Source organism: Rutidosis leptorrhynchoides, chromosome 1, assembly GCF_046630445.1.
Source record: "Rutidosis leptorrhynchoides isolate AG116_Rl617_1_P2 chromosome 1, CSIRO_AGI_Rlap_v1, whole genome shotgun sequence".
NCBI lineage: Eukaryota > Viridiplantae > Streptophyta > Magnoliopsida > Asterales > Asteraceae > Rutidosis > Rutidosis leptorrhynchoides.
In genome coordinates, this window is record NC_092333.1 from 51601813 (window position 1) to 51673901 (window position 72089).

Sequence of the window (72089 nt, forward strand, 5' to 3'; positions counted from 1 at the left end):
AATGCACCGAGCAAAACGTTCACCACCTTTCATACGTTCACCACCTGTAACTCGATCAAGACATCTAGCCAATATTGGCGCCGTTGATTTTCTTTAGAATCGTCATCTAGTCGACCAAGTACTCCAATTCAAATTTCCGATAATCCATTTTTTGAACCCAACCTCACAATTGAGAATCCGGAGGATATTCAGGGACAATTCAGAGATCCTGAACTACTAGTCATTCCTCCTGAACCACAAATTACTCATCCAGAGATTGTCGAGGAAGAAACCATTAAATCAGAATCTTCTAGTGATTCAGATTCAACAAATTCAATTATGGAAGTAACGGAACCTTTAAGTATGGAAGATCGAATGAGAGCCACACGTACGGGCCAAGGACACGCCATTATTAAGCCAGACATTAATGCGCCAGATTATGAAATCAAAGGACAAATTCTACACATGGTAACTAATCAATGCCAATATAGTGGTACGCCAAAAGAAGATCCAAATGAACATCTTCGTACCTTTAATAGGATCTGTACTCTATTCAAAATCAGAGAAGTAGAGGATGAACAAATCTATCTCATGTTATTTCCCTGGACTTTAAAGGGAGAAGCAAAAGATTGGTTAGAATCGTTACCTGAAGGGGCGATTGATACATGGGATGTGTTAGTTGAAAATTTTCTTAAACAATTCTTTCCGGCATCTAAAGCCGTAAGACTTCAAGGAGAAATTGTTACGTTCACACAAAAGCCAAATGAAACATTATATGAAGCATGGACAAGATTTGGAAAGTTGTTGAGAGGATGTCCTCAGCACGGTTTAGACACTTATCAAATAGTACAAATATTCTACCAAGGTATCGACATTGCTACACGAAAAGACATCGACATAGCAGCTGGTGGTTCCATTATGAAGAAAACCGCAACTGAAGCTTACAAAATCATTGATAACACAGCCTCCCACTCGCATGAGTGGCATCAGGAAAAACATATCTTTCGTTCATCTAAAGCGGCTAGAGCCGATTCTAGCCATGACTTTGATTCCGTTTCCGCAAAAATAGATGCTTTCGAGAGAAGAATAGAAAAGATGAATAAAGATATTCACGCAATACGAATCAGTTGTGAGCAATGCGGTGGACCACACTTAATGAAAGATTGTCACATTGAGCAAACGATGGAATAACGTGAGAATGTTTCCTATATGAACCAAAGGCCGGGAAATAATTATCAAAATAATTATCAACCACCAAGGCCAAACTTCAATCGAAATCAAAACATTCTTTACAATTCAAATGGACCCAACAATAACTCGTACAACCAACAAGGTCTGAATAACCAACCAACTCAAAACAACACTTTCAATCAACAAAGACCTAGTTTGTATAAACCACCACAACAAACCGAAGAGAAAAACTCAAATCTGGAAGAAATGGTACAAAAGCTAGTTGAATCTCAAACACAATTTATTACATCTCAAACCCAAATAAATGAGAGGTTTGATCAGTCATTAAGAACTCAACAAGCTTCCATTTTGAATCTAGAAAAACACGTAGGTACTCTTGCTAGCATGATGAGTGAGAGGGAACAAGGAAAGCTACCGAGTGATACTGAAGTAAATCCTCGAAATGAAAATGTTAATATGGTATCAACGAATTCTGAAAAACCATCATCAGAAGATGAGAAGGTTTTTGATGTGAGTAACAATGAAGAAGTTACAACACCACCACCACCACCCGAGTATGTAAAGCCAGTGGTGGCACCCTACAGACCACCCATCCTATTTCCAAGAAAAGGAGTTGAGTATGAGCAAGTGATAGGTAATAAAGTTTGTGATACCTCTGGAAAGAAGAAGAAGAATAAGAAATTGCAAGAAACAAAAACCGTAAAAATAAATCCGGTGAAGACAGTTCCACCAAAATCTCCACCAAGGTTGGGTGATCCGGGTAAATTTATTATTCCTTGTCTACTTAGTGATTGTGTAATGTATGATGCACTAGCAGATTTATGTGCGATTGTGAGTGTTATGCCTCTTTCATTATATAAGAGATTAGGTGTAGGTGAGTTAAGTCCAACGGAAATGAGTGTTCGACTCTTTGATCAAAACATTAAGCACCCAGTTGGAATTGCTGACGACCTACCCGTTTAAGTGGGTAATTTAAACTTTCTAGTCGAATTCATTGTCATTGACATAGAAGAGGACCCAAACATTCCTCTAATTTTAGGTCGACCATTCTTAGCGTCCACCGGGGCGTTATTTGATGTAAGAGAGGGTAGAATGACACTTAGTGATGGTGAAAAATCGATCACCTTTGTGAGTCGAAAGGCTAAATCTCCACCAACCAAAACCGCTGAACCAACAAAAATGATTGGTAAGAACCATATTGTTTTACCAACTCCAACGGCAGTGCTTAACAATAATAAAACGCCTAAGTGTGGGGAAGATGAAGTGACACCTAATGATGACTTGATAACAAAGAACCCCGTTGTTGATATGAAATTAAATGACCCATTTATTAACAGTTCAATGAAAAAACTTATTAAACGGATTCGCGATGCTAGAACCAAGGGGAACTTTAAGTTATATAACCGGTTAGTATTCAATCTATCGCCTAAAGAAAAGGAAAAACTAGTTGAATTTGTGGATATTACACAGGAATCCGACCAATGGCTTAAAGCAAAAGTCACAGATATGCAAGTTGATTATGGTCCAAGAGAAATTGACAATGAAGTTAATCACAAATTTGACACCACAGCTACCTAAGTGTGGGGAGATTCAAATGTTCTAAAAAGAAAATGCTGTCTAGATTTAGTTGTTCTGTTCTCGTGTAGTTCCGAGAATGGAATCTGATTGGTCTTTTCCACTAGCAGACACTAAAGAACTAGTTTTCTCCCCCCATTCTGAATTTTTGTTTTGTAGGTTTTGTATGAAATTAATACGCTTTTTCAATATAAGTTTTGTGTGAATTTAAAAAAAATTACTTTATTTCATTAAGTTTAAAAAATGATTTCTAAAATTCATCGTAAGTTGAAGACTAGGTCATAGAACCGAAATTGCTTTACCCGAGGGCGCGGCGAAAAATTTTGTTATCATTATTTTTAATTTTATTGATCTAAAGTAAAAATTAAAAAACCCAAAAAAAATCTTTGCTTTTAAAACAATCGCTTTAAAAACGACAAATTTTAAATTTTTTCGAGGGATGGACTAGGTAAACATACCGAAACTACCTAAAGTAAAAGGAAACAAAATTTAAAAAAAAAAAAAAATATTCAAATTATTTTAATAAATAAAGGTTTTTATGAAAAAAGAAAATATATATATATATATATATATATATATATATATATATATATGTTTGTAATTTATCTTATGTACAAAACAGGGTAAAACAGCGCACTTTCAAAAACTGACATTAAGTTCAGCAAAAGGTACTAATTTTGACGACAAGACACAAAATATCAAATGTGATATAAAATAATATGTTGCAAACTCGGTATTTTTAATCACTTTTCTACACTAATCATCCTCATAAATTTATAATTATAGTCTGGTTTCATGCAAATGAGGGTATTGCATGATCTCAAGTGTGGGGAAGGGTTATAAATTCTCTCAGGTTTACACTTAGTTCAATTGCCAAATTTTGTGAAAATTTGAAGAAAAAAAAATTTCAACTAAATGAATTCAAAATCATGTTTATACATATTTATGAACGATAAAACTAGGTTGTAATACCGAAATTATTGTTACCTCGAAGAGAACATAAATGGAGAAACAACCCAAAACGTTAGAACTCATTTAAAATGGAATAGAGGAAAATAAAAAGGCAAAGAAAAAAATAAATAAAAGCTAAGTGTGGAAAGAATTTACCAAGTACTTCAAAACATATATCATATATTTGTACAAGATTATTGCAGGTACTTTTACTTTGGACTAAACTAATCAGTTTTACCCGATTTACTGTAATATATTTAAAAGAAAGATGGATCTGCACGATGAATCAATTCCATCATTAAAAGGAAGTAAAGTCTTTCGGAAAAAGACACGCGCTTCTTGATTTAGGTCAGGAAGTTGTCGTCCAGACCAGCTATAGGTTGACGAAAAATCTAGAAAAGTCATCTCTAAAATCAGCAGGAAATCCATGGACCTCAGCATCAAACAGGGTCGCCAAGTGGTCAGACTTATCCTAACCATAAGAGGATCTGTCTCGTAAAATGGGGAGGGCGTCGTGTAAATTAGCTTGATAAGACTAATGAATCAGACCCCCAGAAAGGATAATCTCCTTAAAAGATTAAAAATCAGCTTTTAAGCCTGATATTATTCAATCCTTAAGATTGACCTTAAAGATTGAGAATTACAAACTCATGGAATTCAATGATATCTAAACTCGAGCTTGAACAAGAAAAAATTTTGATCAAATTAAAACCGATTTGTTTTCTGAAAACCCATTTTCAATACGTTCATTACCATTGAACGTAAAATCCTAAGAATTCACCGGAATTCATTAGGTCACCTGAACTAAATCGGGTGTCAACCGTAAGAATAGTGGTTGCATAGCATGGTCGAAGACAGGACCTTGTGCCACACCGAAAAAATATAGGGTGATCTTTAGTATTGCTCCTACAAAGGATAGTAATTGCATCCGACACGATATAGTGTAACACCCTGTTTTTCCCGTGCGCGTTTAAAGGTACGTACTTAATTATTAGCACGCTTATAACGTGTTCGTTTATGTGATTAAATGAGCCAAAGTGTTAGTTTATGAGTTAGTGCATATATGTGTGTGTATATATATATATATATGTATATATATATATGTATATATATATATATATATATATATATATATATATATATATATTTACGAATGCGTGCGTGAGCGTGTATATGTATATGTCGCGTTGGCGTCAAGTGGTGTGAAACCTAAGGTCGAGGTTTAGACTTGCATAGGAAGGGTGAAAGATGTTGTGCTTGTTGTTTGAACCTTTGATTTATGTTAAATTATCGAAGTGATCAGGAATAGCCAATGCCGCGCCGCGAGGAAAGGGGCCGCGACGCGACAATCAAAGCAAATCCAGATCAGAACATGAGTTAAGAAGGGTCGTTTTTCCTTCTTTATGCCGCGCCGCGAAAAAGGAGCCGCGCCGCGGCACCTCTGCAGTTCTGACTCCTTTTTCTGCTCGATTTAAAAAGGTTTTTAGGGGTAGTTTGGTCTTTTTGCGTGTAGATCTGATGGGAGCCTTTAATACCAACCACTTATCCTCTATTACTCATTTTTTTCCTTTTTCTTTCACAATTTCCTCCCAAAACATAAAACCCACTTAGATTAAACCTAAGATTTGGAGGTGAAGATTTGTGAATCAATCCTAGGAGCAAGAATTAAAGTTGTTCTCCTTGTTATTAGCTACAAGTGGATAGTTTGGTAAGTCTCAACTCTATGTTTTGAATTTTAATTGGTTTATGCTAGGGTTTGTTCATTTGGAACTTGTATGACCCATTTGAGGGTTAAATGGGTGGATTTTGGGTTAGATTGTTGAAAGAAAACCCTAACAACCATAATCTAGGGTTTGGTCTAATGAAATGGGGTTTGTAAGTGTTAATGGTGTTGTAAGCATTAAAACACTTGTTAAAATGTGGATGAAATTGTAATTAGGTCATGTTTGACAAAGTTGAAAGTGTAAGTGTTAAAATGGGTCAAAAGGGGTGATGTTGACCTAGTTTGGAGGAAATGGGTATGAATTACCCTAGGTTGTGCTAGTTAATGTTAGTAGACTTTAAATCACTAGCTTTGGCGATTTAATATGAGTCTTGGCCTTTATGGGCGGTTTTGGGTGTAAGTGAGCTAATAAATGCTAATGGGTCATTAAATGCTCAAAGTGTAAGTAATGTGGTAAATGTCATTAGTTGTGTATTGAATGTGTACCTATGTACTAGGTACTTTGCTCGAGGTATACGGAAGCATTTAAATCACCACCGAAGTGTTAAGGTGAGTGGAATAACTATATATGCATGTATATAATTTATTTACTTGTGGGGTATGGGTTAAAGTTCGATGTTGACGATACCATACCCTAGAGTATATTGTGTTGTTGATGAGGGTTTAAAGTTTGTTGTTGATGATACCTCATACGTATGGAATTAAAGTTCGATGTTTACGATGCCATACGATTATTGTAGTGCGTTGATGAGGGATTAAAGTTCGTTGTTGAAGATACCTCATATGTGGGTTTAAAGTTCAGTGTTGATGATACCACATTAATATAGGCGAATGGGATTTAAGTTCGATGTTGACGATACCATTCGTTGGGCTAGCCTTGGGATCTTGAGTACTATGGATGTTGTGAACATCATCGTTATACTTGTGTTTTAGTATATTGTATTGTTGTGTTATATGCTATTGTTATACTAGCCTTGTTATCGTGGTACTTAGCGTTATACATGTGAAAGGTATGCTAATTATGTAACTAGTATGTATGCGGATTTGGTAAGTGTTTGCAAGTAAGTAGGTTATATATACGTATGTATAATTGTTGTACTCACTAAGCCTTGCTTACCCTCTCGTTGTTTACCATTTTATAGGTTCCGGCTTGGACAAGGGTAAGGGCATACGTTTGGACTAGTGGTCTTCCGCTTATGTTGCCGGGGGGTACTTATGGTGTTAGCTTTTTGAAATTGGCCTAACGTTTTGGGTAGTTTAGCCCCAAACCATGCTCGAGTGACGTTTGGATTATAAACTATCGTTGTAGTGGGTCAAACTTGTATTAAACTTAATTAATGGCCTTCGTGCCTTTTGTAAACATTTAAATTGATGTACGTTTAAATGGAACTTGTGGAATGGTTTACATATTTAATTGGCGCTTAAATGTGTATTATATAAAAAAAAATTATCGTATGGAATACGGGTTGGGATGTTTCAAGTGGTATCAGAGCATGGTCTAAGGGATTTAGGCGACTCGAGATAGGTGCCTAGACTTAGACTTTATTGTGTGAGCGCTTTATGCGGGACTTGTAGGACTTTGGGTCTAATCGAAATTTGTTAGTGCTTTGTTTTATGTGAACTAACCTTGTGCTAATTGTTTTGTGTTGTGTTTATCAATCATCAAGCAAGACGGACGTTGTACTAGCAAGTTAATGCGGCGTGCTCGCGTAACAACGATTAGCTACCGTTGTTACGGGTGCAAATCGTGTGAAACAAGTAAGGTACGACGATTGTTGAGCAAGATGGGGTAGTGTGGTACACATGTATATACTTACGAGTTATGCCTTTCGTTCATGGTTTAACCCTTTCCGTTTTATAGAATGAAGACGAGAAATGGACACGATAATTATATCGGTGGTACAAGCGAGGACCCTGATTTCACGGCCAAAGTTGAGGTCATTTTGAAGAACTACAAGGAGGATTTTCTTGTTAGCGTGAGAAAGGTTTTCAAGGAATCGGTTGACGAGCAAATAACCGATTTAATTAATGAACGAATGAAGGCCACTGTCGATGAGGCTCTTGAAGCTAGAAACATTTATCCTCGTGGTGAAGGAGGTGAAGGAAGACGGGACTTCCACTACAAAAATTTCAAGGATACTCAACCTCCGATGTTTAATGGGGTGAGGGATCCATTGAAAAGCACTTGTTGGATTTCCGATATGGAGGGGGCGTTCCGTACCGCGGAGTGTCCTCCCAAGAAGAAGACGAGGTATGGGTCTAGCATGTTGCGTGAAGAAGGCAAGTTGTGGTGGGACGATAAAATCAATTTATATGGTGAAGAGCAATGCATGAGCTTGACATGGGAGGAGTTTAAGAAGGAATTCTTCCAATAATACCGAACTTCTTCCGACCTTGATAGAATCTAGGACGAGTTGCATCATTTGCAACAAGGTTCAATGGACTTGGTTACTCTCAAGTCTACCTTTTTGGCAAAGACTCGTTTTTGCCCGGAATATGTTGGTGACGATCACAAGCTAATGAAAGATTTCTACCGTACCTTGAACGGCGAGTTCAAGGGTAAGATTAGTCGGGGAATGGCTAAGACTTTTGAAGAGCTATTTGAGTTGGCTCGAGGTTTTGAGCCGGAGGTTCCAAGAAAAAGCGATTTCACTTTTTCAAAAAGAAAGTTTGAAGGTTCGAGTTATTCGAATTTTTCAAATAAAAAGAACAAGAACAAAAAGGGTTCCGAAAGTGTCAATAGTGTGAAGAAGGGCGCTACCGGTGGTTTTGGGAACTTTGTCCCTACTTTGCTACAATTGTGGGGTACGTGGACATATGGTTCGAGATTGTCCGAAGCCAAATTCAACAAACAAGCTTACTTGTTTTAATTGCAACAAAGAAGGACACCGAAAGTCAGAGTGTCCCGATTTGAACAACGATAATGTTAAAAGGCTAGAGAAGGCGGCGGGTACGGCTCGAGGGCGAAACTATTTAATGACTAATGACGAAGCCAAGCAATCCAACGAAGTTGTCTCAGGTACTTTCTTGGTTAATTCCAATCCGGCAAGAATTCTTTTTGATAGCGGTGCAAATTTGTCGTTTGTGTCTCCAAAATTTGTGCCTAAACTTGATAGACCGTTAGCTAAGTTAAGTCGTCCGGTAGAAGTCGAAATAGCAGACGGCAAGATAGTGCTAGTGGTTGATGTGTGTAAAAATTGTGATGTTATTTTTGGTGCCGAAAACTTTAAAATTGATCTTATCCCTATGACCTTGGGCTACTTTGATATTGTTGTGGGCATGGATTGGCTCGATCATAATAGAGCCGATATTGCATGCCATGAGAAGTTTATTCGTGTGAAGACCCCTAGTGGGGGAGAGTTAATTATTCACGGCGATAAGCGAAGAAGACTTGTGCCGATATGTTCTATTGCACGGGCACGTCGTTTTCTTGTTAGTGGTGGCATGGATTTTCTTGCCCATGTTGTTGATACTAGTGATGAGCCACCACCCATTCGTGAAATTTCGGTGGTTAGTGAATTCGAAGACGTTTTTCCGGATGAGTTACCGGGTGTTCCGGCGGAAAGACAAGTAGAATTTCGCATTGAGTTGGTTCCGAGAGCTACCCCCATTGCTAAAACTCCTTATCGTTTAGCGCCAACGGAAATGCAAGAGTTGTTAAATCAAACTCAAGAGCTACTTGAAAAGGGTTTTATCTGACCGAGTGCTTCGCCATGGGGCGCTCCGGTTTTATTCGTGAAAAAAGAAGGATGGTAGTATGCGGATGTGCATCGACTATAGGGAGTTGAATAAAGTGACGATCAAAAATTGTTATCCATTGCCTAGGATTGACGATTTGTTTGACCAACTCCAAGGTGCGACGTATTTCTCAAAGATTGACCTACGGTCCGGCTATCACCAAATGCGGGTCCGTGAGGAAGATAGTGAGAAAATGGCTTTTCGAATGCGTTATGGGCATTTTGAGTTTGTAGTTATGCCTTTTGGTCTTACGAATGCACCGGCGGCATTCATGGATCTTATGAACCGAGTGTGCCAACCTATGTTGGACAAGTCGGTAATTGTGTTCATTGACGACATACTTGTCTACTCGAAAAGTATGAAAGAACATGAACGCCATTTGCGTGAAGTTTTGAAGACGTTACGAAGGGAGAAGTTGTATGCTAAGTTCTCCAAATGTGGATTTTGGCTAAGAGAAGTTCAATTCCTTGGCCACATTGTGAACAAAGACGGCATTCAAGTGGATCCGGGGAAGATAGAGACGGTGAAGAGTTGGAGACAACCGACTACGCCTACGGAGGTCCGAAGTTTTCTCGGATTGGCCGGTTATTATGGTCGGTTTATTCAAGACTTTTCCAAGATCGCTTCTTCATTGACGAAGTTGACAAGGAAGAACGCGAGGTTTAATTGGGAGAACGAGCAAGAAATTGCTTTTAAATTGTTAAAAGAGAAGTTGTGTCAAGCTCCGGTGTTAGTGTTGTCGAAAGGAGTGGAAGACATGACTGTCTATTGTGATGCTTCGTTAAATGGGCTCGGGTGTGTCCTAATGCAAAGAGGTAAAGTCATCGCTTATGCCTCTCGACAATTAAAGGAACACGAAACGAGATATCCGACTCATGATCTTGAGTTGGTGGCGGTGGTACATGCGTTGAAAATTTGGCGCCACTACTTGTATGGTGTCAAGAGTACGATTTATTCAGATCATAAGAGTTTGAAACATCTCTTTAATCAACGAGATTTGAATTATCGTCAACGTAGGTGGATGGATGTGGTGAAAGATTATGATTGTGAAATACTTTATCATCCGGGCAAGGCGAATGTGGTCGCGGATGCGTTAAGTCGAAAGAGTCATCACCCGGCGTTACGATTGGGATTGTTACGTATGATTATTACTAACGATTTTCTTGAAAAACTTGGTATGATTCAAATAGAGGCTTATGTTCACAACAAGCATGCGAAACGAATTGTGGGACAATCGGAATTCATTACTATGGGCTCGCGTGGTTTGTTGTCTTTTCAAGGAAGAGTGTGGGTGCCTAAGATGGGTGAATAACCGACAAGTGCTACTCGATGAAGCACATAAGTCAAAGTATTCCATTCATCCGGGCGCGACGAAAATGTATCTTGATTTAAGAAAGGATTATTGGTGGCCGGGCATGAAACGTGATGTTGTGAAGTATGTTGAGCAATGCGTCACGTGTTTTCAAGTTAAAGCCGAGCACCAAAAGCCGTATGGTAAGTTACAACCGCTAGAAATCCCGAAATGGAAATGGGAGCACATTACCATGGATTTCATCACAAAGTTACCTAACACGGCGAGAACCCAGTTTGATTCAATTTGGGTTATAGTTGATCGACTGATGAAGAGTGCTTTGTTTCTTCCCATTAAGGAAGCGATATCGTCGGAGACCTTGGCTAAGTTGTTTATCAAGGAAGTCATCTCTCGACACGGTGTTCCTATATCTATTATTTCGGATCGAGATACTCGCTTTACATCTCAGTTTTGGGAAAAGTTTCACGAAGATATGGGTACGCAATTGAAGTTGAGAACGGCGTATCATCCTCAAACGGACGGTCAAACTGAACGTACGAATCAAACATTGGAGGATATGTTACGGGCATGTATTATCGATTTTGGTGGTAGTTGGGACGAGCACTTACCTTTGGTGGAATTCTCGTACAATAATAGTTATCATACTAGTAATGGGATGCCACCTTATGAGATGCTTTATGAGCGTAGGTGTCGAACCCCGATTTGTTGGGGTGAAGTGGGACAAAAGGAAATCGGGAGTACCGATTTAGTTTTAGAGACGAATTGTAAGATTGATATGATTCGAGAGCATTTGAAGAAGGCTCAAGATAGGCAAAAGTCGTATGCCGACAAATGTAGACGAATGATCGAATTTCAAGAAGGTGATATGGTGATGCTTAAGGTTTCGCCATGGAAGGGTATTATTTAGTTTCGGAAATGAGGAAAGTTAGCTCCTCGGTTTATTGGACCATTTAAGGTTTTAGCTCGTGTTGGTGAAGTCGCGTATCGTTTGGAATTACCCGAAGAGCTTGCGGGGATCCATAATACATTTCATGTTTCCCATCTCCGTAAGTGTCTTGCGGATGATTCATCTTGGGTGCCATTAGATGAGATCGAGCTAAACAATAAGTTAGAATATATTGAGGAACCGATTGCCATACTTGATGAGAAGGTCAAAAGGTTGAGACATAAAGAGGTTAGGACTTTTAAAGTTCAATGGCGTTGGAGTAAGGGTTCCGAGTTTACTTGGGAGCCCGAAGAGTTTGTGTTGGTTTATCTTCCTTCTTGTCATGCGGCTTGGATTGCGAGGACGCGCTCCGATTCAAGTGGGGGAGAGTTGTAACACCCCGTTTTTCCCGTGCGCGTTTAAAGGTACGTACTTAATTATTAGCACGCTTATAACGTGTTCGTTTATGTGATTAAATGAGCCAAAGTGTTAGTTTATGAGTTAGTACATATATGTGTGTGTGTGTATATATATATGTATATGTATATATATATATATATATATATATATATATATATATATATATATATATATTTATGAATGCGTGCGTGAGCGTGTATATGTATGTGTCGCGTTGGCGTCGAGTCGTGTGAGACCTAAGGTTGAGGTTTAGACGTGCATATGAAGGGAGAAAGATGTTGTGCTTGTTGTTTGAACCTTTGATTTATGTTAAATTGTCGAAGTGATCAGGAATAGGCCAATGCTGCGCCGCGAGGAAAGGGGCCGCGACGCGACAATCAAAGCAAATCCAGATCAGAACATGAGTTAAGAAGGGTCGTTTTTCCTTCTTTATGCCGCGCCGCGACAAAGGAGCCGCGCCGCGGCACCTCTGCAGTTCTGACTTCTTTTTCTGCTCGATTTAAAAAGGGTTTTAGGGGTAGTTTGGTCTTTTTGCGTGTAGATCTGATGGGAGCCTTTAATACCAACCATTTATCCTCTATTACTCATTTTTTTTCCTTTTTCTTTCACAATTTCCTCCCAAAACATAAAACCCACTTAGATTAAACCTAAGATTTGGAGGTGAAGATTTGTGAATCAATCCTAGGAGCAAGAATTAAAGTTGTTCTCCTTGTTATTAGCTACAAGTGGATAGTTTGGTAAGTCTCAACTCTATGTTTTGAATTTTAATTGGTTTATGCTAGGGTTTGTTCATTTGGAACTTGTATGACCCATTTGAGGGTTAAATGGGTGGATTTTGGGTTAGATTGTTAAAAGAAAACACTAACAACCATAATCTAGGGTTTGGTCTAATGAAATGGGGTTTGTAAGTGTTAATGGTGTTGTAAGCATTAAAACACTTGTTAAAATGTAGATGAAATTGTAATTAGGTCATGTTTGACAAAGTTGAAAGTGTAAGTGTTAAAATGGGTCAAAAGGGGTGATGTTGACCTAGTTTGGAGGAAATGGGTATGAATTACCCTAGGTTGTGCTAGTTAATGTTAGTAGACTTTAAATCACTAGCTTTGGCGATTTAATATGAGTCTTGGCCTTTATGGGTGGTTTTGGGTGTAAGTGAGCTAATAAATGCTAATGGGTCATTAAATGTTCAAAGTGTAAGTAATGTGGTAAATGCGATTAGTTGTGTATTGAATGTGTACCTATGTAGTAGGTACTTTGCTCGAGGTATACGGAAGCATTTAAATCACCACCGAAGTGTTAAGGTGAGTGGAATAACTATATATGCATGTATATAATTTATTTATTTGTGGGATATGGGTTAAAGTTCGATGTTGATGATACCATACCCTAGAGTATATTGTGTTGTTGATGAGGGTTTAAAGTTCGTTGTTGATGATACCTCATATGTATGGAATTAAAGTTCGATGTTGACAATGCCATACGATTATTGTAGTGATGTTGATGAGGTTTTAAAGTTCGTTGTTGACGATACCTCATATGTGGGTTTAAAGTTCGGTGTTGACGATACCACATTAATATAGGCGAATGGGATTTAAGTTCGATGTTGACGATACCATTCGTTGGGCTAGCCTTGGGATCTTGAGTACTATGGATGATGTGAACATCATAGTTATACTTGTGTTTTAGTATATTGTATTGTTGTGTTATATGCTATTGTTATACAAGCCTTGTTATCGTGGTACTTAGCGTTGTAACTAGTATGTATGCGGATTTGGTAAGTGTTTGCAAGTAAGTAGGTTATATATACGTATTTATAATAGTTGCACTCACTAAGCCTTGCTTATCCTCTCGTTGTTTACCATTTTATAGGTTCCGGCTTGGACAAGGGTAAGGGCATACGTTTGGACTAGTGGTCTTCCGCTTATGTTGCCGAGGGGTGCTTTTGGTGTTAGCTTTTTGAAATTGGCCTAACATTTTGGGTAGTTTAGCCCCAAACCATGCTCGAGTGACGTTTGGATTATAAACTATCATTATAGTGGGTCAAACTTGTATTAAACTTAATTAATAGCCTTCGTGCCTTTTGTAAACATTTAAATTGATGTACGTTTAAATGGAACTTGTGGAATGGTTTACATATTTAATTGGCGCGTAAATGTGTATTATATAAAAAAAAATTATCGTATGGAATACGGGTTGGGATGTTTCATATAGACCATAATCAAAAGCATGTCAAGGGACATTGCCTTAACAGTTGATTGTTCAACGCTTTCCTTTACAACCGGACGGTAGTTTACCGAAAGGTAATATACGGAGCAAGTAAACTGGATGTGTTGCTTTCCTAATACAAGGTTAGCAAGTGGGTGACACAAAACCGCAAGTTTTGAGCTAAATTTTTCAAATCTGAAACCCACAAAACCCACAAAAACAATTTGCAAACACCGGTGAAGGGTTATTCCGGAAAACTTATCTAGGGTAAAAGCTAGAATGAATTTTTAAAAGATCAAATGTTTTCATAAAGATCCAATTTCCTTAAGGATCTAAATTTTATAAGTCATGTGGGACTGTAAACCACATCGTTACTCTCATTGTTTATACCGCCATATCATAATCACTGATGTATAAAGTGTGAGAATAAAAATGTGATTCGAGTGAAGTGTAATTTTAATTTCAAATTATGTATTGCTTGAGGACAAGCAACGCTCAAGTGTGGGGATATTTGATAGTGCTCCAAATGAACATATATTTAGGCACAATATCCTTCCAATATGTAAAGCTTTTAGTTGCAATTGTTCTATTTTTATGTAATATTCGTTTAAATAAATAAGTGCGAAGACAAAAGAAGAAAACGACGATTTGAAGACGCAAATGACCAAAAAGCTCAAATGTACAAGATATAATTCAAGTGGTTCAATTTATTGATGAGAAACGTCCAAAAATGATAAGAGTACAAGCCGCAAAATGCAAAGTACAAGTTATTAAATAGTACGCAAGGACGTTCGAAAAACCGGAACCGGGACCTGAGCCAACTATCAACGCACGATGCAACGGAGCTAAAATTACAAGTCAACTATGCACAAGAATATAATATAATATTTAAATAATTATATAAATTATTTATATATTATATTAAATAACGTCGACAAACTAGCAAACAAAAAATATGTGAGCTGGATCTGACGGCCATGCGATCGCATGGAAAATAGGCATAAAACTCATGCGAGTGCATGAGCCCATGCGAGTGCATGAGATTTGCACTAAAATCTCATGCGACCGCATGAGTTACTGTAGCAGGCCACATCCTATAAATTCGCCAGTTTTCTGCGAGTTTTAATGTACATTTTTCTAATATTTTCTCTTCTCCTCTCTGTAAACATAATATATATATTTATAATTTTAATTTTAATTTTAATTTAAGTTTAATAATAATTGGGTTATTTTAAGAAATGTTTTACGGGTTTTAAGTCGAAATTCTGTCCGTGCAACGCTACGCGATTAATCACCACTGTAAGCTATGTTTTTCCTTTTTAAATTAATGTCTCGTAACTAAGTTATTATTATGCTTATTTGAGCCGAAGTAATCGTGATGTTAGACTAAATATTAAAGACGGGGTTATTAGATTTTGTACCATAATTAAGGTTTGGACAAAAGACCGACACTTGTGGACATTGGACTATGACTATTAATAGATAAGGGGTATTGTCTAATTGAGCGACAACTCATTGGAACCTGTCGAACCTATCTTCAAATTAGTTAATCTAATAATTATTAAAATGATTATGTATATCCTATTTAGTGACGTTTATACGACATCTTTTACGATCATTTAATTAATTATTCGGGTTGGGTAATTGATTATTCATTCTGATCAAGTGGGTAAATTAATATTCATGTCTCATTAAAACAGGGGTGGATTACATACAAGGATAATTGGTGTAATTGTTAACAAAGTATTAAAACCTTGGATTACGCGCAGTCGATAACCTGGTGTAATTATTAACAAAGTATTAAAACCTTGTTACAGTTCGAATCCCTAATTAGTTGGAATATTTGACTTCGGGAATAAGGTTAATTTGACGAGCATTTTATAATTATGACCGATGGACTATTATGGACAAAAACCAAATAGGTATCAAATAATCCAGGACAAAGGACAATTAACCCGGGTAACAATTAATTAAAATCAAAACGTCAAACATCATGATTACGTAAGTTTAAATAAGCATAATACTTTTATTTCATATTTCATCGTACCTTTATTTACTGTCATTTTAATTACTGCAATTTACTTTATCGCAATTTAAATTCTGTCATTTATATTATCATCATTTATCTTTACGCTTTATTTAAAATCGATAAACCGGTCATTAAACGGTAAAAACCCCCTTTTATAATAATATTACTATATATAATTATATATATTTTTATATAAAAATAGTTAATAAAAATATAGCGTTAAACTTAGCCAGCTCCCTGTGGAACGAACCGGACATACTAAAAACTACACTACTTTACGATTAGGTACACTGCCTATAAGTGTTGTATCAAGGTTTACGTATATCCATTCTATAAATAAATAAATAACTTGTGTAAAATTGTATCGTATTTAATAGTATTTCGTAATAAAAATATAACTATTTTGTATACACCTCGCACAACATCAAGTTTTTGGCGCCGCTGCCGGGGACTCGGCGAAACACTATATTTTTACGCTATATTTTAGTAAAATTATATTTTTGTAAAAATACATTATTTCTTATTTCATAAAAATATTTTGTATTTATAATAAGTGTTAAAAATAATAAAAAGAAAAAAATATAAAAATATAAATATTTTAAGATTTCGTTTAAAATATATAAAATTAAAAAGTATTTTTATTTTATTTTTAGTTTTTTTTAAATATAAGTTTGTTTTTATTATTTTGTAAAAATTAAAATCGGAAAAAAAATATATATATATATAATTAAAACGAACTGGGCCGAACACTGTAGCAGCCCAATTTATGGCCTGGATCCACAGTCCATGCGACCGCATGGCCTCATAACAGAAGACTCATGCGATCGCATGAGCCTGTCTGACAGGTCTGGTCCCAGAGCTGGTACGGTTTAGGGTTTAAATTATTTATTATTATTATTATTAACATAATTAGGGTTAATTATTTTATTAATTAGTTTTAGTTTTATTTAATTTATATTTTTAAGTTATAATTAGTTTTATTAAATATATAAACTTAACTTTTATAAAATAATAATATAAAAATAATATTTTTATAAAAATAAGTAATATTATCATTTTTATTTCTTTTTATAAATTGTATATTTTAATCGTTTAATTCGTAATTTGTATATTTTTCATTCGTAATTAGTTTTAAGATTAGTATTTTGCCGTAGTTAATTTTTATTTCTAGATTTTAAGACTTTGTCGTAAAATCCCTTAAATGTTTTTTCTTTAGACTAAGATTTAGGTGCTTTAGAATTTTGCGACGCCGTTTTAAAATTTTAGTGCCTGTTAAGTTATTGACGTTTTGGATATAGAATTCCTTTTAAGTTTTAATACCTTTGGACGCAACTTTTAATATTTAGTTTTTAGACTTTTAAATTTCGACGTTTTTCTTTCTTATTTTTATTTTTTGACTTTCAATTTTTGACGCTTATTTTTCGACGTTTTTCGACGAGCTCTTTTTCTTTATTATTTCTCGACGCTCTAGTTTTTAGGACATAGAATTTTCTTTATTTCTTTCGTAAAAATTCAAAACGAAAAATTATTTTAAGCGGTTAAATTGATAGACATCCAAAATTTTCTGGTTCGTAGTAATAGTTGGATTTGTTAGTGGCGAGTTGTGGGCTTCCGATTTAAAGGGTCCTGGCTACCTGCTGCATCTATTGGCTATTCAAAACGTGAGCAAAATCAGAAAAGTCTATTAATTTGATAACTTATATAATTTTTATTTTTATAACTAATAGGATATTCAGTGAATGCACCGAGCAAAACGTTCACCACCTTTCATACGTTCACCACCTGTAACTCGATCAAGACATCTAGCCAATATTGTCGCCGTTGATTTTTCTTTAGAATCGTCATCTAGTCGACCAAGTACTACAATTCAAATTTCCGATAATCCATTTTTTGAACCCAACCTCAAAATTGAGAATCCGGAGGATATTCAGGGACAATTCAGAGATCCTGAACCACTAATCATTCCTCCTGAACCACAAATTACTCATCCAGAGATTGTCGAGGAAGAAACCATTAAATCAGAATCTTCTAGTGATTCAGATTCAACAAATTCAATTATGGAAGTAACGGAACCTCTAAGTATGGAAGATCGAATGAGAGCCACACGTACGGGCCAAGGACACGCCATTATTAAGCCAGACATTAATGCGCCAGATTATGAAATCAAAGGACAAATTCTACACATGGTAACTAATCAATGCCAATATAGTGGTACGCCAAAAGAAGATCCAAATGAACATCTTCGTACCTTTAATAGGATCTGTACTCTATTCAAAATCAGAGAAGTAGAGGATGAACAAATCTATCTCATGTTATTTCCCTGGACTTTAAAGGGAGAAGCCAAAGATTGGTTAGAATCGTTACCTGAAGGGGCGATTGATACATGGGATGTGTTAGTTGAAAAATTTCTTAAACAATTCTTTCCGGCATCTAAAGCCATAAGACTTCAAGAAGAAATTGTTACGTTCACACAAAAGCCAATTGAAACATTATATGAGGCATGGACAAGATTTGGAAAGTTGTTGAGAGGATGTCCTCAGCACGGTTTAGACACTTATCAAATAGTACAAATATTCTACCAAGGTATCGACATTGCTACACGAAAAGACATCGACATAGCAGCTGGCGGTTCCATTATGAAGAAAACCGCAACTGAAGCTTACAAAATCATTGATAACACAGCCTCCCACTCGCATGAGTGGCACCAGGAAAAAGATATCTTTCGTTCATCTAAAGCGGCTAGAGCCGATTCTAGCCATGACTTTGATTCCGTTTCCGCAAAAATAGATGCTTTCGAGAGACGAATGGAAAAGATGAATAAAGATATTCATGCAATACGAATCAGTTGTGAGCAATGCAGTGGCCCACACTTAATGAAAGGTTGTCACATTGAGCAAACGATGGAACAACGTGAGAATGTTTCCTATATGAACCAAAGGCCGGGATATAATTATAAAAATAATTATCAACCACCAAGGCCAAACTTCAATCGAAATCAAAACATTCTTTACAATCCAAATGGACCTAATAATAACTCGTACAACCAACAAGGTCTGAATAATCAACCAACTCAAAACAACACTTTCAATCAACAAAGACCTAGTTTGTATAAACCACCACAACAAATCGAAGAGAAAAACTCAAATCTGGAAGAAATGGTACAAAACCTAGTTGAATCTCAAACACAATTTATTACATCTCAAACCCAAACAAATGAGAGGTTTGATCAGTCATTAAGAACTCAACAAGCTTCCATTTTGAATCTAGAAAAATACGTAGGTACTCTTGCTAGCATGATGAGTGAGAGGGAACAAGGAAAGCTACCGAGTGATACTAAAGTAAATCCTCGGAATGAAAATGTTAATATGGTATCAATGAATTCTAAAAACCATCATCAGAAGATGGGAAGGTTTTTGATGTGAGTAACAATGAAGAAGTTACAACACCACCACCACCACCCGAGTATGTAAAGCCAGTGGTGGCACCCTACAGATCACCCATCCCATTTCCAAGAAAAGGAGTTGAGTATGAGCAAGTGATAGGTAATAAAGTTTGTGATACCTCTGGAAAGAAGAAGAAGAATAAGAAATTGCAAGAAACAAAAATCGTAAAAATAAATTCGGTGAAGACAGTTCCACCAAAACCTCCACCAAGGTTGGGTGATCCGGGTGAATTTATTGTTCCTTGTCTACTTAGTGATTGTGTAATGTATGATGGACTAGCAGATTTATGTGCGAGTGTGAGTGTTATGCCTCTTTCATTATATAAGAGATTAGATGTAGGTGAGTTAAGTCCAACGGAAATGAGTGTTCGACTCTTTGATCAAACCATTAAGCACCCAGTTGGAATTGCTGACGACCTACCCGTTCAAGTGGGTAATTTAACCTTTCTAATCGAATTCATTGTCATTGACATAGAATAGGACCCAAACATTCCTCTAATTTTAGGTCGACCATTCTTAGCGTCCACCGGGGCGTTATTTGATGTAAGAGAGGGTAGAATGACACTTAGTGATGGTGACAAATCGATCACCTTTGTGAGTCGAAAGGCTAAATCTCCACCAACCAAAACCGCTGAACCAACAAAAATGATTGGTAAGAACCATATTGTTTTACCAACTCCAACGGTAGTGCTTAACAATAATAAAACGCCTAAGTGTGGGGAAGATGAAGTGACACCTAATGATGACTTGATAACAAAGAACCCCGTTGTTGATATGAAATTAAATGACCCCATTATTAACAGTTCAATGAAAAAACTTATTAAACGGATTCGCGATTCTAGAACCAATGGGAACTTTAAGTTATATAACAGGTTAGTATCCAATCTATCGCCTAAAGAAAAGGAAAAACTAGTTGAATTTGTGGATATTACACAGGAATCCGACCAATGGCTTAAAGCAAAAGTCACAGATATGCAAGTTGATTATGGTCCAAGAGAAATTGACAATGAAGTTAATCACAAATTTGACACCACAGCTACCTGAGTATGGGGAGATTCAAATGTTCTAAAAAGAAAATGTTGTTTAGATTTAGTTGTTCTGTTCTCGTGTAGTTCCGAGAATGGAATCCAATCGGTCTTTTCCACTAGCAGACACTAAAGAACTAGTTTCCTCCCCCCATTCTGAATTTTTGTTTTGTAGGTTTTGTATGAAATTAATACGCTTTTTCAATTTAAGTTTTGTGTGAATTTAAAAAAAAATACTTTATCTCATTAAGTTTAAAAAATGATTTCTAAAATTCATCGTAAGTTGAAGACTAGGTCATAGAACCGAAATTGCTTTACCCGAGGGCGGGGCGAAAAATTTTGTTATCATTATTTTTAATTTTATTGATCTAAAGTATAAAAAAAAAAATTAAAAAACCCAAAAAAATCTTTGCTTTTAAAACAATCGCTTTAAAAACGACAAATTTTAAATTTTGTCGAGGGACGGACTAGGTAAACATACCGAAACTAAGTAAAAGGAAACAAATTTTTTAAAAAAAAATTATTCAAATTATTTTAATAAATAAATGTTTTTATGAAAAAAGTATATATATATATATATATATATATATATATATATATATATATATATATATATATATATATATATTATATGTTTGTAATTTATCTTATGTACAAAACAGGGTAAAACAGTGCACTTTCAAAGATTGACATTAAGTTCAGCAAAAGCTACTAATTTTGACGACAAGACGCAAAATATCAAATGTGATATAAAATAATATGTTGCAAACTCGGTATTTTTAATCACTTTTCTACACTAATCACCCTCATGAATTTATAATTATAGTCTGATTTCATGCAAATGAGGGCATTGCATGATCTCAAGTGGGGAAGGGTTATAAATTCTCTCGGGTTTACACTTAGTTCAATTGCCAAATTTTGTGGAAATTTGAAGAAAAAAAAAATTTCAACTAAATGAATTCAATATCATGTTTATACATATTTATGAACGATAAAACTAGGTTGTAATACCGAAATTATTGTTACCTCAAAGAGAACATAAATGGAGAAACAACCCAAAACGTTAGAATTCATTTAAAATGGAATAGAGGAAACTAAAAAGGCAAAGAAAAAAAATAAATAAAAGCTAAGTGTGGAAAGAATTTACCAAGTACTTCAAAACATATATCACATATTTGTACAAGATTATTGCAGGTACTTTTGCTTTGGACTAAACTAATCAGTTTTACCCGATTTACTGTAATATATTTAAAAGAAAGATGGATCTGCATGATGAATCAATTCCATCATTAAAAGGAAGTAAAGTCTTTCGGAAAAAGACACGCGCTTCTTGATTTAGGTCAGAAAGTTGTCGTCCAGACCAGCTGTAGGTTGACGAAAAATCTAGAAAAGTCATCTCTAAAATCAGCAGGAAATCCATGGACCTCAGCATCAAACGGGGTTGCCAAGTGGTCAGACTTATCCTAACCATGAGAGGATCTGTCTCGTAAAATGGGGAGGGCGCCGTGCAAATTAACTTGATAAGACTAATGAATCAGACCCCCAGAAAGGATAATCTCCTTAAAAGATTAAAAATCAGCTTTTAAGCCTGATATTATTCAATCCTTGAGATTGACCTTAAAGATTGAGAATTACAAACTCATGGAATTCAATGATATCTAAACTTGAGCTTGAACGAGAAAATATTTTGATCAAATTAAAACCGATTTGTTTTCTGAAAACCCATTTTCAATGCGTTCATTACCATTGAACGTAAAATCCTAAGAATTCACCAGAATTCATTAGGTCACCTGAACTAAATCGGGTGTCAACCGTAAGAACGGTGGTTGCATAGCATGGTCGAAGACAGGACCTTGTGCCAGACCGAAAAAATATAGGGTGATCTTTACTATTGCTCCTACAAAGGATAGTAATTGCATCCGACACGATATAGTGTAACACCCCATTTTTCCCGTGCGCGTTTAAAGGTACGTACTTAATTATTAGAACGCTTATAATGTGTTGGTTTATGTGATTAAATGAGCCAAAGTGTTAGTTTATGAGTTAGTGCATATATGTGTGTGTGTGTATATATATGTATATATATATATATATATATTTATGAATGCGTGCGTGAGCGTGTATATGTATGTGTCGCGTTGGCGTCGAGTCGTGTGAGACCTAAGGTCGAGGTTTAGACGTGCATAGGAAGGGTGAAAGATGTTGTTCTTGTTGTTTGAACCTTTGATTTATGTTAAATTGTCGAAGTGATCAGGAATAGGCGTATACCGCGCCGCGAGGAAAGGGGCCGCGACGCGACAATCAAAGCAAATCCAGATCAGAACATGAGTTAAGAAGGGTCATTTTTCCTTCTTTATGCCGCGCCGCGACAAAGGAGCCGCGCCGCGGCACCTCTGCAGTTATGACTCCTTTTTCTGCTCGATTTAAAAAGGGTTTTAGGGGTAGTTTGGTCTTTTTGCGTGTAGATCTGATGGGAGCCTTTAATACCAACCACTTATCCTCTATTACTCATTTTTTTTTTCCTTTTTCTTTCACAATTTCCTCCCAAAACATAAAACCCACTTAGATTAAACCTAAGATTTGGAGGTGAAGATTTGTGAATCAATCCTAGGAGCAAGAATTAAAGTTGTTCTCCTTGTTATTAGCTACAAGTGGATAGTTTGGTAAGTCTCAACTCTATGTTTTGAATTTTAATTGGTTTATGCTAGGGTTTGTTCCTTTGGAACTTGTATGACCCATTTGAGGGTTAAATGGGTGGATTTTGGGTTAGATTGTTGAAAGAAAACCCTAACAACCATAATCTAGAGTTTGGTCTAATGAAATGGGGTTTGTAAGTGTTAATGGTGTTGTAAGCATTAAAACACTTGTTAAAATGTGGATGAAATTGTAATTAGGTCATGTTTGACAAAGTTGAAAGTGTAAGTGTTAAAATGGGTCAAAAGGGGTGATGTTGACCTAGTTTGGAGGAAATGGGTATGAATTACCCTAGGTTGTGCAAGTTAATGTTAGTTGACTTTAAATCACTAGCTTTGGCGATTTAATATGAGTCTTGGCCTTTATGGGCGATTTTGGGTGTAAATGAGCTAATAAATGCTAATGGGTCATTAAATGCTCAAAGTGTAAGTAATGTGATAAATGCCATTAGTTGTGTATTGAATGTGTACCTATGTACTAGGTACTTTGCTCTAGGTATACGGAAGCATTTAAATCACCACCGAAGTGTTAAGGTGAGTGGAATAACTATATATGCATGTATATAATTTATTTACTTGTGGGGTATGGGTTAAAGTTCGATGTTGACGATACCATACCCTAGAGTATATTGTGTTGTTGATGAGGGTTTAAAGTTCGTTGTTGACGATACCTCATACGTATGGAATTAAAGTTCGATGTTGACGATGCCATACGATTATTGTAGTGACGTTGATGAGGGTTTAAAGTTCATTGTTGACGATACCTCATATGTGGGTTTAAAGTTCGGTGTTGACGATACCACATTAATATAGGCGAATGGGATTTAAGTTCGATGTTGACGATACCATTCGTTGGGCTAGCCTTGGGATCTTGAGTACTATGGATGTTGTGAACATCATCGTTATACTTGTGTTTTAGTATATTGTATTGTTGTGTTATATGCTATTGTTATACTAGCCTTGTTATCGTGGTACTTAGTGTTATACATGTGAAAGGTATGCTAATTATGTAACTAGTATGTATGCGGATTTGGTAACTGTTTGCAAGTAAGTAGGTTATATATACGTATGTATAATTGTTGCACTCACTAAGCCTTGCTTACCCTCTCGTTGTTTACCATTTTGTAGGTTTCAGCTTGGACAAGGGTAAGGGCATACGTTTGGACTAGTGGTCTTCCGCTTATGTTGCCGGGGGGTGCTTTTGGTGTTAGCTTTTTGAAATTGGCCTAACGTTTTGGGTAGTTTAGCCCCAAACCATGCTCGAGTGACGTTTGGATTATAAACTATCATTGTAGTGGGTCAAACTTGTATTAAACTTAATTAATGGCCTTCGTGCCTTTTGTAAACATTTAAATTGATGTACGTTTAAATGGAACTTGTGGAATGGTTTACATATTTAATTGGCGCGTAAATGGGTATTATATATAAAAAAAATTTATCGTATGGAATACGGGTTGGGATGTTTCAAGTGGTATCAGTGCATGGTCTAAGGGATTTAGGCGACTCGAGATAGGTGCCTAGACTTAGACTTTATTGTGTGAGTGCTTTATGCGGGACTTGTAGGACTTTGGGTCTAATCGGAATTTGTTAGTGCTTTGGTTTATGTGAACTAACCTTGTGCTAATTGTTTTGTGTTGTGTTTATCAATCATCAAGCAAGACGGACGTTGTACTAGCGAGTTAATGCGACGTGCTCGCGTAACAACGATTAGCTACCGTTGTTACGGGTGCAAATCGTGTCAAACAAGTAAGGTACGACGATTGTTGAGCAAGATGGGGTAGTGTGGTACGCATGTATATACTTACGAGTTATGCCTTTCGTTCATGGTTTAACCCTTTCTGTTTTATAGAATGAAGACGAGAAACGGACACGATAATGATATCGGTGGTACAAGCGAGGACCCCGATTTCACGGCCAAAGTTGAGGCCATCTTGAAAAACTACAAGGAGGATTTTCTTGTTAGCGTGAGAAAGGTTTTCAAGGAATCGGTTGACGAGCAAATAACTGATTTAATTAATGAACGAATGAAGGCCACTGTCGATGAGGCTCTTGAAGCTAGAAACATTTATCCTCGTGGTGAAGGAGGTGAAGGAAGACGGGACTTCCACTACAAAAATTTCAAGGATACTCAACCTCCGATGTTTAATGGGGTGAGGGATCCATTGAAAAGCACTTGTTGGATTTCCGATATCGAGGGGGGTTCTGTACCGCGGAGTGTCCTCCCGAGAAGAAGACGAGGTATGGGTCTAGCATGTTGCGTGAAGAAGGCAAGTTGTGGTGGGACGATAAAATCAATTTATATGGTGAAGAGCAATGCATGAGCTTGACATGGGAGGAGTTTAAGAAGGAATTCTTCCAAGAATACCGAACTTCTTCCGACCTTGATAGAATCCGGGATGAGTTTCATCATTTGCAACAAGGTTCAATGGACTTGGTTACTCTCAAGTCTACCTTTTTGGCAAAGACTCGTTTTTGCCCGGAATATGTTGGTGACGATCACAAGCTAATGAAAGATTTCTACCGTACCTTGAACGACGAGTTCAAGGGTAAGATTAGTCAGGGAATGGCTAAGACTTTTGAAGAGCTATTCGAGTTGGCTCGGGGTTTTGAGCCGAAGGTTCCAAGAAAAGGCAATTTCACTTTTTCAAAAAGAAAGTTTGAAGGTTCGAGTTATTCGAATTTTTCAAATAAAAAGAACAAGAACAAAAAGGGTTCCGAAAGTGTCAATAGTGTGAAGAAGGGCACTACCGGTGGTTTTGGGAACTTTGTCCCTACTTGCTACAATTGTGGGGTACGTGGACATATGGCTCGAGATTGTCCGAAGCCAAATTCAACAAACAAGCTCACTTGTTTTAATTGCAACAAAGAAGGACACCGAAAGTCAGAGTGTCCCGATTTGAATAACGATAATGTTAAAAGGCTAGAGAAGGCGGCGGGTACGGCTCGAGGGCGAAACTATTTGATGACTAAAGACGAAGCCAAGCAATCCAACGAAGTTGTCTCAGGTACTTTCTTGGTTAATTTCAATCCGGCAAGAATTCTTTTTGATAGCGTTGCAAATTTGTCGTTTGTGTCTCCAAAATTTGTGCCTAAACTTGATAGACCGTTAGCTAAGTTAAGTCGTCCGGTAGAAGTCGAAATAGAAGACAGCAAGATGGTGCTAGTGGTTGATGTGTGTAAAAATTGTGGTGTTGTTTTTGGTGCCGAAAACTTTAAAATTGATCTTATCCCTATGACCTTGGGCGACTTTGATATTGTTGTGGGCATGGATTGGCTCGATCATAATAGAGCCGATATTGCATGCCATGAGAAGTTTATTCATGCGAAGACCCCTAGTGGGGGAGAGTTAATTATTCACGGCGATAAGCGAAGAAGACTTGTGCCGATATGTTCTTTTGCACAAGGCACGTCGTTTTCTTGTTAGTGGTGGCATGGCTTTTCTTGCCCATGTTGTTGATACTCGTGATGAGCCACCACCCATTCGTGAAATTCCGGTGGTTAGTGAATTCGAAGACGTTTTTTCGGATGAGTTACCGGGTATTCCGGCGGAAAGACAAGTAGAATTTCTCATTGAGTTGGTTCCGGGAGCTACCCCCATTGCTAAAACTCCTTATCGTTTAGCGCCGACGGAAATGCAAGAGTTGTTAAATCAAACCCAAGAGCTACTTGAAAAGGGTTTTATCTGACCGAGTGCTTCGCCATGGGGCGCTCCGGTTTTATTCGTGAAAAAGAAGGATGGTAGTATGCGGATGTGCATCGACTATAGGGAGTTGAATAAAGTGACGATCAAAAATCATTATCCATTGCCTAGGATTGATGATATATATATATCTTTTTCTCATTCATCACTCAACGATATATATATATATATATATATATATATATATATATATATATATATATATATATATATATATATATATATATATATATATATATATATATATATATATATATATTATAATTTTAATTTTAATTTTAATTCTAATAATAAGGGTATGTTAGCGAATGTTGTAAGGGTGTAAGTCGAAATTCTGTCCGTGTAAAGCTATGCGATTATTAATCATTGTAAGTTATGTTCAACCTTTTTAAATTAATGTCTCGTAGCTAAGTTATTATTATGCTTATTTAAGACGAAGTAATCATGATGCTGGGCTAAATATTAAAATTGGGTAATTGGGCTTTGTACCATAATTGGGGTTTGGATAAAAGAACGACAATTGTGGAAATTAGACTATGGGCTATTAATGAGTTTTATATTAACTAAATGATACCTCATTGATTTAATATATAGACTTATAATTTGACGTATTTATATATAACCACATACGCTTGACTGGGCACGGTGGGCGGGATATCTATAAATACCAATAATTGTTCATTTTACCGGACACGGAACTGGATTAATAGTTAATAGACTTGTTGAAACAGGGGTGGATTAAATTCAAGGGTAATTCGTGTAATTGTTAACAAAGTAGTAAAACCTTGGTTTACACGCAGTCGATAACCTGGTGTATTCATTAAACAAAGTATTAAGACCTTGTTACAATTCGAATCCCCAATTAGTTGGAATATTTGACTTCGGGAATAAGAATAATTTGACGAAGACTTCCGCACTTTATGATTATGACTGATGGACTATTATGGACAAATCCGTATGGACATATCAAATAATCCAGGACAAAGGACAATTAACCCATGGGAATAAACTAAAAACAACACGTCGAACATCATGATTACGGAAGTTTAAATAAACATAATTTCATTATTTCATATTTAATTGCACTTTTAATTATCGCACTTTTATTTACTGTCATTTTATTTAATTGCACTTTTAATTACCGTTATCTTTAATTATAGCAATTTTATTTTATCGCACTTTTATTTATCGCAATTTCATTATCGTTATTTACTTTACGCTTTAAATTAAGTCTTTTATATATTTAATATTTTACTTTAGGTTTTAACTGCGACTAAAGTTTTAAAATCGACAAACCGGTCATTAAACGGTAAAAACCCCCTTTTATAATAATAATACTACTTATATATATTTTTGTATTTTTACAATTATAAGTTAAAAAATATAGCGTTAAGCTTGGCTAAAGATCTCTGTGGAACGAACTGGACTTACTAAAAATTACACTACTGTACGATTAGGTACACTGCCTATAAGTGTTGTAGCAAGGTTTAGGTATATCCATTCTATAAATAAATAAATCACTTGTGTAAAATTGTATCGTATTTAACAGTATTTCCTTGTAAAAATTAATAGTATTTTATACCCCTTCGCTTTAACATCAATAGTATTTCGTAATAAAAATATAACTATTTTGCATACACCTCGCACAACGTTAGTGCCATATTACATAACTCTTTCATTCTACTTAACTTCTGAACATATCAAGAAAGTATATTCTTGATAGTTCTATTCTCAGTGATTCTGGTAATTTGACAAATCAAATCGTGCTAATATATTCTTTCTTGTTTAGAACATTAAGTTCATTCGAAACTCCATGCTTACGAATTCCGGACCATTACCCGCTTTACTAGAGGTCTAGAAGAGAATAAAAAGGCAAAGAGCTCCAAAATATAAGAGAAAATATAAAGTCCAATAACAACACGGAGGTTACAAACCGTGGATATTAATACGATTAGAAATATAAAGACACGGTAGAATTAAGAATAGTATCACCCCTAGGTAATATTAGAAGTAAACAGATTTTTCTGGTGAAAGATTGAAAAGAAGGATGACAGAAATGATAATTAGGAAAATATCAAGGATTAGAACGGGATTAAGTATTTTCACAATCTTTTGGATGTATGAACTAAGAAAGAAAGCATAGGAATGATGAAAATAATGGAACGAAAAAAGTTTAATTTATAATGGAAATATCAGATAGAGTAATCGAGGCAGATCACCGTATTTAATTATAGAGATCTTAATTTCTTATTCGCTGAAGAATCAAATCTTTTAGATTTCGAAGATTTTCTTTAATTTCCCTGAATTCCGGAAATCCACCATGACTACGTCAAAAGTTAAATCTCTATCTCAATCTTTTGTGACAGCTTCACTAATACGCTTCGAGTAATCGAATCATTTTATCCATATTACTCTATGGTAATAAAATTCTATGTTATTAACACATATTTGTCATGAAGACATTTTTATTATCAGCCATGACCATCCTAATCAAATTTCGGGACGAAATTTCTTTAACGGGTAGGTACTGTGATGACCCGGAAATTTTCTATCAAATTTAAACTTAATATTTATATGATTCTGACACGATAAGCAAAGTCTGTAGAGTTTAGTCTCAAAATTTTTGAAATGGTTACATGAACCCTTGACTGCTTCCAACGATTCACGAACAATCATTTATAAATAAATATATGTATATGAATATATGTGTAGATATATAAATATATATATATATATATATATATATATATATATATATATATATATATATATATATATATATATATATATGATAACATGATAACTTGAAATACATTAATAAAATATTATACGATTTAGTTTCCGGAATTAAAGACGTAAGATAATTTATGATATACAATAAAACTTAATATTTAAAACATAATCATATATATAGTAGTTTGAATATATATATATATGATTTCGATACATAACTATTACTATATGTATATTGTTAAAATATATAAATATTAAATATATAATGCATATTATATAAATATGAAATGTTACAAAACTAATAATATGTAATTACAAGTTAAAATATAATTATTATATTAATATTGTTATTATTACATTCAATATTAAATAAATATTAATATTAATACTAATATCAGTATTATGAATATTATTATATAGATATAAAATTTGATACATTTAAGTTGTTATATTATTATTACATTCATTATTATTATTATTAATATTAATACAAGTACTATAAATATTAATAAAGATTATAATATGAAATTTGATACACATATTTGTTATAGTATCATTATTAGTAATATTATTGTTAACATTGTTAATATAATTATTATTATAACTAATAGTGAAATTATAATGTTAGTTATTATAATTAGTGATATTATTAAATATTATTATTACCATTTTCATTAAGAATTATTATTATCATTATAAATTATTATTATCATGAGTATTATAATAATTATTACTATTATTAGAAACAATACAAATTATTAATGTTATCCTTAATAATATTATTATTATTATTATCAATTTTTATGATTTTAGTATCATTGTTATTTATAATTTTTATTATTATTATTATTATTATTATTATTATTATTATTATTATTATTATTATTATTATTATTATTATTGTTAATTGTATATATATATTAATTATTAATATTAATTTAATTATAAATCAAGAAATCTAGTACGATCTTCTTTAATCTCAATCAAATAGTATAATTGTTTGTTTCTATTAGATAATTGGTACGAACAGATTCTTTTAGTCCATAAGCAAACAAATTCGGTTACCCATTATAATCAACTTGTAATTTTTATTTTTTTATTTTTTTTATTTGTGATCGAATTATATTGTCTTCAATCAGTTAAAGGTCTATGTCCATTCATATTACGAATCAATTATGATCAGAATAACTATTAAATCACGTACTTCCTCACATTATATATACACACTACTGTAATTCGAAAAATAAAAAAAAAACCAAAAACTCAAGAACAATGAACGTGCCTCTGTTCGTGGGTTATTTTCACAAAAACTTGATTTCAAATTTATTTCAAAATCTAGTAATCCTGTTTTGTTAGGAATCATGTAGTGAATCTGTTTGCAAAGTTTCAACTCCCAAATCGTTATATCGATCCTGAATTTTGGAGTAAAAGATTGAAATTTAAAAGTCAAAATTTTTGTTCTTCTTGAAATTCATACTCGTTTTGATAATTTTGTTTTAATTGGCAATTCAGAAAGTTTCCAGGAGGGAATTAGAACCTATTTTGTGTTGAAAAGATTTTCCAAAACGTTTTAGAAATCACAATCAAGTTTGTGGTTCTTGCTGAGTTCGTGAACTGATACAGCAGTTCTTTTTAGATTTTTTTTTATTTTGATTGTTTGAATTAACAAATGTATCCAACTCAGATTAGTTATAAATCAATTTCATGTCAAAAAATTTTTTGAATTGATAAGCTTTTGGGTTTTGGGTTCTGTCGATTGAATCAAAGAAGAAAAAGGAAGATAAATAATAAGGATTATATATATTTGGAATTAAGATTATATCAGAAAAACACAACGGCTGGAATGGTTAGAGAGTGTTGTTGGTGAGCGAAAGGTCTCGGGTTCGAGCCCGGCTCGGGGCATTTTTTTTTTAAGAAAGCTCTAAGGGAGGTAGTTTCCTAAACCAAAAATTGTTATTATTATTATTATTATTATTATTATTATTATTATTATTATTATTATTATTATTATTATTATTATTATTATTATTATTATTATTATTATTATGATTGTTATTGTTATTGTTATTGCTAGTATTAATTATTATTGTTAAAATTGTTGTTGTTGTTGTTGTTATTATTATTATTATTATTATTATTATTATTATTATTATTATTATTATTATTATTATTATTATTATTATTGTTGTTGTTGTTGTTGTTGTTATTGTTATTATTAGTATTAAAATTACTTACCATTTATTATTATGATCACTATTATTATTGATTATTATTATGAATTATTATCATTATTGTTATTATTAGTATCATAATAATTATTATAAGTATCAAAATTGTTATTATTATTATTATTATCATAATTATAATTATAAGTATTATATTTATTATTATTATCATTATAGAAATAATACAAAGTATTATCATCTTCGTAAATATTAGTATTAGTATCTTTCTGTAAATAATAGAACTATTAATATTAACATAAGTATTAATATTTGTATTATCACATGTATTATTATTATTATGTAATTACTAAAATCAGTATTATAACTATCGTTAATAGTAAAATTAATATTTTCACAAGTATTATTATTAATATCACTATTATTATCATTAATAGAGTTATTATTAACATTATTACCTTTACTAGTAATATTAAGTATTAACATTGTTATTAATTTTGTCATTACTAAGATTATGATAATATTACTATTATTACTAGTTTTGACAAACGAATAATATATATATATATATATATATATATATATATATATATATATATATATATATATATATATATATATATAAGGTTATATTTAATACATGTAACATAACAAAAATTAATATCTTTATATACAAAATGAATATATGAAACATATATATACTATTAATATAAAAAGGATATAACAAATAAATTTATATATATATTTGTTCGATTACAATTATGTATATTAATAAATATACAAATGATATAGGTTCGTGAATCCGATGCCAACTTTGCACTTGTTCAATGCCATCATATGCTTAATTACTACGAAATACAATATTGTGAGTTTCATTACTCCCTTTTTAAATGCTTTTGCAATATATATTTTTGGGACTGGGAATACATGCGCTGTTTTTATAACTGTTTTACGAAATAGACACAAGTAATCGAAACTACATTATATGGTTGAATTATCGAAATCGAATACGCCATTTTTATCATGTTCGAAGTTGTCCCGGAATGATGGCGAATTTATCATGTCCGAAGTTGTCCCGGAATGATGGCGAATTTATCATGTCCGAAGTTGTCCCGGAATGATGGAAATATTCTATATGCATCTTGTTAAGGTCGATTACCAGGTGTTCAATCTATATGAATGATTTTTGTCTCTATGTATGGGACATATATTTATGAGAAATGGAAATGAAAATCTTGTGGTCTATTAAAATTATGGAAATGATCGATTATGATAAACTAATGAACTCACCAACCTTTTGGTTGACACTTTAAAGCATGTTTATTCTCAGGTATTAAGGAAATCTTCCGCTATGCATTTGCTCATTTTAAAGATATTACTTGGAGTCATTCATGGCATATTTCAAAAGACGTTGCATTCAAGTCGTTGAGTTCAATAGAGATTATTATTAAGTAAATGACAGTTCAGGTCATTTATATGTTGAATATTATGAAAGGGTATGCATACCTGTCAACTTTCGATGTAATGAAAGTTTGTCTTTTAAAACGAATGCAATGTTTGTAAAATGTATCATATAGAGGTCAAATATCTCGCAATGTATTCATGTGTTATTGTATTCGCTCTTATGGATTAGGACGGGTCTTTACAAGTAATAATCACAAATCCAAATTTTTTCAAAATATATAGTTATATTTATTTTTAGAACTAGAAAAAATTCGACCGCGCGTTGCTGCGGTTGTATTCAACGCGCGGTCATATTTGTATATACGTTGTTTGGTACCTAATATATCTAGTAGGTTGGGTTGTTTGTTGGACATGTACGTATATGTATGAAATATAGCTCGAAATATTTAGAGTTTTTTTGACGATGTCCGTTTCGCGTATAGTTAGTCGCGTTGTGTTCGTAAAATAATATTGAGTTGAACGGTGGTCTCGGAAAAATTTAGCTCGCACCGAGCGAGAATATAGGGCCTGTTATTTAGTGTTTTTTTAACGATGTCCGTTTCGCGCATAGTTAGTCCCGTTGTGTCCGTCTGATTTTTCGAGTTGAAAGGTGGTCTCGGAAAAATTTAACTCGGACCGAGCGAGAAGATAGGGCCCGTTAAAAATACGGGTGGAATCATTTTCTTTTGTTTTTTTTAAAATTATATATTTACCCTTTTTACCCCTGAAAAAGTAGAAAGTTTGGGGGTTGTTGTGTATATGAACCCGAATTTGAGGGGTCGGGTGTAGTGTGAACGCAAACTCAAAACGACATTCGGATAAAACTGAAACTACAATTTCTTCCATGCATATTAGTATGTAGGGGTAAACTGAAACTACAATTTCTTCCATGCATATTAGTATATAGGGGTAATATCTTTGGCTTTACATGTTTGTAAAAGTACATACATATACTCCGTATTTTAGTATTTTACCATAACTATTAATTAATAAATTAATAATTAAATATGTCCGGTGGACTAATTCACACTTCGCAAATTTTAATTTTTTTAAGTTTACACAAGTTTGATCAAATTTACTTTAAAATAGTTAAACTGATAAAGTGATAAGGTAAAAAATTGTAATACATTGTACAGTACTCCATTAAACCGTTGATCAAATTTACTTTAAAATAGTTAAACTGATAAAGTGATAAGGTAAAAAATTGTAATGCATTGTACAGTACTCCATTAAACCGGTTATCTCCGTGATCTATTTCGATCCATACGTCAGACTTCAAAATATACCTCTTGTAATGATATCTTGACTTCTTATCTTGAAATATTTATCAAAGCCTACTTAAAAACATCACCCTAATTGTCAACGAACTGTTTCAAACTCAAGAGATGACCTAGTGGTTCGTTGATGTGAATCTTCAAAGAAGATTCAAGTTCAATCCTCATTGAAAGTTGTGTATTTTTTTGAGTTAAATTTACAAATAGGCTATGAACTTCTGCTTTTGTTTCATTTTAGGCTATATACTCCAAAAAATACCATTTTAGATCATAAACTTTCAAATCGTATATTTATGTAAATAAAACTTTATCAGTTACCAGTTGGACCATTTAAAATACTTATGTTGCATTTTGTAAATTTCTTTAAAGACGACACGGATATTAACTGAAAGTTATGATATACAAATAAAAATAAGTCATATACTTTTAGTTTTATTTTTGAAGTAAATTATACACTTAAAAAAAAAATACCATTATAAGTAATATAATTTCAAAATGTGTGTTAATGTAAACAAAATGTGACCGATTAACTGTTGGACCAGTAAACGTTATTATTTAACTTTTTTTACGTTGAACCTATTAATACTCATTTTGAAAGTTTATTATCTAGAATAGTATTATTTTTGAAGTATATAACTTACACCAGAATAAAACTGAATATATATGACTTATTTGTAGGTCATAAACTTTCAGTTAAAATTTATGTCATATTTAAAGAAAATGAAAATGCCACAATTATTTTAAACGGTTCATCCGATAACGGTAACGTTTTATTTACATAGATACACGTTTTGAAACTTTATGACCTACAATAATAGTATTTTTTGAATGTTTTATTTACATTGATACACGATTTAAAAGTTTATGATTTATGATAGTATTTTTTGAGTTATATATATAGTCTACAATGAAACAAGAGTAAAAATATGTGAGCTATTTGTAGCTTTAAACTTTTTTTTAAAAAACATCTCATATATAGTTTTCATTTACCAAATATTTCAAGCGCCCATTTTACCATTTATTAGCAATGGTTTCTTTTATTTGCAAACCACCATCAAACACATTTTGCATAAGACTTGGATTTACAATATCTATCATTTTGCTCCTCGTGCTTCACTTGTTCACAAACCAACCCAATAATCTTCCCCAAAACAATATCGTTCATCTCACAACTCGCCAATCTACGAACATATCTCATCTAGTATTCGGGATTGTAGGGTCCACAGAGGCATGGTATTATCGAAAAGGTTACATAGAGTCATGGTGGCGCCCAAACGTTACTCGTGGCTATCTTTACCTAGACACGAACCCTACTAACGATCTCTTACCATGGTCACAAAACTCACCACCTTTTCGTGTTTCTGATGATCTTTCAAAGTTACTAAATGAAACAAAACATGCTGCGCCAATAATGGTTAGAATGGTGCATGCGATTATCGAGGTTTTTAGGGAAGAACAAGAAGATGTAAGATGGTATATTATGGGAGATGATGACTCGTTGTTTTTTGTTGATAATTTAGTTGATGTTTTGTCCAAATATGATCATACTAAGTATATATATATTGGTGGTCATTCTGAATTTATAATGTCAAACCATTGGTACTCAACTGATATGGGATTTGGTGGAGCAGGGCTTATTATGAGTTACCCATTGGTAAAAGTGGTGCAAAAAAATATAGAAAATTGTTTTAGAAGGTATCCGTATTTGACAAGTGCGGATCATATTTTGATGACTTGTGTTAATGATTTTGGAGTTTCAATGACTACTCATCAAGGTCTTCATCAGGTATCATTCATCATATAAGCATTTTTTGTTTTGTTTAAGTCAGAACTGTCATAGTTCTGTTTTATTTATTTATTTATCATTTGGTAACTAAAATGTCACATATTATTGTTATTTTTTATATTTAATTATTTGTAAAATACTTGCTAGAAAATATCGTGTTTTGATCACAAATAATATCATTTATGTACTTATTAATACTAGTCAGTTTTTGATTTCTATGTATCAAAAGTTTTTTTTTTTAAGCATAACAACCTTTATTTTTCTAATTAAAAAAGAATACTAACAAAAAGTAAAATTGACACTGAAAGTTTCGATCTCCAAAGAGTCAACTATCATATTTATTATAATTAAATATTATATTATATTAGATTAGATGTTTAAACGTGTATCACCTAAAAATGATTATAAATAATATTAATCACTTTATTTTATTGTGAACTAAATTTATAAATTTATTATTGCTTTTAAGACTAACATTGAAATTAAATATCATTATATTTTTTAAGATAAAAATAATACTCCGTATCACATGATCTTTACTGATTTCTTGATTATCATGTGACTAGCTAAAGAACTAATGACCATGATAACCATGTGACTACTTCCATATAACTACAACACATATTTATTTATTTAAATATATAACTTCTATTAAGGGGCGGGCGGAGCCACAAATTATAGTCGAGGGGTTTTATTTATTACATTATGTAACAAAAACATAAAAGCTACAAATTTTTTTTTTTTTTTTTGAAAGGCAAGCTTGCATCAGCGTATCATTTATTTCAACGACACTCATCATTTGCACACACACGCGCGCTTTCGGGCAGGAAACCCGAACCACACTCTGAGGATCCGACCCTTAAACCATCCCGAGGGGCAGGCGTGCCGGACCTTAGTCCAGGAGCGGGTCGGTAAAACCTTCCCTTTGGGCCACCTTCAAGGAATATATTTCAATTCCTAGAGCGGGTGACGAGGTTCGAACCCGAGACCTCTAGCCCTGCGAGTACACAAGTGTAACCGCGGTACCGTTGGACCGAAGATCCGTTGGTAAAAGCTACAAAATTATAAATATTAAAATGGTTCTAAGTTAATTATTAATAATAATAATAATTAATAATTATTATATTGCTAATTCATGATATAGTTTAGGTTAATATAATAAATGTAATGTTGCCAATAAGAATTTGTTGTTCTTCATCTAATCCTTTTATTTAAACTTTGTCGAATGATTTTGAGACATTATAACAAATAAATGTTATTTTAAAAAATTTCTAAGAAGTTACGGAGTAGAATTATTTATAGTATATCTTAGATTAGAGATCTATTTGCAAAGGGGGATGATTCTCACACACACTTTTTTGATCCTCACACACCTATTTTAACCTTTTACTCTTCTAATAATACTCAATTGGTGTGTGAGGATAAAAAAAGTGTGTGTGAGAATCATCCTCCATTTGCAAATTCTTAACTTGTGGGGGCTATAATAAAATATAGAATATAGAATAATAGTTAAAGGATTAAAGTAAAAGAAGTTAAAAAAAAGTCTTCTTCTCCACTAAAACTCAATTAGATACTACTTACACAATTGCATTTAGGGGAGTTTGACCTTTGATACCTTATTGGCTTCGCCCCTGATTCTATTAGTCATATTAAATAATTTAGAAAGTATTCTCAAATGGTCATCATAACTTCTTGTGAAGCTGGAGGTCTTAAGTTCTATCCTTGACGCCGTAAAAGGTTTAAGGCATTCTCTTGAATGTAATTAGCGATTTAGTGGAATGTGCTTTATTAGACATCGAGGTGACATCTGGGTTCTCGATGTCCGAAGTTTACCTGCTATGAGCTGAGAGAGCCATTGTGTTCCTTCATAGTGGAGTTCCTCATTACTAAAAAAAATTAATATTTTGTTTAGCAAACGTTTATGGACACGTGTGAACATAATGTAAGTACTGACAAACATTAAGTTTTATATAAATCTTACGTATGTGTATTGCAATTATAAGCTATTAAAAAAGTGAAAATGATTTCTCGTAACACGTGAGAGCTACCCTTTTACCTAGTTACTACAAAAACATGAATACGTACAATTAAAATGAGATGTAAACTTTAATAAAATCTTAAAATATTAACCCTTAAATATATGTATATATATCCATCATTTTCATATAAATATGTTCTTACATTTACAAATGCATTTAATTTTCTAACTTATTTTCAATTTATGGCAGATAGATCTTAATGGAGATATATCAGGGTTGCTATCTTCTCACCCAAAAGCTCCATTGCTTTCCCTTCACCATTTCGACAATATAGATCCACTTTTTCCCACAATGAATCGTGTCGAATCAACAAAACATCTAATGAAAGCCTCAAATGTCGATCAAGCTCGTTTACTACAACAAACCATATGTTACAATAGACACTTAAGTTGGTCCTTTTCAGTCTCATGGGGCTACTCTATTCACATTTACGAGCGAATTATCCCTCGTAGCTTCTTAAAGATCCCACTCGAGACGTTCAAGCCATGGCATCCTAATTTTGAGCCACCTTTATACATGTTCAATACGAGACGACTTACAAACAATTCATGTTTAATGCCTCACATGTTTTCTTTCGATTCTATAAAAAGGATCAATGATAATGAAGTGTTAACTAGTTATGTTCGAGAGGGTCCACGTTGGATGCCGACTTGTGGATTAGGTGGCAGTCATTCTGCTGATTTGGTCTTTAGGATTGAAGTTGTGTCCCCTGTGACAAAACCCAAACAGGTTACTTGAGTACGGTTTTACATATAGATTATATATATTTTATTTATTTATTTAATTTATATTTTATTATGTTTCGGTTGATTTCGTTGTTTGTAGGATGGAAAAACCGAATGTTGCGATGTAATTCAGACGGATGATATGGACTTTGCAAAGCTGAAGTTGAGGGATTGCATGGATGATGAGTTAATTGCTTGAGATAGATTAAGAATTAACACCTAATCAATAATCATACATATAAAAGAAGAATTGATCGACAAAGTAAATTAAATATGTTATGCTATTAAATAAAGTTATGTTTTTTAGCATTCTTGTAAGCAATTTATCACGGTGTATAAAGTATAATCTTTTAAAGATATCTGATCAAACATATTGTTTTCTTGGGAAATTTTATGCTAAAACTGGGCCTGGAGGTTACCCAGATCCGGGCTTTAAAAGGTCCGCAACTGAATTACAAGAGTCGTTAGATGCGTTTTTCTAATGGGCCGGACAAGTAGGCTTGTACTATTAACCCAAATTGTGTGTTTTCTTTGAAGACACAAGGACAATTAGTACTGGATTGCGGACAATTTTTTTAAAATAAAATTTTCAAGTCAAATTATTATGTATATACTCGTATTTTATAATTCTATTTATATCTTTAGTTTCACATTTTCCTAATTTATTTTACTCTACATCTATCTATCTATAGTTTCTATTATATTGCTAAAATGATGATGTCATTATTAGGTTAATTCATTTGTTAAGAAAAAATCAAAAACAAAAAGAAAAAAAAATCTAAGCATGGGAGTTGATGTCATTAATCTAAATAATTTTGAATTAACATTAAATCTTATTAATTAATTATTATTATTAAATCTTATTAATAATTATTTTAATTATTAAAATTAAATAATTTTAAATTATTGTAATTAATTATTTTGAATTGAGTACGAGAATGTATAAAAGTTAAGCAGAAGGAAACCAATTTTATATTTATATTTTTAATTTACACTTTTAAAATAAAATGACAACAAATATTATCTCTTATGATTGGATGTGGATTGTTTAATATGCATTTTAGGTGTTTGATGAAATGTACAGCTGACGAGTTTCTTAGTCGGACTATGTGGTTTCACGAGTCATTAAACTAAATAACTTTAGCATTTACGTAGGGGCGATTTTATGAAGGGACAAGCGGGGGCAGCCGCCCCCGGTGGATTTGCAATTTTCAGTGTAAAAATTTTGGATTTTTTGACTTTGCCCCCGGTAGAATTTTTCTTTTGCCCTATGCCCCAAAACCTTCAAATTTTGCCCAAAAATCTTCAAATTTTACCCCAAAACTTTCAAATTTTGTCTCAAAACCTCCATAATTTGCCTAAAAATCTTCATTTTTTATCCCAAAACCTCCATAGTTTGCCCAAAAAAATTCCTACGGTCTTAATTTTTTTTTTTGCCCCCGGTGAAAAAAATCCTGGTACCGCCACTGCATTTACGTTCATTTAATAACTAAAACATATCATTAAACTGTTTAGTTTAAACAAACTCGTAATTACACGGGTCATTTCACTAGTACATTTTTGAAACACTAACCATTTTAAGTTGACTTTTTTGATCAAGTCAATATATATGTGTACAATGTTTAAATAATTAAATCTATTTACAACTTTTTTTACAACATTTTTATACTTTAAAAGTACATAATATGAGTAAGAGAAAGATAGTTTCGTTTTCTCTTGATTACTAAATAGTAAAAGTATATGTTCTATTGAATATATTTATAATTTCATTAATTTTATTAATATAATATGTATTGTATGATAATATTATATAAGCTTATTACATTTTGTAAAATCGTATATGTGTTCGATTGTGTATATAATTTTAGTATGATATTGTACAAAGTTAATACTATAATGTTTATTTATCTAATGGGCAGGGGCGAATGTAAGCACAAGCATATGGGGTCATTTGAACCCACTAATATATATATATATATATATATATATATATATATATATATATATATATATATATATATATATATATATATATATATATATATAGTAAAATACTACTAAACTGTATAGGAGACCACTAAATTTATAGATAAGACCCCATATATTCTTAAAGTTAGTGATTTTTATGAAAGTAAATAGTCATTCTTTAAAAAAACAATTTACAAAATACTACTTAGATTTTATAGGACCCCGACAAAATCTGATCCTAGAATCGCTATTGCTAGTGGGAGAAAGTAACAAATCTATTTTGAAATCGAATTTTGTTTGAATTCGGTTTTAACTGAAACATACCCGAATTTTAATTCGATTTTCGGTATGCTTTCGGCTTCGATTTTGATTTGAATATGGATCCGATTTGGTTTTCAGTTTTGATTTTAAAAGTTTCAAAATCGAGAAAACCGAATTGAATAAATCGAAATCGAACCGGTGAACACCTCTACTACCACCGAGCCAAGAATGTTTTTTGTTTATATGTCAACAAATAATAGATATATGTCATATATATTTCATATAAAAGGGAAAAAATAAGTGAGTGTTGACGTCAACATGATGTCATCATTTGCTGTATATTATGTTTGAGTTTTAGTATAGATTGTAATGTAATGTAATGTAAGAGCACTCTCAATGAGAGTGTCTTTCATTTGTCAATCTATTGCCAATCCGTTTGTCAATATCAAACACCCATTTGGAGTGTGTTGTTAACTCTTAGCCAATTCCATTTTGCCATCCATTTCGTGTAATTGAAGCATAACGCATCACGACAGTTTAGCTTTATTTATTTGTACATTTTGCTTGAAATTAGTATTATGATTTAATTAATTAATTTTTAATGGTTGGGGAAGGTGTAATAGTTGAAAGTGATATGTGATGGGTTAGTGCTAGAAAGAAAAATGGGAATGAAATGATGATGTGGCGCTAATATGACAGTGTATTAATCTGAAGAAGTGCATCATAATTGAGAATGCTCTGATATAATATTTGCAAGAAAAAAATAAGTGAATGATTACGTAATGTTGAGGTCAACTAAACATCATCGTTTTACTCGTCATTTATGTTTGTGCTTGGGTATGGATGGTAATGCTTATTTTGTGATTATATATATAATATAATATAAAATATAATATAATAATATAATAATTATTATATTATAATAAACATGGACGGATCTTGAACAACATTAGTGGAGGAGCCAAAATCGTTTCAATATCATTTTAGAGGGGTCACCACATAAAATATATAATTTTATATATCCGTGTAGTAGAAATTTACACAAATAGTCAGTGGCGATTCTAGGATGAAATGCTAATGGGGTCCTAAATTTTTTTTTAAGGCTAATTATATTTGAAGGGTACTTTAGTGATTATTTACCTCTAAAAAAATACAAATTTTAAAAATATATGGGGTCCTATACTTAAATTTAGTGGGGTCCTATACAATTTGAAGTATACATCGTATAAATTTTTTTTCCACTAGTGGGGTCATAGGACCCCACTTCCTTCAAGGTAGAGTCGCCTCTGCAAATAGTATAAACTTTTGGGAGGGTCATGGTCCATCCATGCCACCCAAAGAATAAATATTTAAATGTGAGCTTTTAAAAAGAGAGAAAATTAGGGCTGTAAATGAGCCGAGCTACTCGTGAGCTACTCGAGCTCGACTCGTTAAAAACTCGATTCGAGCCGAGCCTAAACGAGCTCGAGCCCGAGCTCGGGCCTAAGTTAGGACTCGTTTGATAAACGAGCTCGAGCTCGAGCTTTAGATGCCGAGCTCGTTTAAGCTCGCGAGCCTTATCGAGCTTTGATATATATATATATATATATATATATATATATATATATATATATATATATATATATATATATATACTAATGTTAAATTTAAATTAAATTTTTAAAAGGGGGATGATTCTCACACACTGTTTTTTGATCCTCACACACCAATTTACTTGAACTCTTCCCTAATAATAGGGTAAAAGGGTGTGTTAGGATCAAAAAATAGTGTGTGAGAATCATCTCCTTTTTAAAAGGACGTGTACTTTGGAAACTGAGTTCTTGCATGCCAAAACTAAAGCCAATCAAATTTAATGTGTGTTTATTTCCCAAAATGACGGTTCAATTTTCTTTAACTTTCTAATATACTCTGTATATATGAGAATGTATCCGATATGTTCCATTCATATTTTTTTAAACTACACCTTCATGTTCCTCTCATTTTTAATATTTACATCTCTCAGATGTTCTATAAAGTTCCAAGTCTGCATGTTATGAATTTTTAACAATACTTCCGTTCCGTTTTGAATTTTTATTTTAGATCTACGAGACTTCTTATTTGATTAGTTGTAGGAGTTATTGGGATAGTAACCGTGGGGTTGGTGTTTCTTTTTTTAATCTTTGGTACATAACTACATATGACTTGAGCGTCCAAATGGATGTTGGTGATTTCGTTTATACGGTTGATTCTAATTGATGTAAACTTGTCTTTTGCTAATGTAGTTGATTCTATTTGTAAATGATATTATCCCGGAATTCTTAATATACACAAGACAAGATAACATGGGGGCATTTGTTTTTTTGCATGCAATTCCTTTATCGATTATCATTTATATAATTATCTATTGATAAATCTTATGTTGATAAATCTTATGTGTATATTTATTCTGTTATTGACTCTGTCTCTGGTTACAGTATTTCTTTTTGTATCAGGTACAATCATCCAAAGAGATAGCAGTGAAGTGAACCCAACTACCCAAGAAGTCCATTGCAAGCTTCTTCATCAAGGGCTTCACCAGTAATGTACCAAATAACTTAAATATTGGTGAACTTACATGGTTTGGAGAAGAAATTGTAAAAAGCCGTGATGAGGAAGATGAAGTGCCATTGAAGTTGTAAACTTTGTGGCTTATTGAACTTGCAATCCAAATATGCATATATTTTTTTTCCTTCTTTAGAGATGTTTTAGGCATAGAATATGTGTTAATTTTTTCTGGCTTATTTGTCTTGTTTACGTTAGAGTTTTCCATGTTAAAATATGTATTTCTATGAGACTGTATAACTTTTCAATAGTTATGATAAATTACGAAGTATGTTACTGTATATTTTCAAGTATTGAAATTAAAGGATATTGATATAACATTCCTAAATAAACTTGGGAAATATGATGACATCTTCTTTAAATATGATTGTTCAAATAAATTAACGAGCTCAAGTTTTACTTAACGAGCGCGAGTATTTCTTAACGAGCTCGAGCTTTGCTAAACGATTCAAGTTAATTTTTTTATATAAACGAGTTTATCACGAGCCTAGCTCGAGCTTTCTACAAGTATCACGAGCCGAGCTCGAGCTAAAAATTTGAAGCTCGATGCGAGCCGAGCTCGAACTCGAGCTTTTTGAAAAACTAACGAGCCGAGCTCGAACATTATCAAGCTCGGGGTCGGCTCGGCTCGTTTACACGAGAAAATACTTAAATTAGTAAACGTGAGGTAAGTGTCCCTTCATTTTTGTTTATGTTTCTAAAGAAATTAAATACTCCGTAAATAGTTACTGACATTGACATCCATGATACTCCATAATTTTGTTCTTTGCAAGAATATAAATTAATCAATAACAATGAAAAATAAAAATAATAACATTGAAAGTTGAAAGTGACACATAAAATAGTAAAAAGAAATAAAAAGGCATATTGGTGTTGATGCTGGCATATTCTAAATAAGAGGTTCAACTGATGTTTAAACTCAATTCTCAAAAATATCAGAAATATGCCACCGAATCTGTCTAATTTGGCCAAAACACAACCCTATATATATCTATGCTTTATGAACATCACAGTCATGCAATATTCTTAACTTCAACGATCAACATATTACATAAATAAACGGATAAGATAGATTTTATATGTTCATGCTACTTGAGAAAAGTTATATTTTTATTAAGCCGTATCTCGTGATCATTTTCAATTCTTTTCCTATAATCATTTTCAATTCCCTAATCACTTAACAGATTCGTTCCGTAGATTTCAATTTTTTATATGAACTCTGTTTAATTAATAAAAAATAAGTCTTTTGTATACAAGAGTTTTTAAATATATGTAAGAATAAATTAAATAAATACTAAAAATTTGATTAAATACATGCCTTATAGGCCCCTTTGAATTATGGACCATGTACAAAAATGCGTGTTGCACACTCTCAAATCCGTCACTTTCTCTTAAGATAGGTTGAAACTGATAGTAGAGTTTGAACTAAGACAATTTTAATTTTTGTGAATATCAGAACTCGAACCAATTACCATTATACATAGGGAATTGATATTTCCACCATCCGAATTACTCATTCCACCACAAACTATGCATTAATAAGTTGTACTGTACAACTCAATAATGCATATTTTTTGGGGAAGGAGTAATTTGAATGGTGAAAATATCATTTCCCACATATGTGGGTGTGTGTGTGTGTGTATATATATATATAAATATATATATATATACATATACATATACATATACATACATACATACATATACTAAATGGGATGGATTTGAGTGTCGTCCAGTCCAATTTTTTGTTGTTCCACGCACCCTTTTCTCACTTGCATTTTTCAGTTAAACCCCCTCTACTTTGTCCAATCCTAAAATTATGCAGGGGCTTAAAGTGTAAATTCAATATTTAATTCATAAATACTCACAAACTCCACCGTCATCTTTAAGGACCTATATCTTCTTATTCGACGCGAATTATTGTCCATTGACACCACCATTAAACTCTAAATAAATTTACGAACAAAACGAGATTAACTGCGTTCGAAACGGACACTTTTTCAAAAACGTCAACCAAATCAACATCTAAAACGGGTCTTTACACATGGGCCGTCTCCCCCTCTATACATACACAACGCTACGTTAAATACGAACATGCAGACCGAAAGCCCCCGCTGCATCGCGCAGGCCGATCCGGACTAGTTATTAACTATTATAGTATATAATATGAATATTGCAACTAAGTAACTTTTTCTCTCTCATCATACCCAAAAACCTCTCCGTATTTTTTCTACTTTTTTGAACTAGATCTATCTCCAGCTTCTACTTTCCGGCATCTTATTTCCGATCGCTTCGCTCATCTTCGCCTTCGGTTTTGCATCTATGAGTTCTTGCTACTGCCATCACCGACCATCGGCATCTCGCCGGTGGTTCGGTTTTTCATGCATTTTGTCGAAATAAGTTCAGTCACCACCGTCCTCTCTTGGCAATCTGAGGTATGATCTTCTTCTCCGGTCTGAGATCCGCTTACAGGCGGCGATTTCGTGTGTTTCCGCACGGGATCTGTAAGATGGTTACGGTTTGGGGTTGTTTAGATTTGACCCTTCGAATCTGTTCGGTTATGGTTGGTTACGACCCGCGTTTCTTTGGCTATTGTACCTGATTGAAGTTTCGTTTTCCTGGGTGGGTGTAGGCGACGAGTTCCGGCATGAACTTTATACCCTTTTAGGTTGGATTTTGGTTGGTGGTTGTAGGCTTAGATCCTTGGGTTTGGTGATTGTTGTGTATTTGTGTTGAAAGCTGTAGATTCTGGTGGTTTGATGGCAGCCGGCGGCTAACCTGGGTCGTAGGTGACTATTGGCTGCCATGGTTGAATGCTAATGGTTGCTGGCGGCTAGAGGTGGTTGCTGGTGATTGGTGTTTGCTAGTGGTTGTTGGTTTTACCGGCGGACACCGGCGAATGCCTGTTGTTGTTTTAACTATCGGAATCTGCGGGTTTGTAAATGTCCTCAGAAAATTCGGCGATGATAGCCTGGTCTCTATTGGTTTGACTTCGTGATTTGCATTGTTCGGTTGCTGTTCCGCTGTATTGTTCATACATTTCCCGTAGTCGAGTCTATTCGGGCGGACTTGATGTCGTTGCCGACGTGTGTTGACTTTGTTGACCTCAAAAAATTGATGTATTTTGGAGTAGTTCTCTCGGGTTCCTTTTCTCCGCTCGAACGGGGATTTGATCTTACTCGACGAGCTTGCGGTTCTCTGGTTTAGGAGTTGTTATGGGGTTTTTCGGGTACGAGGGATTATTTTGATTTGCAGGCCTCGGGTTAGGTGCTGCTGGAGTGCCCGGTGTTCATTTCAATGTGCGGCTTTTGAGTTGTGGTAATTGCGGCGTTAGATTACCTGGTTTTATGTAGTGTTTAGATTTATGTTTGATGGTTGTACGATTGTATTGTATCTTTCATTTTCAATCATTTTCAATGTGCTCGCTCTCTTTCAACAATGTGTAGGATGGTCAGAGCGAAACCTTTCAATTGTAATCGTTTGTGTACTTCACCGGATCTTTTACGTTCTTTATATATATATATATATATATATATATATATATATATATATATATATATATATATATATATATAGGGGCGGAAATGACATGGAGCAAATGGGGTCACCCGACCCCAGTGAAATTTTTTTTTAGTGCAAAAAATTTAGATTTTTTCGTTTCGAACCAGTGAAATTTTGTTTGGCTAAAAGTCTTCATATTTTGTCCCCAAAGTCTCAAGATTTTGCCCCAAATCCTTCAATGTTTGCTCAAAAGCCTTCAAGTTTTGCCCAAAAACCTTCAAATTTTGCAAAAAAATTTTCAAATTTGGCCTAAAAACATTCGTATTTTGTCAAAAAAAAAATTGCTACGCTTTTAAAAAAATTTCGCCCCCAGTGAAAAAAGTGTCTATTTCCGCCACACACACACATATATATATATATATATATATATATATATATATATATATATATATATATATTTTCGCCGAAAAAAACAATAACATGAATATTACGGAGTATATTATTAAGAGAAAGTTTTCCATTAAAATTCCAAATTTGGGACCAATGCAAAGCAGGAGTTAATTACAAAAAGGTTGGCAATGTAATAGGAATAAAAGGAACACACATACAAAAAGAAAAGCCTTTCAAAATGCTCTCTTCATTTTATTAAACTTGAAACAATTATCTTCATAAATGTGAAATGTGAATCACAACTCCTGAACTCTTTGCTTGCCCATCCATTTGCGCCTCACTTACTCATCAACAGCCAATGGAACAGATTCAGCCTATAAGAACACAAGCCACAAATCACCTTAATTAGATGCTAATCAAGATTTTTTAATTATGAATACATGTTTTTACTATTAGTCTAACAAACTTACCAATTTTCGGTACTTAAGAGCATGAAACATTTCAAGATAACGCCGGATCTCAAGCCTGTCAAGCTTTGATACATGCTTCCAAAATCCATAAACTCCGGCAAGCGTCAACAACCTATCTGAGTAGATCTGCCATGTGTATCTATCATTTAAGACAAAACAAACATCGAATTAGATTTCGTCTAATACATCATACGTACATTTTTATGTACTAAAGTACTACTTAATTTTTGAGACGGGCGGATATATTACTTTATATTACAAACATCGAAATACGCGAGTGGAATTTTTTTTAGAGTTTTAACTAGTGACACTGCTAGATAGTGTAAGCAGTGTAAAAAAATTTTAGTGATGCCAATGGATAGGGTAACTTTTTTTTATTTTTTAACTAGAGATACCCGTGACTACGATTTCTATATGATGTCTATGAGTCAGGTGACTCAAAAAGATCAAGTTTTTCTTACTTCTCCTGGATACGTTGCAGGCCGCCTTTTGAAATGGCCTCCCAATGAGACGGGTCTTCTTTACTTTTCTCGAAGAAGTTGATAAGCAGCTCGGAAATCTGGTCCCCGTGATACGGGTCAATATGAAAACCCGATTTGCCATGAACAATAATTTCAGCCGGGCCACCATGAAGGGTTGCAAATGTGGGCAAACCACAAGTCATGGCCTCCACAACGGTCAGCCCAAATGCCTCATAAAATGCAGGCTGAATAAACGCTCCCCGTGTGTCAGCAATCACACGGTACAACTCACCGTTCCTCACTCGATTCATCTGTGATGAAATCCATCTAAATTGACCGTTGAGCTTATAGTTTTCGATCAACTCGTACATCTTCTTCATTTGGGCTTGTTCTTCAAGATCTTTAGATTCCTTCCTTCTGTCACCACCTACCACAACAAGGTTCACCAATTCACGAAGCTTGTCGCTTTTTGCGTACCATTCCACTAGTCCCGTTAAGTTCTTCACGTTGTCTAATCTCGCCATTGTGAATAAAATGGGCTTATTTTTGTCTTTCAACACACATCTGTAACATTCATTCCAATGTGAGAGTTAGAACATGTAACATATAGGTGATGCATTGTAAACCACATCTATAGAGAAGATGTGGTCTAAAGATCCGTACTAAAAACATGTGGGCGCGCAGACATAAGACCTAATAAGGTCTGCACAATGAAAAACAAGCGACACAATAACGTAATTAAATTTAGAAAAATCTAGATATATATTAATACGTACAAGTGTTCATCATTTTCAACGGAGCTAAAGAGAAGTTCGTCGATTTCAGGGTGAAGTGCGGTGAGCCTTCTTTCTTTCTCCGTGTAAGAGAAGTAGATCTCCATATCAGCACCAGGTGAGACGATATTAAACTTTGGGTCAAATACATCGATACCGTGAACCACTCTGTACAATCCAGGCATTGTGAAGGCAGTATGACTCTCATACTGCCCAACAGTGTCTTTGCTGGAAACACGATATAAACTCTAATTTAGATAGTAATAGTAATAAAAAAGTTATTAATGATAAAAAAACCCTCAAAAATATGCATACCTTCCGGCAATTTCCTGGAAAGTACTAGTGATGATAAAGTCGGTATGATTCATAGCAATAAGATCAGCTGTAAACTGAGACGAGAAATGATACTTTTCCTCGAAGTTCTTCCAGTAGATATCAGAATCAGGGTACTTGGTTTTCTCTAAGGCATGAGCAATGGTACACTGCAAGCGAGAAAAACTTTAGTCCATTTTTACAACTAGACGACTAGTAACATTATATTTCTATTTTTGAGTTTCGAAATCGAACATAACGCACCTGAGTGACACCCAACTTGTGAGCCAACAAAGAGGCAACAAGGTTTCCCTCACTATAGTTCCCAATGATCAAATCTGGTTTTGCCTTCAGTTCTGCAGTAACTTCTTTTGCAACATCCTAATACAACACAATTACATTACAATAACCTATTAATTAGCGTCTATAAGTAATAACAAAACTGTCGAATAAAGGGGAAAAAGATGTACTCGTAATAGTTACCTCAGTGAAAGTCTCAATGTAGGGCCAAACCTCAAAACGAGAGATCCATTTACGAAGAATTCCCTTTTCGGTCCTGAAGGGAACTCGAAGAATATGAGAGTGTTCTGCTCCAAAAACTTTCTCGAGACGCTGACCACACGTGGTCCCTACCGCATCAGGAAGTAGCCTAGTCACCTGCTCATAATCAACATTTTCACTCATTGGTCATACTTTAGTAAACAAGGATACAAATATTATAAAATATATGGATTTTTCTAATGACAGCCCTTAGGCTGACGTTAAAGTGCAAAAAACACTTGTATTTTTCAACAACTACCATACAAAAGTCAACAATAACCGATTTGTACAACACATTAATGCTCCTTAACGACAGCGTTAAAAGAATCCTAGATACATTAGTAGTATATTGAAAAACGGCTTACAATGAGAATACGTGGAGTAATATCGAGTCCTTGTTGCTTAATCCTCTTTAGCATCTCACGTTCCAAAGCAGGAACTTGATCAAGGATGTAAACAACTTGACCGCCAGTATCGGGATATCCCAAAACATTTTCTTGAGCGAAATAACCGTGTGGAGAAAGAATCACAACGTTGAAGACCATAGGGATTCGACCAAGAAATTTCTCTAGAGTACAAGCATCAGGAGCTTCTAGAAGGTCTAGAAGCATATGAATCATTTCCATCACACCTTCTGCTTTATCACCCCAACCTCTCTCCAATCCGATTTCTTGAAATTTATGTTCAAACTCGGAGTATGGAGTTGATGCATCGAGTGTTGACAGGTACTCGGATGCTTTTCTTAGTACGGATTGGAGTGCATTCAGGTTTTGTATCCTGTCATTCAACAGCATTGTCTGCAAATCATTGTACGACCCAATCATATTAGTGAACACATTCATATGCAGTAGTAACAAAAAACATCTTGGGCATTGAGTTAATGACATATAACAGCAGAGTACTTTCATAAAAGACTCGTTTTATACAACGAACTACGGAATATATTTGTATGCACTGTTGATGTTTCACAAGTGTCCTGTTTGTATACAAATGTACTCAAAAAACTGTTTTATCTTGGTACATGAATTTGTAAAACGTATTCTGCCAATGGTACTGGAAAAAATATTTTAATTCTAAGGGGTAGAGTACATTTTGTTGAATCAACACACGTATAACATTATTAATTATTTATTAATTTCTTATCATTTTTGTAGAAAACAGAACCGACCAGCATGTGGTTATAAATATAATAGAACGTCTGTGAAAGTACGTTGCTATAACATGTAAACGGGTATATAGGTAAATGGATAAGGTCTATTATGTTCAGGCTACCGGGATAAGTTCAGGCGCGTATTTTTACTCAGATATACACGGCATAAGGACCTCAACCACTAAGATATATCGTAATGTCTACGTTGCTATAACATGTTATTAAGCAAAAGTTTATGTAACATTACCTTGCCGTTGTAGTTATGGGTACGAAGGAAATCGAGAAGAGGGTGCATGCTATCTTTGTCATGAAACATTTTTGCAGAGAGATGTCGATTAAGAAACTCGACCCCATTACCAATCGACTTAGTAAGTGTTGGCTTTGGGAACGAAGCAGTAAAAGGCTCAAAATCCAGTTCCAGTACAAAGTTGCCGTTCGAACTGCAACCATGAATTAAAAGTTAAAACAATAAGTATTATGAAAACAAACAATTCTTCAGTTTCGAATAAAATGGGAACGTTTACTTACGTTCCGTTAACAAGTTCTTCTTTGAAGTGAAGATACTCAGGAACACTTAGTTCCTCAACAACCAGTTGATTCACATTGACTCGAACATATTCCCAAACTCCGGGCCTGAGACGAATTGCGAGTGCAACCCATGGTGGCTGCACAATTGCTTCCTGTAGACCCATACAGAGCAACCATTATGGTTCTTGTCACAACAACAATTTAGCACTATTATGTAAATGCATCAATAAATGGCACTATTATGTAAATTGGTTCTTTGCTTTTAACCACATGTTGTAATCTTTGTTTATTTTAATAAAAGTTTTATTGGCCTTTCAAAAAAATAAAAAAATGCATCAATTTAGCACTATTATTTAGCTCTATTATGTACCAATAAATTAGGTGTCACACATAAATGTACACTTTTTAATACCTCCAAATAATTAAAAAGTTAAATTGCTTTTGACAAGTTGTCATATAGTGCATATAAAATTAGGCAATAAAGTATCCACCAAATAATCTTCTATCAAAAGGAGTAAATGTTCACCTTTTTGGTAAATATTTTGACATATATTGACAAATAATTTTTTTTGGAAAAATTTGGTAAATGAAACTTTCACTTTGGTTTTACTAGTAATAAAATTAAACTAAATACCATGGCAAGTTTTAACTCAAGTTATTATCAAATTACATTTTCCAATACTACGCCCTGCCATTATTCTTACAATATAATGCACCAACTTTTTTGGCTCTTATATTTCTCTTTAATTCATATCTATATATATATATATATATCAAACATTATAAACTAGATGTACAAGAAAAATACAAAAAAGATTAGACTTTTTTTAAGAAAAAAAATCACATTTTATATTTTGTTATCTCAAATTTCTTTTTTTTTTTTTAAATCACATTTTATATTTTGTTATTTCAAATTAATGAAAAAGAATCTAGGAGTAATTAAACCTGAGTAGATTTAAGAAGTTCATAAAAGGCTCCATCATGAAGTTTGGTTTGATCCTCTTGGCATATAGCTTCAAACTCGGCCATTACTTGATGAGGCTTCAATATTCCTTTTCCAAGGCTCTCAATCCTATTATTTATTTATTCCAAATTCACATCACAAATTCTTTATTTAAAAAAAAATAAGTAATTAAAATCAAATTAAGAAAATTAAAATGGTGAACTGGTGATCAAAACCATCAATTATTATAAGCAAACTTTTTAACACAGCCTAATAAATATACGGATTTTTTTGAACAGGGGCTGGGAGTCATTAACGCTTAACTTAAATATATAATGGTAGGTACAATACTTTTAAATATATAACGGCTGTAGTAGAAAAATATGAAAATTATTAATAAAAAATATATTCTGAAGTTGTAGATGATAAAGAAGAAACCAATAATAATAAATACCTTGATAGAACCCTAAGGATTTCAGTTCGATGAGTTGCTAAAGTAGAATCAAGTCGTTCACGAAGACTATGAACACGAGTCAAAACACGTTCCGCCATGATTGATCGATCGATCGCCAACTAAACACTTAGCTATGTTACTTCAACTGCAAATAAATAAATATAAATATAATTAGTTAAAAAAAAGTTTATAGTTTGATAGTTTGAAGTTTGATCAATTTGTATAGTTGTGTACGTTTTGTTTATTTAATTTAATTAATACACCATTACACGCGGCACGATTGTGTTGTTTCAAGACATAATAAAGTCAAAGGTAGCCAAAATCTGCTGAAAAATCAACTACCTTATAACAATAGTCACTCAAATAATTAATTTATTTTTTCAAATATTGTCAGGAAGGACCGAAAACAGTAACGCTCACAAAAAAAAAAGGTCTAAAAACATGAAGTAAAAGTTGTGAAAGTTGTTGTAAAAGGTGAAAATTGAAGAGGAAATTAAAGTGTAACACAAGAAAAAGTAGATTACAAAAAATGGGATGTGAGTATGTGATGCAAGTAAAGAGGAATGTAACAGAAGTAAAAGTTATCAGCATATATATATATATATATTTAAGTTTAAATATATAATACCTTTTGTCAATTTGTTTCAAGAATATGAAATAAATGGAGGATGTGAATGATGAAAAGAGGAAGAATAGTTGAATAGAATTGAAATGAATGAGAATAGAGGTGTTGAAGAGAGAGATTATATAGGCAAACTGGAAAATGGATAACACGCAACTACCTTTATTTTATTTTGTTATTTATTTATTTATTTATATATTAATTTAATACGGAGTATTTATTTATTTGTTTATGCATCGTATCATTTCTTTTGCATTCCACTTTTAATATAAAATTTTTATTTAACTTGCGGTCATAGCCCAACAGTTAACCTAAATTATTCCAGGAACACTGCCAGAATGGATGTGTTCTCGGGTATTGTCGATCGCGTTCGGGTTTCCGCTCGAACGTGTGTGATACGTGCAAATGATGAGGGTCGTTGAAATAAATGATCTACTGATGTCAAAAAAATCGCCGTTCAAAAAAAATATAAAATTTTTATTTTGATGTCTTTCGGATCAAAACGTGTAAGTTTGCAGGGACACGCTAACCCTGTGTGCCGTAGCACCCACCAATCCCACCCTGAAAGAGACCTGTGCCGGCAAAATAATAAAAATTACAAAATTTTTAGAATTAAATAAAACTACAAATCGAGTTAACAAACAAAACTACCATTCCGGAATTCCTTTTTTTCCCTTTTTTCATCTTCTAACAAATAATTACTATTAAAATAAGATAAAAAAATCTTAATCCAAAGATGAAATAAACTAACAACTCATACAAACGTAACTAAGCAATAACTTCAAAGAAGTAATTAAAAAATCCAGACCAAACACCAACTAACTTCTCATAATTTCTAAATAGGTGTATTCCTATACTTTTAACCTTCTCATAAAGGAAATTTTTCAAGTTTAATTTTTTTTTTTTTTAGAACGTCAATTTTGGCATCGAATCCTTTCATTTACCACCCACACACTCGTTAAGAAGAAATTTCTCGCATTCATCGCGCAAAGCGTACCTGGAATAATTTAGGTTAACCGTTTGGCCCGCACAAAGTGAAGGATAACAGAGGCACAACCTTGGAGAAAACTCCCCATCGGAATTTGAACCAGCACATATTTTTTCAAGGATATGGTCTCACAACCAACTAATGTTTTTTACCACTCAACTAATAGTTCGGTTATGTTGATTAATATTGATATCCATACTTTATAATGATCCAAATAGGCTAACAAAAGATTACTTGTTCTCTACCCTAATACTCCGTATATTTCAAGAAAATATCTAGTACTAGTTCATATTCATATACTCGTTTCATTTTTAGTATGTAAACTATATTCATTGTTTTTTCATTGTGTTTTTCCACAACATTAATTATTACAAAGGGTACGTTTACGTGTAGAACCCTCTTAGAATCATATTTTGTCATATAATCCTAATCATAGTAATCGCTATATGCATCTTTGTTTTCACTATTTTTCATTGTCGTCTCAATAATTTATAGGTACATGTTCAAATATATTTATCGAATATATAAAATATGAGTCCTTACAAACATTAAGATTTTCAATATATAAACCGTGTTTTCAACCGAAGCAAATAAAAAAGTGTGTTTTATGGTTGTAATTCTTTTGTCTTCTACGGCCGATAAGAAAAACAAGTATATATATTGAAGTTTTCAAATTTTTAGGCTCTTCTAAAATTTTGGGTCCTGATCGATTGCACATGTTCGCACATTCTCTAAGACGCCCCCGATATTTTGTATCAACAAGGTTACATTTTACGTAAATCAAATATACAAGAAAGAAGTTGATCCTTACACAAATATACACTACAAACCAAGGTTGCATAAGACGTGAGACGAGGTCGAGACTGTTGGGTCCTAAAAAGGTCGAGACGGGGGTCGAGACGTGTGATGACCCGAAAATTTCTGACCAAATTTAAACTTAATCTTTGTATGATTAACATTTCCGACACGATAAGCAAAGTCTGTAAAACTGAATCTCAAAATTTTTGAACTACTTTTATATATTTAAATACCCTTCGGTTGTTTTCGACGATTCGCGAACAATTATATGTAAATAGATACATATATACTATAACTTGAAAAGGTAACAATGTATTAATTATTTGATACCGTACATTAAACTTATTGGTTTAAATATCTATTTGAATATATATGATAAGTTGAAATATTTATTATTAAAATTTATTTATAAATAACTTCCAATGTGTATTTAAAAACTGATTTATGTATATTAAAAAGATATATACATATATATAATTTCAAGTTATTTAGTAAACGATAGTAACATTTTCAAATTGCTACAGTACCCAAAATGCTACAGTGTTTTTGAAAATCACTATTTGCTACAGTGAAATGGACTTTGCTACAGTAAAAATTGGCGCTACAGTAACTTTGCTACAGTGGTATAGTTTATGGATGATTTAAGACTATATTTTGACAAATGTACGATTCACGAAACGTAAAGTACAAGTTTTCTCAGTATACGTTAGGACGTTCGAAAAACCGGAACCGGGACATAAGTCGAGTGACGACGTACGACTTATCGGAACGAAAATTACAAGTCAACTATGCATGTGAATTTAATATAATATATAATTAATTATATAAATTAAATATATTATATTTATAATTAAAAATATGTCGACAAACTAGAAGTTAAAAGATCATGAGCTGGAAATCCATCCCATGCGATCGCATGGGAAATGGTCTTGGAGGCCATGCGATCGCATGGCAGTCCTGGACAGGCCACACCTATAAAAGCTCGAGATATCTACCTCTGTTTTAATTTAAAAATTACTCCGTATTATATTTATTATTATTATTATTATTATTATTATTATTATTATTATTATTATTATTATTAAGATTAACATTATTATTAATCTTATTATTATTAGTAGTATTTGTATTATTATTAGTATTATACATAAAATACTACGACGAGGTCATGAGCGTGTCACTTTCAAAATAGTTTTATGAGCGGGATAAAGCTAAGGAAATTATGGGTTATTGCCAAGGAGGTTATGGATAATATTCATGGGTATTATTTGCAAGTCAAACCTAGTGTTATCATCTCCGTTACGTCTACGTACTTTTCTACAATATTGAATCTCAATATTGATATGTTGAGATTACGGTTATTTGGTAATCCGTGTTTCGATCACATTTTGGTGAACGACTTTATATGCTGCTAAGGTGAGTTTCATTGATCCCTTTTTAATTGCTTTTGCAATATATATTTTTGGGCTGAGAATACATGCACTTTATTTTAAACGCAATGGATACAAGTACATACTAAATTCTACACTGAGTTTGAACCGAAAATCCCTTAGCTTTGGTAACTGTTAACTGCCAGTTATAAGAACTGGTGGGCGCGAGTAGTAGTATATGGATCCATAGGGCTTGATATCCCCGTCCGAGCTAGAGCACTAGCCTTTTAACGGATGTATGCTATTTGAGAAGCGTACACGTTGGTTTGCGTGTATTATTAAGATGATTATACAAAGAGTACAAATTATATATACGTTAAAGTTTAGTTACCAGGGTGCTCAATTTCGTAGAATATTTTGATAAACGTTTCTGGATTGAACAACTGAAATCTTGTGATCCACCTTTATATACAGATTATGCGCAACATTAAAACTATGAACTCACCAATTTTATGGCTTTTCTGAGTTTTGACTGACTTTGACCCGGATTTTGACCATTGACTGTCATATTAGACGGTTTTCTTCGACACGGGACGGGATAGTCACCAAACCGTCGCAACGGGCGTCACAACGGCTCGAGACGGAGTCTTTTGCAACAGTGCTACAAACTACATAAAAATGAAATTCATTCACCAAACAAGAGTAATACGTAGAAGTTCAATTTTCAGCAATTATTGTGATTGAATTTAACAATATTAAAACATGAAAATATAGTTTTCCCTGGACATATCGTTATAGGTATAAGGTATCTGGTGGGTCAATTTGTCATCAAGAAAGTTTTGGAAAAGGTTTTTAATGTAAACAATTCAAGACATTGTTAGTTTAATTAATACTCCGTATAAAGATAGTACGTATGAATAAGGCACGAAATTTTATGGTGAATTAAAGAGATAATCATACCCACTGGGCAGTGGCGGAACTTGAACTCGACCACAGATGAGAACGAGTTTAACATTTTATTAAATTTTTCATTGGCAGCTGGGGCGAACACTAAAAAAAACCTTATTTTGTAATAAATTTTTTTTATTTTTTTAGTGTAAATTTAAAAAAAAAAAAAATCGAGCTGGGGCGGAGCACGTCTCCACAATGTTCCGCCACTGATCATACCGATTAAAAAATAGTACTTAATGATACCGCAACCCGCATGCGCACCTCATATGCATGCGGGCGCTTAATAGTGTGCGTATGCGTGTGCTTGTGTGCGCTATGCGGTATGCGGATTGTATCTGATTCCTTTGTTCCCGGTACGGCGGTTGCTTAGCTGTCAAGTAAATATCTTTTCCATAATTATATTCGTGATTCGGGGGGAGTCAGTTATGGATGAGATTAACGTGATCTGGGACGGTTCTAGAATTAGAGTTTGCCTATAAATACAACCCTAATCATCATTTACCAGACACGGCATATTACGTAACTATCACACACGAGATACATTACGCAAAACAGCATCATTCAGCATCTCTTCAAGGTTAACAGGTTAGTCTTTCGTAAGCTAGTACCTACGACCTTATTTGGGGCCTCTTGATCGACGACCGTTATCAGAGGTGGACTTAATCACTTGGCCACCCCGCCGACATCATCATGTCGGCCAGGGTTATTCACGGTAGCCGGACCGGAGAGCCATGTTCTAAGATCCTTAAACCCCTCCTTATGTATTGAGCAGGCATATTAAACCCCACGGTTAAAATATGCATGATCAAGTGGTGCTTTCATTGAGAATCGAATTAATTCAAGACTGTTTAATTGCTTTTTCTTTTAAGGTTTTGAATTGTATGACTCGTTATTTACAAAATTTTTGAATTTTTTCTTTAACAGTATCATGACTTCCGAGGAATCATCGGAACATACCCAAACAGATGTTCAGAACGCACCGTCTGGTAGTCAACATACACCGGTTATGACTACGGGGGCCGCTATTCAGGCGGGGTACACGATATACCCTCCACCTATATCCGGCGAACCCTTTCAGAGGTACAAGCCGATATATTCAGACAGGGTTACACCGCCAAGAGCAAACTCACCAGTCACAACCACGCGGCTGGACTTTTCGTCAGTGGATCCAAGGGTCATCTTTGCAGGCACTAGCGGTGGAACAACGGGGCCGCATGTGATTTGCTGCGGCCAGGTACCTATTTACAGTACCACTGTTTCAATACCTCTGCATACGCAGAGCATTCAGCAGAATTCGTCATTTACACCGTTGCAACCTTGGCAACCACCGCGCCCAGTTTCACAATTTCCGCAGGAGTTACTTAATAGTTGGGGATTTGGTGTCATCCCAGATGCAAACTCTCATTGGGCGCCGATAACAGCGCAGCAGCAAAGCACAGCGCATACAGTTGGGCTTTTAAGTGTGTATCCTCAAGTTTCGTAGATATATGCGCCACAGGTTTCGCTTCCTTTACAACCACCTGTGTACTCTGCGTCTTCAAGTTATCCCTCTTTTCCAACGCAGCAGCCTTGGTTATATCCGCAGACGCAGGGTCAACCTTGGCAAAATGTTCAAGGGCAGGTAAATCTTGCAAGTCAATTCATGCAGGCCGCACCTCCTGATATGGTTCACTTATTTTCACAACCTGACTTTGTTCAGGACATGATGAAGCGTTTCTTTGCAAACTTGAAAGGGGATCCTGTTAAACCACCCTTCGAGCTACCGACTACCTTTGACAAGTTTCCTCCGCATATATCCGCATACCCGTTTCCATCTGCACCAAAGATACCTAGCACGCTGGGTACTTACAATGGCCTGACCGATCCAGATGATTTTTTACAGCGTTTCAAAGGCGCAATGCGCACTCAAGGCTGGGTGGATCCGGTTGCGTGTCAGATATTTCCTATGACACTACAGGGTATTGCTCGTGAGTGGTTTAATAAGTTGCCGGCGGGTAGTATTGCCGGGTTTATGGATCTGCGGACAAAGTTTTTGCTGCAATATCAGAATCAGAGACCACGCAATCGCACTCACATTGAATGCCATGACATCGTGCAAAAGTCCAAGGAATCTTTGGGTTAATTTATCACAAGGTATACTAATGAGTGCCTGCGTATACCAGATCTCAAACCAGAGCAACAGATTTCCGGACTCATACATGGTATAAACTCAGAACGTCATCCAACACTGGTAAGGCGTCTGCGCCATACAGTCCCAACAACTTATGCTGAGGCGCTTAATGAATGCCACGACTATATGCGGAGTGGCGAAGATAATGACATTCCAACAGCTAGCTCACGCAACGAGAGGAAGGACGATGATGATCGTTCGCGCGATCAAAATCGTGGTAACAACTCTCGTGGAAGGTCTCCTAGCGGTGGTCCCATCAGGAATGATAAAGGGAAATCAAGTGGCAATTATCGAAACAATAATCAGCGCGGCATCAATAATCAGAACTATGCGCTGCTTAAAAGTTTGTCCAAAACGCCAAAAGAAATTTTGGCAACCGAACCGGTGTGCGCGACCTTTGCGGTCCCAACTCCGCTTACGGAATTTGGTAAGCGGGACAAAATAAAGTATTATGAATTTCATTACGATTATGGTCACGACACCAATCGGTGTAAAAACTTGATGGAACGGGTTCTGGAGGCGCTTCGCGCTGGCAAATTGGATCATCTAAAACCACCTAAAAAGGACAAGGGAAAGGCCGCAGAAGAGGCTTCGAAGTCTAAGACTTTCGCGTGGCAGAAAATTGACAAAGCGAAAAATGCCGACTTAACCATTAACATGGTTGACGCAGAGAAAATCAGCCAGCGGAGAAAGTACAATGATCACCAAGATTGGGAGCTTCTCCCAATCACTTTCCCTCCTGTAATGTCAATTGATTCTATTAATGAGCCCATTATCATCAAGTGTCGCATCCCTGATTGCGGAATCCAGGTTAAGCGCATGCATGTTGACACTGGCAGCGGTGTCGATATTATGTATGAGCATTGTTATCGTTTCCTTCCGGCAGAAGTCAAAGCGCAGTTACGCCAGCATGATATTACGCTATCAGGGTTTTTCGGAGAAAACTCGTGGCCGCTAGGCCGAATAGAATTAATGGTAGAGCTTGCGGATGACAGGAACCCGCAGATGATCAGGCATGAATTGGTCGATTTTTATGTGGTTCGTTCAACTTCACGATATAACACACTGCTAGGGAGAAACTTCATACGGCGTTTCAACATCATACCATCGGTAGTGCATGGTTTGATCAAGTTTCCCACAGTAGGAGGCATTGCCACGGTTGCGTCACATCACACAACCGAGTTGTGTGGCTCAGTTGCGCCTATAAGCACTCCTAGCGTGGGAGAACAACTGGAAAATTGTGCAGTCACAGCAAATCGCTTGCATCCGAATAAGCGAATTAAAATCGGGTCAAGCTTGTCAGCCGAAACAAAGGCCAAATTGCATGGAATTTTGTCCGCAAACGCAGATGTTTTCGCATGGCGTGAGTCAGACATGACTGGGGTTCCGTGTGATATTGCGGAACATAAGTTAAATGTTAATCCATCATTGACACCCGTTAGGCAAAAGAAGCGGCATATGGCTCTAGACCGCAGTGATTGGTTGTGCGCAGAGGTGGACAACCTTGTCAAAGCAGACATTCTGCGGGAAGTGCGTTATCAGACATGGGTTGCAAATCCTGTATTGGTAAAAAAGGCTGACGGTAACTGGAGGATGTGCGTTGATTTCAAATATATTAATAAGGCATGTCCCAAGGACAATTACCCTCTCCCGAAGATAGACTGGAAGGTAGAATCACTATCGGGATTTAGGTACAAGTGTTTTCTGGACGCATACAAGGGTTATCACCAAATCTTAATGGCTGCGGAAGATGAGGACAAGACTGCTTTTCATACGCCGCAGGGTATTTATTGTTACACGAAGATGCCTTTCGGTTTAAAGAATGCTGGCGCGACCTATCAGCGTGTAATTGACGCAGCATTCAAGCAATAAATCGGTAGAAATCTTGAAGCGTACGTCGACGACTTGGTAATTAAAAGTAACACCGAAGAAGACATGCTCACCGACACCCTAGAAACGTTTGCATCTCTGCGCAGGATCAACATGAAGCTTAACCCGCTTAAATGTAGTTTTGGGGAAGAGGAAGGCAAGTTTTTAGGTCATGTGGTGACAGCGCGGGGTATCAAGGCCAATCCCAAAAAGATTGAAGCCATTGATAATTTGCCATCTCCGAAGACAAAGAAAGATGTGCAGAGTCTAACGGGGAAGCTTGCAGCTATCACGCGGTTTCTGTCGAAAGCCGCAGAACGACAGTTACCATTCTTCAATACTTTGAAAAATTGTTTGAAGAAAAAAGACTTCGTATGGACTCAGGAAGCAGAATCAGCCTTTCAGGAGATGAAAAAGGTTCTTGCAGAATTACCAACACTTACTGCGCCAGTATCAAGAGAAACGCTAACACTGTACCTCGCGGCATCGAAGGAAGCTGTCAGCTCAGTCCTCATCGCGGATCGCGGAAAGGTAATCCATTAATTTACATGCTTTATTTATATCGCAGAAACTTAACGACTGAGGTTTTTCTCAGACGCAAATGCCGGTCTACTTCGTAAGCAAGACGCTGACATCAAGCGAAGTAAACTACTCACCGATAGAAAAGCTTGTATATGCGCTGGTCCATACGGCGCGGCGTTTGCGCCGATATTTTCAAGCACATCCAATCGTGGTTCTAACTGATCAACCAATCAAACAGGTTGGTAAACGCCTACTTTGCGGTAATGACCGGGGTTACCGCATTGACTAACGCAATCATTTTTCTTTCAGGTGTTATACAAGCCTGAGATTTCTGGCCGAATGGCTAAGTGGGCAGTTAAATTAGGTGAACATGAAATAAATTTTTCTTCGCGCAGTGCGGTTAAGGGTCAAATACTTGCTGATTACCTAGCAGAATTACCTGCGGATGTCGAGGCATCAGCAGAACATCAGGATCCACCTGCACCAACTTTGTCACCATGGGAATTGTACACCGATGGTGCGTGTAGCGCATCTGGTGCAGGTGCGGGTGTAATTTTAACAGGCCCGGATGGCGAAGAGCATACATACGCACTGCGGTTTAATTTTGCTGTTACAAACAACGAAGCAGAGTATGAGGCTCTGTTAGCAGGTATGCGCATTGCGCATAAGTTAAATGTTAAAATTTTGCACGCTTATGTGGATTCAAAGCTAGTATGCAGTCAAGTCAGCGGAGATTTCGAAGCGCATGACATAGCCATGCAGCAATATCTATCGCTTGTTCACAACCTCGCTGACCAGTTTGAAGCTTTTCAAATCTCCCACGTAATGCGGGGGCAAAATAAGAAAGCGGATGCGCTAAGCAAAATGGCTGCCTTGGCTTTTGATCATATGGGGAAGAAAGTTCTAATAGAAGAACTCAATGCGAAATTGATAATGCTAAAAACGAACATATATTTCATAGCATTATTTCTCAAGAAAGACAAGCTTTTAGTTGCAATTGTTCTATTTACAAGTGATATTCGTTTAAATAATAAAAGGTGAAGACAAAAGACAGATTCGACGAATTGAAGACGCAAACGACCAAAAAGCTCAAAAGTACAAAAGACAATCAAAAAGGTTCCAATTATTGATAAGAAACGTCTCGAAATTACAAGAGTACAAGATTCAAAACGCAAAGTACAAGATATTAAATTGTACGCAAGGACGTTCGAAAATCCGGAACCGGGACCAGAGTCAACTCTCAACGCTCGACGCAACGGACTAAAAATTACAAGTTAACTAGGTATATAAATATAATATAATATATAATTAATTATATTAATTATATATATATTATATTTATAAATAAAAACCGTCGGCAGAGAAAGACTCCAAGGGTGTGAGCTGTAAATTCATTCTCCGCGACTCGCGGAGTTTGAAGGCAAAAATGCCGCGAGTCGCGGAGCCCCAAAAATCGAAAATCCCTATAAAGCTCGCGCATTCTGATCATAAAAATTCACCAAATATATATATCTCTCTCTCAATATATCGTATATATTTATATTTATATTTTAATTTTAATTTTAATTTTAATTTTAATTATAATTCTAATAATAAGGGTATGTTAGCGAATGTTGTAAGGGTGTAAGTCGAAATTCTGCCCGTGTAACGCTACGCTATTTTTAATCATTGTAAGTTATGTTCAACCTTTTTACATTAATGTCTCGTAGCTAAGTTATTATTATGCTTATTTAAAACGAAGTAATCATGATGTTGGGCTAATTACTAAAATTGGGTAATTGGGCTTTGTACCATAATTGGGGTTTGGACAAAAGAACGACACTTGTGGAAATTAGACTATGGGCTATTAATGGGCTTTATATTTGTTTAACTAAATGATAGTTTGTTAATGTTAATATAAAGATTTACAATTGGGCGTCCCTATAAATTACCATATACACTCGATCGGACACGATGGGCGGGGTATTTATATGTACGAATAATCGTTCATTTAACCGGACACGGAAATGGATTAATAGTTAATAAACTTGTTGAAACAGGGGTGAATTACATTCAAGGGTAATTGGTGTAATTGTTAACAAAGTAGTAAAACCTTGGTTTACACGCAGTCGATAACCTGGTGTATTCATTAAACAAAGTATTAAAACCTTGTTACAATTCGAATCCCCAATTAGTTGGAATATTTAACTTCGGGTATAAGAATAATTTGACGAGGACACTCGCACTTTATATTTATGACTGATGGACTGTTATGGACAAAAACCAGACGGACATATTAAATAATCCAGGACAAAGGACAATTAACCCATGGGCATAAAACTAAAATCAACACGTCAAACATCATGATTACGGAAGTTTAAATAAGCATAATTCTTTTATTTCATATTTAATTTCCTTTATTTTATATTTAATTGCACTTCTAATTATCGCACTTTTATTTATTGTTATTTAATCGCACTTTTAATTATCGTACTTTTTAATTATCGCAATTTTATTTTATCGCACATTTATTGCAATTTCATTATCGTTATTTATTTTACGCTTTAAATTAAGTTTTTTATTTATTTAATATTTTACATTAGGTTTTAACTGCGACTAAAGTTTTAAAATCGACAAACCGGTCATTAAACGGTAAAACCCCCCCTTTATAATAATAATATTACTTATATATATATTTGTATTTTTATAAAAGTAAACTAATATAGCGTTAAGCTTTGTTTAAAGATTTCCCTGTGGAACGAACCGGACTTACTAAAAACTACACTACTGTACGATTAGGTACACTGCCTATAAGTGTTGTAGCAAGGTTTAAGTATACCCATTCATTAAATAAATAAATATCTTGTGTAAAATTGTATCGTATTTAATAGTATTTCCTAGTAAAATATAAACTATTTCGTATACCTTTGCTTTGACATCAAGTATTTTTGGCACCGCTGCCGGGGACACTCTTAAACGCCGGAAGCGCAACGCTAATATAAAAAAAAAACGCGTAAATTTTAAACTGTTTCAGATCTGAATTTCTGAACCCCGCGAGTCGCGGGGTTTGAAGCATTAAATACCGCAAGTCGCGGAGATAACCTGACACGCCGACAGAAGCCCTAATTCAGCATTAATTACGGTTAATTATTAATTATTATTATTATAACCCTAACTAATTATTATTATTATAATTACTTTTACTTTTTATTTAATTTATGTATTTAGTATTAATTAGTTTTATTAAATTGTAAAATTAATAGTTTAATAAAATAAATAATATAAAAATAATATTTTTATAAAAATTGTACTTTTTACAACTTTTTGTATATTTTTATATTTTGTCCCTTTTTAATCGTTGTAGCGTAATATTTGTATTTTTCGCTCATATTTAATTTTAAACTTAGTTTTTGCCATAGTCATTTTTACTCCTAGATTTTTAGGCTTTGCCGTAGAATTCCTTAAGTGCTTTTTCTTTAGACTAAGATTTAGGTGCTTTAGAATTTTGCGACGCCTTTTTAAGTTTTAGTTTCTTTTTTAAGTTATTTCCATTTGGGATTTAGTTTTTCCTGTAAGCTTTAATATTTTTAGACACCTTTTACTATGTATCAATTATCATTCCAATTAGTAATATCAATTTGCGATTATAATTTTAAGTTAGTTGTAGTAATAAGGTTAGGTTAGTCAAGTATTTTTAATTTTTTATAAGTTTCTTTTATTTTTCCGTCACCTTTTATTTTTTTCAACCATTTTTCTTTTTCAATTTTTTTTTTCCGACGAACTCTTTTTCTTTCTTATTTCCCGCTATTCTAGTTTTAGGACATAGATTTTTATTCTACTTCTTATCTAAATTTCTTAAAATTACGAAAATTTATTTTGAGTGGTTAAATTGATAGACATCAAAATTTTCTGGTTCGTAGTAATAGTTGGATTTGTACGTGGACCGGGTTATTGGAGCCAAACAGTCGTCAATTATATTGAGACCAAACGAATCCTGCCCCTCTGCTGCATCTTTTGGCTATTCGAAACGTGGACAAAATCAGAAAAGTCTATTAATTGGATAACTTATTATAATTTTTCTTTCCTTTTTAAAAACTAATAGGATATTCAGTGAATACACCGAGCAAGACGTTCATCACCTTTTGTACGTTCACCACCTGTAACTAGATCAAGACATTTAGCAAATATAACTGCCGTTGATTTTTCTTTAGAATCATCATCCAGTCGACCAAATACTCCAACTCAAATTTCCGATAATCCAGTTTTTGAAACAAACCTCACAATTGAGAATCCAGAGAATATTCAGGAACGGTTCGTAGATCCTGAACCATTAAACTTTCCTCCGGAGCCACCAATCATTCAAATAGAGATTGTTGAGGAACGAACCATTAAATCAGAATCATCTAGTGATACCGATTCAACAAATTCAATTATGGAGAATCTGGAACCTTTAAGTATGGAAGACCGAATGAGAGCTAAACGCACTGGCCAAGGTCACGCAATTACTCATCCAGACATTAATGCGCCAGATTATGAAATCAAAGGACAAATTCTACACATGGTGACTAATCAATGCCAATTTAGTGGTGCGTCGAAGGAAGATCCAAATGAACATCTACGTACCTTTAATAGGATCTGCACTCTATTTAAAATAAGAGAAGTGGAGGATGAACAGATATATCTCATGTTATTTCCCTGGACTTTAAAGGGAGAAGCCAAAGATTGGTTAGAATCGTTACCTGAAGGGGCGATTGATACATGGGACGTTTTAGTTGACAAATTTCTTAAACAATTCTTTCCTGCATCTAAAGCCGTAAGACTTCAAGCAGAAATTGTTACGTTTACACAGAAGCCAAATGAAACTCTATATGAGGCATGGACAAGATATGGAAAGTTGTTAAGAGGATGTCCGCAACATGGTTTAGACACCTGTCAAATAGTACAAATATTCTACCAAGGATGCGACATCACTACAAGAAAAGACATAGATATAGCAGCTGGTGGTTCTATTATGAAGAAAACCGAAACTGATGCTTACAAAATTATTGATAATACTGCTTCCCACTCACATGAGTGGCACCAAGAAAAAGATATCATTAGATCATCTAAAGCAGCTAGAGCCAATTCTAGCCATGACTTAGATTCCATTTCCGCAAAGATAGATGCTGTGGAGAGACGAATGGAAAAGATGACTAAAGATATTCACTCAATACGAATTAGTTGTGAGCAGTGTGGAGGACCACATTTGACAAAAGATTGTCTCAGTATTGAATTAACAATGGAACAAAGAGAGAATATTTCATACATAAACCAAAGGCCTGGAAATAATTATCAAAATAATTATCAACCGCCAAGACCAATTTACAATCAAAACCAAAATTATAACCGAAATATTCCATACAACAACCAACAAGGTCCTGGCAATCAACAAGTATCCAATAATACTTATAATCAGCAAAGACCTAATTTTCAAAACAAACCACCACAACAAACCGATGATAAAAATCCGAATTTAGAAGATATGATGACAAAGCTAGTTGAAACTCAAACGCAGTTTTTCACATCTCAGAAACAAACCAATGAACAAAATGCTCAAGCATTTAGAAATCAACAAGCTTCTATTCAAAATCTGGAACAAGAAGTAAGTAACCTAGCAAGGTTAACAGGTGAAAGAAAACCGGGAAGTCTACCTAGTGATACAAATGCTAACCCCCGGAATGAAACAGCTAAAGCTATTACCACAAGAAGTGGTACAACACTTAAACCACCTGAAATACCTGTAACTTCTGATGAAGCTATTCCTACTCCACAAGAACCACAACCTGATCAAGATAAGGAAAAAGAACCGGTAGTTGAAAAGGTTAATGAAGATAACACAGTTAAGGATAAACCTTATGTTAAACCATACCAACCACCACTTCCTTACCCGAGTAAAATGAAGAAAGAAAAACTTGAAGCCGAGCAATCCAAATTCTTGGATATGTTTAAACAGATAAATGTAAATCTTCCTTTCATTGATTTGATTTCAGGAATGCCTAGATATGCTAAATTCTTGAAAGATCTAATTTCAAATAGAAAGAAAATGGAAGAACTCTCGGCTGTTACTATGAATGCTAATTGTTCAGCAGTGCTGTTGAATAAGATACCAGAAAAACTATCTGATCCAGGAAGTTTCACAATTCCATGTTTTCTGGGTAGTCTTAGTTCAATAGAAGCATTGGCAGACTTAGGTGCTAGTATAAATCTAATGCCGTATTCACTATACGCTAAACTAGACCTTGGAGAATTGAAACCAACCAGAATAAGCATACAACTAGCCGATAGATCAATAAAATATCCTAGAGGGATAATGGAGAACATGCTAGTTAAAGTTGGTACTTTAGTATTTCCAGTAGATTTTGTTGTTTTGGACATGGAAGAAGATTCTCAAGTTCCTCTCATATTAGGAAGACCATTCTTAAACACGGCTAAAGCAATGATAGACGTGTTCGGTAAGAAACTGACCCTAAGTATAGAGGATGAGAGTGTTACCTTTTCAGATGATAGAGCAATGCAATAACCACAATCTGCAGATGATACATGTTATTATATTCAAACTATAGATGCACATGCAGAATTATTAGAAGAATTTCCAGAATTACAAGGAACAGGAGAATGTTCTTTAGGAGAAGGTAATGAACCAATTGATGAAGCTGAAATGTTAGCTACACTTATAGCTAATGGATATGAACCAACAACAGAAGAAATTCAAATGCTAAAAGAAGAAGACAGATATCGATACAAATCATCGATAGAAGAACCTCCGAAATTAGAGTTAAAGCCACTTCCAAACCATTTGGAATACGCTTATTTACATGGTGAATTTGAATTACCTGTAATAATATCATCTTCTCTTACTGAAAATGAGAAATCACAACTCATTTCTGTGTTGAAAGCTCATAAACCAGCCATTGCATGGAAGATTCATGATATTAAAGGAATAAGTCCTTCGTATTGCACACATAAAATCCTTATGGAAGAAGGTCATAAAACGTATGTGCAACGCCAACGAAGACTAAATCCTAATATGCAAGATGTAGTTAAGAAGGAGATTATTAAACTGCTAGATGCAGGTTTGATATATCCAATTTCTGATAGTCCATGGGTAAGCCCAGTTCAATGTGTACCTAAGAAGGGTGGCATGACTGTCATTACAAATGAGAAAAATGAGCTTATTCCTACTAGGACTGTAACAGGATGACGTGTATGTATTGATTATAGAAAATTAAATGACGCCACCAGAAAAGATCACTTTCCCTTACCTTTCATAGATCAAATGTTGGAAAGATTAGCCGGAAATAGTTACTATTGTTTTCTAGATGGATTTTCCGGATATTTTCAAATTCCAATAGCACCCGAAGATCAAGAGAAAACCACATTCACGTGCCCTTATGGTACTTTTGCTTACAAACGCATGCCATTTGGACTTTGCAACGCCCCTGCAACCTTTCAAAGGTGTATGATGGCGATTTTTCACGACATGATAGAAGAATGCATGGAAGTATTCATGGATGACTTTTCAGTGTTCGGTGATACATTTAAATCATGTCTAATTAATCTGGAACGAATGCTAATTAGATGCGAAAAATCAAATCTAGTACTTAATTGGGAGAAATGCCATTTCATGGTTAAAGAAGGCATCGTTCTTGGACATAAAATTTCAAAAGAAGGAATTGAAGTGGATAGAGCTAAAGTAGATGTAATTGCTAAACTTCCACATCCTACCAATGTTAGAGGAGTTAGGAGTTTTCTAGGGCATGCCGGTTTTTACCGACGTTTCATAAAAGATTTTTCTAAAATTGCCACTCCTATGAATAAACTCCTAGAAAAGGATGCGCCATTCATCTTTTCAGATGAGTGTATCAAATCTTTTAATATTCTTAAAGAGAAACTCACTAATGCGCCGATCATGATAACACCAAATTGGAATCTACCATTTGAACTAATGTGCGATGCAAGTGATTTTGCAATGGGAGCCGTTTTAGGACAAAGGATTGAAAAACGATTTCAACCTATATATTATGCTAGTAAGACATTACAAGGAGCACAAACAAACTATACAACTACTGAAAAAGAACTCCTTGCTATTGTCTTTGCTTTTGACAAATTTCGATCATATCTCGTTCTAGCAAAAACGGTGGTCTATACCGACCATTCTGCTCTTAGATACCTATTTTCAAAACAAGATGCTAAACCAAGATTAATCCGTTGGATCTTACTCTTACAAGAGTTTGATATTGAAATCCGAGATAAAAGAGGAGCAGAAAATCTCGCCGCTGATCATCTTTCTCGTCTTGAAAATCCCGAATTAGAAGTTCTAAATGAATCGGCCATACAAGACAACTTTCCTGATGAATATCTATTGAAGATAGATTATAAAGAAATCCCATGGTTTGCAGACTATGCAAACTACTTAGTTTGTGGATTCCTTGAAAAAGGATTATCGTACCAAAGACGAAAGAAATTCTTCAGTGATATAAAACACTATTTCTGGGAAGATCCACACCTGTTTAAAAGTTGTCCCGATGGAATAATACGCCGATGTGTATTTGGAGATGAAGCTAGTAAAATTTTAAACCATTGTCATACAGGACCAACAGGAGGGCATTATGGGCCTCAACTAACAGCAAGAAAAGTTTATGAAGCTGGATTCTATTGGCCTACAATTTACAAAGACGCACACCTTCTTTGCAAATCCTGTGATGCATGTCAAAGGGCCGGAAAAATAAGTCAATGTGATGAAATGCCACAAAATGTCATCCAAGTATGTGAAGTATTTGACATTTGGGGTATTGACTTTATGGGTCCATTTCCAAAATCTCATAATAATCTATATATACTCGTAGCCATTGATTATGTATCTAAATGGGCGGAAGCACAAGCTCTCCCAACTAACGATGCACGAGTCATAGTCAACTTTTTAAAACGTCTTTTTGCAAGGTTTGGAACACCGAAAGCTTTAATAAGTGATCGGGGTACTCATTTCTGTAATAATCAACTTGAGAAAGTTCTTAAAAGATATGGAGTAACTCATAAAATCTCCACCGCATATCATCCACAAACAAGTGGACAAGTTGAAAATACCAACCGAGCTTTAAAACGTATTCTAGAGAAAACCGTAGGATCAAATCCGAAGGAATGGTCCATTAAATTGGAGGATGCACTCTGGGCTTTTAGAACAGCCTACAAAACTCCAATTGGAACCACACCTTTTAGACTTGTTTATGGAAAAGCATGTCATCTTCCTGTAGAAATTGAACACAAAGCATTTTGGGCTTTGAAGACATGTAATCTTGATTTACATGAAGCCGGACGTCTACGATTAAGTCAACTAAACGAATTAGAAGAATTAAGACATG

At 34.4% G+C, this 72089-nt stretch overlaps 2 protein-coding genes and 2 non-coding genes across 4 annotated transcripts; 1 reads left to right on the forward strand and 3 right to left on the reverse strand.

Moving 5' to 3' along the window:
• Nucleotides 1-702: 702 nt before the first annotated feature.
• Nucleotides 703-809, reverse strand: LOC139886838 (small nucleolar RNA R71). The gene has a single exon (XR_011772699.1). It is a non-coding gene; the product is annotated as a small nucleolar RNA R71 (small nucleolar RNA).
• A 17680-nt stretch (nucleotides 810-18489) lies between these two features.
• LOC139886878 (small nucleolar RNA R71) lies at nucleotides 18490-18596 on the reverse strand. Its single transcript, XR_011772739.1, has one exon. It is a non-coding gene; the product is annotated as a small nucleolar RNA R71 (small nucleolar RNA).
• Nucleotides 18597-35568: 16972 nt separating this feature from the next.
• LOC139867889 (uncharacterized) lies at nucleotides 35569-39290 on the forward strand. Its single transcript, XM_071856258.1, has 3 exons — nucleotides 35569-36327; nucleotides 38556-39095; nucleotides 39192-39290. The coding sequence occupies exons 1-3, from the start codon at nucleotides 35569-35571 to the stop codon at nucleotides 39288-39290; spliced, it is 1398 nt and encodes a 465-aa protein (XP_071712359.1).
• An 8587-nt stretch (nucleotides 39291-47877) lies between these two features.
• Nucleotides 47878-53555, reverse strand: LOC139886442 (sucrose synthase). The gene is made up of 12 exons (XM_071870264.1): nucleotides 53423-53555; nucleotides 52971-53097; nucleotides 52026-52177; nucleotides 51745-51937; nucleotides 50713-51144; nucleotides 50291-50464; nucleotides 50072-50188; nucleotides 49811-49977; nucleotides 49499-49723; nucleotides 48723-49286; nucleotides 48262-48400; nucleotides 47878-48165 (listed from the first exon to the last, which is right to left on the reverse strand). Exons 1-12 carry the CDS (start codon nucleotides 53518-53520, stop codon nucleotides 48133-48135), a joined length of 2421 nt encoding a protein of 806 aa, XP_071726365.1. The 5' UTR covers nucleotides 53521-53555; the 3' UTR covers nucleotides 47878-48132.
• Nucleotides 53556-72089: the final 18534 nt, after the last annotated feature.

What these genes read in the sequence shown, in the direction of transcription:
- LOC139867889 (XM_071856258.1), top strand. Translation starts at nt 35,569, where the DNA reads ATGGTTTCTTTTATTTGCAAACCACCATCAAACACATTTTGCATAAGA. An exon ending in CTCATCAAGGTCTTCATCAG is followed by an intron (nt 36,328 to 38,555) that starts GTATCATTCATC and finishes AATTTATGGCAG; the next exon opens with ATAGATCTTAATGGAGATAT. An exon ending in CTGTGACAAAACCCAAACAG is followed by an intron (nt 39,096 to 39,191) that starts GTTACTTGAGTA and finishes CGTTGTTTGTAG; the next exon opens with GATGGAAAAACCGAATGTTG.
- LOC139886442 (XM_071870264.1), bottom strand. Translation starts at nt 53,520, where the DNA reads ATGGCGGAACGTGTTTTGACTCGTGTTCATAGTCTTCGTGAACGACTT. An exon ending in GTTGAAAATGATGAACACTT is followed by an intron (nt 49,287 to 49,498) that starts GTACGTATTAAT and finishes TGAATGTTACAG; the next exon opens with ATGTGTGTTGAAAGACAAAA. An exon ending in CTCTTAAGTACCGAAAATTG is followed by an intron (nt 48,166 to 48,261) that starts GTAAGTTTGTTA and finishes GTGTTCTTATAG; the next exon opens with GCTGAATCTGTTCCATTGGC.